The 72089-nt window shown below is 37.3% G+C and overlaps 1 long non-coding RNA gene across 1 annotated transcript; it reads left to right on the top strand.

Annotated features, from left to right (window-relative positions):
- Positions 1–18333: 18333 nt before the first annotated feature.
- LOC135578561 (uncharacterized) lies at positions 18334–53138 on the top strand. The gene is made up of 4 exons (XR_010470342.1): positions 18334–18508; positions 41868–42007; positions 47944–48072; positions 50595–53138. It is a non-coding gene; the product is annotated as an uncharacterized LOC135578561 (long non-coding RNA).
- The last annotated feature ends 18951 nt before the right edge of the window (positions 53139–72089 follow it).

Here is a 72089-nt window from a genome sequence, read left to right as displayed (position 1 = left end):
GAATGCAATATTTTGTTAGTTACACTTAATGTACACTTTACATATGTAGAATATTTTAATGTGTTCTAGAAAGGAAATAAAACTTAAGAATAATTCTTCTAATCAGTAGTATAGTGAAATGATAGGTTTAATCTTTATGTGCTCCTGAAAACTATTGCTCCTAAAACTCTACTAAATGAAAATTGGCATGAAACCGATACGACAAATACAGTCTTTAATGGCAAGGGCAACTGAAGGAGTTGTAAGAAAAATTACTCCGGGCTTGCACCATATACTTGTAATATGTACTGTCTCTTGCTATGGATTGTTAAAGCCATTTTAGGGTTAAAAGAATGTCTAAAACTTAAGTCAAATTATTATAAGGATTTTGAGAATTTTTATATGACTTGCTTCTAACCTAAATCACCATGTAGTTTCAATATGGTGTTAGACTGTTTTATAGATGACTTTTTGGAGGAACAGGGCTAAACATTGCATCAGAATAATTTCTGAGGAAATATGTTGACATAATCTTTGTGTGTGTGTTTCTGTGATATCTGAAACTCAATCTATTTTTCTATGGTTATTTTCTTCTGTCTGTGACAAAAAGAAGGGAGGTATCTTATTGTATCCATGTTCTTATGTTTTAGTTTAAGGAAGTATTTCTACCTCCTAGACTGATTGCAGCCTAAATCATTCTGTATGTATGTACCAGACCCTTGCTATCAAGGCAAAAGACATTTATCTCCTGTCTTTCCTATTAAAGACTTTTGTTAGTTCATATTAAAAATAGCAGTAATAGTCATGGTAACTGAAAGCTACAAAGTACTAAAAAATACTAGCAAAGTAAGTAACTTCTCAAGAGCTGACATAAAAACCAACTAATCTCCACAAAACTTCTCTGAAGTATAGATCTTTAACCACAGAATTAATCCACACCTGGTACCAGCAAAAAAGTGATATTTCTAATTATGTCTATGCTTTAGAAAAATATACATATTGACTATTAGCTGACATTAAGGGCGATTCATATTTAGCAGTAATATTTATGTCTGGTTTAGATGTAGACTTGCTTGGGGCTCATGTATTCCTTCTCTCACTTCCTACTTTACTCTTCCTTTCCATGCCTGAAATGTTAGCTTCTCAATATACATCATGGGTAATATAGTTCTGCAAAGTGAGGAATGCTCTTGCCCATTACGAATCCTGTATATTAATGTGTGCAATCTGGACACCATGTGGGAAATCAAATCAGAAGACCTTCTCTGGAGACAATGTCCTGGTTTTGGCTGGAATAGCATTAATTTTCTTCCTAGTAGTTGTGTTTTAGATTGAACATGAGAAGAATGGTGATAACACACTGATATTTTAATTGTTGCTAGATAATCAAGGACTTTTTTTTGGCTTCCCATGCTCTACCAGGTGCACAAGAAGCTGGGAGAAAGCAAAGCCAGGACAGCTGACCCAATCTGGCCAAAGGGGTATTCATTACCATATGAGATCGTGCTCAGTCTATAAACTGGAGCTGTCTGGGGGGCAAATACTGCTGCTTGGGAATGAAGAGGCTATCAGTGTTGCAGGCAGCGAGCAACTTCATTGTGTGACACTTGTTTTGTATAGTCTATTATTATGATTACGATTATTGTTATTATTAATTTTCTCTTCCTTTGCTGTCTTATTAAACAGTTCTTATCTCCATCCATGAGATTTTATTTTCCCTTTCTGATTCTCTCTCCCATCCCATGTCATGGGGGAAGTGATCAAGCAGCTGCACGTCCCTAGTTGCCTACTGAGGTTAAACCACAACAAATAGGAAATAAAAGACAAGAAAAATGACAAACGTGGGGAAACAGTAAGGAACTGTGCAAAGCAAATGCTACCTTTCTAGCATTAGGAATCTCTCATGGAGCCCCTACGAAGTGATAGGCCTGTATTTCCACAAGGTATGGAAGATAAACTTCTAAACAAAATGAAAAAGGACTAGAGAACCGCAAGTTGGCAAGGTACCAAATGTATGAGTACAAACTGTCCTCGGCCTTTGTGTTTTATTTGAATGGCTTTACCTTCCTAGAGAGAGAAACTTGAGAAAATGGTGTTCCCAGTCCTGGCTGAGAATACCATATTGCAAGGGTGAAAACTCATGGGCTCCACACAATTCAATATGAATTCAAGCGAAACCATTTATTACAGAAACAAGCCTCCTTATATATTCAGTTATTTCCTGATCACGCATCCACGCTCCAAGCATGCATTAGCTGATTGGATATTGTCCGTGTTCACCAGCTGTCCACACGCCCGAGTCTAACTGCTGGTTTTCAGGGTGCTGTTTTTCAGCCTTTGGGCTGGCCTTGAGATGCCTTTGGCTATTTCGGAAATAAATCTCTATCTAATAGAAACCCATCCACACAACAACCTCAAGAAAATCCCTCAAATCTCCCACACCATACTGTACTGCCAGTAGTGGTCAGCTGGAGTTCTCTCTAGGGCCTGCTGGAGAGCCATTTCAAACTGAACAAGGTGGTATGCTTGAGAGTATGGTGACTGGGCGTAACCTCACTACCAATTCCAGGTTTGGAGCCTAGGTCTTCAGCAGTTTATGGCTACCACCCACTCTTGCTCTCTTTTCATCTTCTCTCATTATTCTGAGACCTATTGCAGTGCTGTCAATAGCTACGTGTTCAATCTTCCATGATAGTTGTTATCGTTCAGACTTCCAATCACAACTAAAGAAGTAAAAGGTCTCTTTCGACTCCATCTCTGTATCCACTGCCTCATACATATTGTCTTGTAGTTGTGGAAGATGTATTTTGGCACTATAAGAAGATGTGCATGCTGCTGTCTTGGCTTCCTTCAGCTTTTCCTAATAATCCTACTTCTTTACCAAGAAAACAAATGAGTAGCTCAACCCACCTCCTCAGGCTAAATGCAGGTATACTTAAATGCACTAATAGATTCAGCAGATACCGTTCATCTAAAAAACCTTCCCCCATGTGCTGTACATGTGCACCAGCAAAGGAATCTGCATGGATGACTTCTCTTAAGAGCTGCTGATATTGCAGGGTGATTAACCCTTCTGTATGTGTTGAAAGGTCAGTGAAACAGTATCAGGTACACAATATTTTAAACTTAGATGAACAAAACAGTTTATTCTTTCTCTGTTAAGCAAAAATATTATCATTATTTTGTTATCTGAAATGCTAAGTATATACTGAAGAGTTCAGCAATTGAAATCTCTTTTCTAGTTTTATTTTTTGCAGTGTAGGATAGAAACAATAAGCTCTAGAAAGCAGGAATGAAAAAATGGTCAGTAGTTTTGCATCTGCAGTTCTATACTCGCACAGGTTGCTAGGCAATGTGAGAAAATCATAGCTCTTAACTGCAAGTTTGTGTTTTCAGACATCAATTATTAAAAAGAAATCAACAATTGTACTCAGTAATACTATGCAGTACAATTACTTTTCACTAACGTTACTAATCCTTGACAATTATTAGGGGTAATTAATATTGTATAGTCTGCATTTATTTCAAAATGGGTGGACCCCTCCCCCTCCCTTCATAGAGCAGCTTATATTTGTTTTATAATACAATGATAAAAATCTCTTTTTCCCTCTTTGATCACAGGAAATCAACTACTTTCTTATGCTTTTGTTTCAACAGCCATTGACTATAAAGATATATGTCATGTGATTTATCAGATTTAAGGAATGTGACCTCTTCTAGTTTTACAGCTGCTGTTGAAACAAAAAGCATGTTTCTGTCTGGCACTCAAGAGGTGTGAACCATTTAACATTTCTGTTAGGGTCTGAGGAAAGCCTCTGAAAAGATTACAAACTGTGATATCAAAGTATTTGGTCTGTGTTTTAGGATGGGGCTGTATAGTGAAATTTCGAATGCAAAGCACAGGGAAAAAGAGAAGACTGGTATCAAAAGAGGAGGATGCTGCTTGCCTTGGGGCACCATCTGAGGCTCTGCCTACTAGATTTGGAAGCATGGTGACTCAGCAGGGTGTCTGGGGTATAATCCTAGTGGGGCAGAAGGTGAAAGAAGCTTGTTTTCTGGCTCACAATGTCACTTCATATTATACCTAATGGATGAACACGAAGAAGCACAAGATCTAAATGCTTTAGAGTCTGTGCTTCACTTCAGAATTTCTGATTCTGTTGTTGGTGATCAAGATCAATTCCTTTTTATGCTCCAAAATTGTACCAGTGAGGAAAGTGGAACTGGTTTTATTAATTACATCCCAATTTGCTGTCTCAATATTTCACATGAATAACTAGATATAAGAGGAGAATTTAAAATGTCAATTCAATATTTTTGTTTCTGTGACATTATGCAAAGCAAAGAATATTCCTTAACCCTTTTTGCCTGTTCAATACATTTCATTCAATAACACACATGCAGATATATTCTTCTAGTAACTTGGTGTCATGGACGCATCCCAAGGTTAGTTTAAGGGACAACAGGGTTCAATACAACTTTTATTACACCGGTGAGAAACAGGGTTTTAGCACTCCAAAAGTGACTTAAAAACAGTTTCGGATATCAGTTGAGGAAAATTGTTAAGGGACAGCAACTAATGCAACAGGTGGTCCACAGAGTGCATGCACATGGCTTCACCCGAAACAATGTTGGAGCCGTCCCTGAATCCCGGAGAAGTACACACTTGCCTAAACATGGTGTGGGATTATTTTTAAAGAGATACATGTACTTGTAGTGAGTACGGAAAGTGTGCGAGGAAATAATTCATACACGTGCTTGTGTTGAGCACGGAAAGTTACGCGTGCAAATGTGCATGGAAGGAAAATACACCAGCGATTACACGAGGATTAATTTTACACATGCTCATATTGAGCACAGAAAGTTACACGTGCATATGTGCACGAAAAGTATAAATATACTTGCAATCCTGCGAGAAGTTTTACTCACACCCGTGGCAGCAAGGCAAGCGGAGTCTCCATCTCATATATAAGGAAATGCTGGGAGAGCTGAAAATGTTCAAGCTGGAGAAGTCAAAACTTAAGGGGCATCTCATCAATGTATATAAATATCTGAAGGGAGGGTGCAAAGAAGATGGAGCCAGGCTCTTTATAGTGGTGCCCAGTGATGGCACAAGAAGCAATGGGCACACACTGAAACACAGGAGGTGTCATCCGAATATCAGGACACACTGGTGGTTTGTTTCTCAGAGAGGTTGTGGAGTCTCTCTTCTTGGAGAAATTCAAGAGCCATCTAGACATGACCCTGGGCTCTCAGGGGCCTTGCTTGACCAGAGGGGGTTGAATGACATGACCTAAAAATGTCTCTTTCAACCTCAACCATTTTGTGGCTTTGTGAAATGATGATTCTATTCTGAAGGATCTCAGACATTGACTTGGAGGTACTTAGCACACTTTGGTTTTACTGATAGATGAGATGATTCAACAGTTTACACTATGCAGTTAACTGACTGTTTAAATTGGTACTCAATAAATAACCCACATTTTTATTTGGTTTAACAAACTATGACATCGACATATTTGAGAAGCCACATTCTTTTGGCAGCTATTTTGTGAGAACACTTTAGTGTATTGTAGTCAATGCAGTGAGAATTCCTCACTATGTTTTCTGTCAATATGGTCTTTTCAAAATAAGATCAGAGGGGAATTTTGTGATTATTAAAATAATAAGAGTAGTCTGCGTAAAATAAGTAGTAGAATTAAACCAGTTAGATAGTTGAGAGAGCAGAGAAGAAATAAATACTTTTCTGCAGCTTGTTGTAGTGTAAAGCACATTTCCAAGACTACTTTAAAGAGCATTACTACTTTTCATATATAATACAGTACTGCCTGTTTGTGGGAAGACATACCATGTTAAATGTGCAGAAAATGCTGTAAGGTCATTACAGACTCAGCTTTTGACATCAGTATTACCTAACAATATTTTAATATTATATGAAGCTCGTGCATTTACTTCCTCACACAACGTAAGTTAAAGAGATCTTGCAGCATAAGTTAAAGAGGTTAGTTGCACCATTTGTTTGCTGTAGATGCATAAAGTAATTGTGGGTGAAATCCAAACACTGAAAAAATATAAAAAGTACAGAAGCCATGTTAAAGATCAAGGAGAAGCCACTTCAAAATGGAGGCACAATCTAGGGCACAAAAACCTAATACTTTCTGTCTGATGCTTCTTCATTTGGAATCACTAATAATTATATTTGCTACTACATATGTTAACCACTTAGTGTAAAAGAGAGTCCCAACAGAAGGGCTGCTTTTCTTCATATACTTTTATTTTAATAGTCATTGATACTTTTTGATATAGCATTACTGGGTTGCAGTTTATAGTGCAATTGGTTTAATAACAATGTATTGTTTTAGCTTTAGTATATTGATCTAAGATTTTATCCACACTTGTTGAAGTTTCCTTATGTAATTATTTGATATCAATAATTTCAAGGAAATACCAGTGTAAGATGGTAAGATGGGGGGATGAGATGTTGCATCATGTTTTCCTTCATAGCATGAATTCCTTATGACATTGACAGGTTGAAGATTTTAGGCTGAAATTTTCTAATTTGTCTGCCTGCTTCATGGCTGATGTATTTTTACTTGGTTTGTAAGAAAACAAGACCTGTTCAATCATGCTGTCATATTAGCCCCTACTTTTGGCTCTAAATGCTGATTTCATGGGTTTCAGGGATATCAGATAATCACAGATTTGGTGAACCTTGGAACTGTGTGGTAGGTGGCTTCTCTCCAGTCCTGTCTTTGGCCCTATCTCGTGGTATTCCTGACAGGATTCTTTTGCACAGACCCTAGCCTTGACTAGCTTCTTACTTTGTCAAGTCTAGGAGTGCAGCTAGGCTCTGTTGCTGTGATCTGCTGTGGGTGTTGTGGGATAGTGCACTATCTGTGAGAGCCCTACCTGCAGAGGGTCACCCTCAGCTCCTGATTCACCTTGTCTCTTCATGTGGTCCTGTTTTTATTGGTGTCTGACATTTGGTATGAAACTGTGGTGAATCTTTCCTCCTTTAGTTTGCTTATCACAAAGGTTGGAAATCTCCTAGTTTAAAACCACTTTGAAAAATGTTTAAGTTCAAAGTTAAGCATTAAGGAATATTAGAATTAAGTTTGTCTGTAAAAACCCTAATTTGCAAAACTCTTGTGAGATTTCCAGATACGTCTGTTGCTATGATTTCTCTATTTTGCTTATGATGCAGTAGAATGTATTCAGCAAATTAACAGTCACATTTAGTTGTTTACTGTGTATCTTGGGCCTTATTTCAATCACAATATTTGAACATGGAGATATGTGAGGCTTAATTTTGCATGTATTTTTCTGTGCTAATCACTGTCGTACTGTATAGGCACTGAACTAATTATATTAGATTTAACTTGAGTATGATTTTTTTTTTTACTTCCACAGTAACTGTCCAAATGTGCTTATCAGACAGATGTTAAACTAATTTATTTCTCTTTTACTGGAAAATAAGCTGCTTATGTCTACCGTACAAAAAGAGCAGGTACATGGAGACTTTAGATAAAGTTATTGACACGCTGCAAGTTTTTGCCTTGCCTCATTGTATATGCATTCAGGTTGCGTCCAGACCACGGATTTATTAATTTCTAGATCACTCTGTGTTTTATCTCTGTTCTTGCTTCTAAGCTCTCTCCCACTAACCTCAATAGAGGAGTGAGTAGTTTGCATTTCAGCAAACTGAAACTCAGAGTCTCAGTGACAGGGAATTAGAAACAAGATCTTTGCTGACCACTTGTGACAAGTTTTGTTTTAGCCTGATAACAGAAGCCCTGTCAACAGCCCTCTGAGGCAGTGTTAAAAGCATTTTGTCCATGAGCTCTTTTATGTAGCTATCTTTTCCTTATTCACATTTCCAGCACTTGTAACAAAAGAAGCCAAGCCTCTTCTAGGAAGGCTTGTATTATGCAATGTGTATTTATTAATTTCTGAGCTAATTCAACCTGGTTTGGATTCAGAAAAACAGCAGTGTCCCGAATTTCTTGTAGTGTAATATACAGAGAGGAGAGCGACTCTTGAGAAATATCATGCATTTTTGTCTCTCTGTGTTTTCTTTCATACTTTCCTACTATGTATTGTATGAATACAGATTGGCCATGCATGCCCAGAAGGTGTTACGTAGTTGGAAAAGGTTCTGCAGAGACTTTGGCCTCTATGGTTCTTCAGTAGGTTTGTTTTCTAAGCAAGGCAAAGTCTGTGGGTAAACGGAGTAACTTCTGTTAGGTCATCTTGTCTATCAAACACTGTAGCTAGCTTTAGTCTAAGAAGTAATTACTGAAGATCTCTTGGCTGAGAGAGGAGCCAGCTGGTGAAGGAGGAGCCTGAGCAGTGGCTGTTTGGCCGGTACACATATAGCAGCAGATGCAGGGCCAGATGGTCTAGGGCATGGGTGTCACACTCATTTTCACCAGGGGCCGCGTCAGCCTCGCGGTTGCCTTCAAAGGGCCGAATGTAATTTTAGGACTGTATAAAAAAGCAGTCCTAAAATTACATTCGGCCCTTTGAAGGCAACCGCGAGGCTGACGCGGCCCCCGGTGAAAATGAGTGTGACATCCCTGGTCTGGGGAATGGGAAGTGTGACAGCCAGTGTGAGTTTGATGGAGTAGTGTTATCCCATGAGACAAGACAAAAACACATCCAAGTTGCCAAGTCATAGCCATGAAAAAAACATTAGGTGTTAATTCAGTATCATAGGACAGTTTGGGTTGGAAGGGACCTCCAAAGGACATCTAGTCCAACACCCTGAGATGAGCAGGGACATCTTCAACTAGATCTGGCTGTTCAGAACCCCATCCAATCTGGCCTTGAATGTCTCCAAGGATGGGGCATCTACCACCTCTCTGGGCAACCTGGGACAGTGTTTCACTGCCCTCGTTGTAAAAAAGTTCTTCCTCATGTCTAGTCTGAATCTGCCCCCCTTTAGTATAAAACCGTTACCCCTTGTGCTGTCACAACAAGCCCTGCTAAAATGTCTGTCCCCATCTATTTTATAGGCCCCTTTTAAGTACTGAAATGCTGCAATAAGATCTCCCCAGAGCCTTCTTTTCTCCAGGCTGAACAACCCCAACTCTCTCTGCCTGTTCTCAGAGGAGAGCTGTTCCAGCCCTCTGATCATCTTGGTGACCCAGAGGCTTAGGCTTGGCTAGCTTTCTTAAAGGGATTTCTGACTGATCCAGAGCTCTACAATGCAGTCTTCTGAAGCTGAGCTCCCTCTGTAGCAAAATGCCAAAAAGCCTTTGTGGAACCACCTGTAGTTTCAGTTATCTCAACTTCTGTAAGAGGTTTTCTGATCACCCTCTCATTAATCCATCAGAGTCTCTGATGTGTACTTTTCTTTGGCTGATATTGCAAATATCACCTAATGAGTAAGGTTTGCAGAGATGTGCTGTGCCATTTCTGGGAGCTGATCTGCTGACTTACATCTCTTTCTTCAGATGTGATGTACCCAGAGAATGTTACTTCTTGTTAATTGTAGGATTAAATTGTTTTTGTAGCTCTTCCTTTTGCAGCTGTTTTTCTCATAGCTCTCTGAAAACAGAGTATTTTATTTATTTATTTATTTATTTATCTATTTATTTATTTATTTATTTATTTATTTATTTATTTATTTATTTATTTTAAGCTGTAGGTACCAGGCATGTTTTGACAAAAGAGTTACTATTTCTATGAAGCAGCAGTTTCTGCAAATGCAAGTTCAGCCCAGTGATAAAAGATCCTATGGCGTACTCAAGTGGTTAATATATCTGTTGCATTACCTTATTTCACATATTCCTGTGTATTGTCCTTGCTTTATGTATTTCTTACAGCTACAAGTGAAGACAAATAATTAATATGGGGAGGGGAAGACTGGAAGTTGTGGGAAATAATTTCCTTAATACCTTTGTAGAGATTTCACCCCTAGAAGAAATAAGGAATCTACTTAAATTCTTTGCAATGTGGCTAAGGTTACATTACATTTATGCCAACTAAATTTATGATGGGGTGCTCTCAAAGCAAATACATTTAAAAAACTGGCTGACAGATTCAGTCCTATGAGGACTTAGGGTAGACTGATGGATAGATCTGGTAATATTCCAGACAATCTACTTTTGTCTTCTAGTATAAGTTTGTTTGTTTGTTTGTTTGTTTTCTTTTTCTTGAAGCAGAAGATCTCAAATATTAAAACAGGCCTTTAAAAGAAAAACTAACAAAACAAAACACTCACATCAAATATCCTGGTTACACAAAAGGCAGGAAATGTGGAACTTATTCTGTGCCTCAATCTTCCATCCTTTTTAAAAGCCAGCACGTTTATTTGTAGATTTCCTTTCTGCAAGTATTTATGATATGAGTCAATTATTTTGGTTTTAGTTATTCATTATTTTACATGCCTTTTGCATATGTATTAATTTTTAATGTGACTTTTTAGATATAAGAATTATCCAGAAAATCTGGCATGCACTTAGTGTTTGTGATTTGTTTTTTTTTCTGACCTTTTCTACCTTCACATCATAATACTGCTAAGATTCAAAATAACTGTATTACATTCTACATTTGTTATGTAGAAAAATTTTCATTTTACAATTGTTTTTATCTATATGTCCACCTGTACTGGAGTACCAAAATTGGTGTGAAGAGTACCAAACATAGCCTTTCTCCCTATTCTTTCAACAGAACCACATCTACAGCTTTGTATATTTTAAATGATATGAACCTACCATAATAGGAAGGGTGATGTGGCACTGTTGGCAACTGTGCTAGTGGATTAAAAAAAAACCAAAAAAGTAGTAAGGCTTTCTGAAATAATAATTTCCAGTAACTTGGTAACTTGCATGCAATGCTTTCACTAATATAAATACTTAAGCAGCAGTTCTTGCTGCTACATGAGCCTCAGTTTACACCTACTTACCTGTAGAGTTTACTGAAGAGCGCTTGTGACAGTTTGACGCTTCTAACAAGAGATCCCAGACATTAATGAGACTTGGACTGTTAGTGCCTATGTAAAGTTAGAATAAATTTAAGGATACACTACTGTCATCACTTCTTCAAAGGAGTTATCTGTGTGCATGAGCTTAGTTCATGCTATAGCCCTGCCCTGGTAAATGCAAGCTAATGGGGAGAGTGGAAACTCCTACACTTGCAAGATACCTGTAAGTACCTGTAAGACTGTGAGTCCAGACTAAGCGGCAAGTTGTCACCAATGGTAAGTTCCTTACACACCCATTCCATGAAACGAAGTTCATTGGATCAGTCTGTGGGACTGCCTCTTTTTGACATCCTCTTGTACAAAAGGCAGGATGAAGCTGTGGTGGACCACCAGGAGAGCATCTTTGAGTTTGGTACTGAGCACACCCTAGGGCAGAAAAGTCAAGGTCCTAGCTGTCTCTTGCCCCCTTATGCAGCACTGAAGGTATTTCCGTGATGGAGGCAGTTTCTTCTCCATCATAAGGAACCCATCACCAGAGTGTGGTCTCATGTCACAAATGGGAAGACTGACTTAGTAAGGTCAGGTGTTTAAAAAGTCTAGCTTTGTGTTTCATGATGAAGAAACCATCCTCTGAGCAGAAACCATCCTCACAAAAGAAATTAATTCATCTCACTATCCTAGGGACTTCTGAGCACTTCTCCAGGGTGTTATGATACGCAAGTATCATGTCTGGGATTTAAATATCTTGCCAATAACAACATAGGCCACATAGTTTGCCTCACTATCTGCTGCCAGAGGTGAGGAGAAAAATATATTCCCTTTATAATGATGAGGTTCAACGCTAATAGTTTACTGTAACAGCTGAATAATTTATAGAGGCAAGACCTGCATGTAAGGTGTGCAATTTATTTCAGCAAATCACTATGAGTAGGTTGGGAAGTAAGTACATTTGACAGAGATATGGATTTTAGAACACCTATACTACATTTAAAATTTGGATGTTAGTACTTGTACTATCACAACAACTTTCATTACCACTACTTGCCATTTACTTTTAATGAAAAATTCCTTACTTTTTTACTTACTGAAAATGAGAGTTGTGGCAGCCAGCGGTGGCTTTAGATGTATTCACTTGCACGTCCACAGATTGTGAACCAAGCTATTAGACAGACCTCCTTAGTGTTTTGGCTAATCTGTATCCAAGTTTATTATACATTTACACACTTGTGTTATGTCTTGATGGTTGGGTGGTTGGTTGGTGATTTGGAGTGGTGCTTGGGTGTTTTTGTGCTGAGTAATCAGTCTGGAGGAAAAAAGTAAATGCTGAGTTTTTTATGAGAAATTGTGTCTTGCCTTGACTCAGATGCAGTTCAGTAGATTAATTAGGCGCTGTTATTAATCCAAATAACGTGTATTGCTCCATTCAATACTAATTGGTAAATTCTCATTTGAAAGGTGTCTATTTTGTAATAAAAGAAAATGTTGACCTTCTTGGTTGTTCTTATTGAAATGTCTGGAATTCAATCACATGTATGGCCTAAATGGCAAGAACACAGTAAATTCAAACTAACTTCATTCTGATAGGTTATGGTGACTGTTCAGAGGGGAAAGTAAATATATTATAACATATTACATAACTGCTTCTTATTTCATGTAGATCGGGATATAGAATATATCCATCATTACTGATTTATAGTATTCTTTCTTTAGCTGTGTAAATAAGTAAATAAATAACTGTACTCTCTAAGTGTCTCTGAACACTATTATATTATAGTTTGAAGATCTTGACAAAGTATTTGTCCAATGTGAAAATGGTTGGAGAACATTTGTGATTGCATGTTTGTGATTAAGCAAAGTAGCTGTTATATCAAACAACATTAAAAAAAAATAGAATTACAGATCTGTAGTATTTTTAATATGCCTGAGACAAAAGTGAATTATTTTTTAATTAATACTTTATATCAGTTATATCTATGAATCTCAGTTTTGTGCAGTAACACTTAAGGTCTCTACTTAATAATGTTAACACAAGCTTATGCTCCTTTCCTTTTCTGTGCTGAAACAAACATTTATTCATCTATAGAAATAAAACCAATGACTATCCACAAGGTTGTACAACTGGACTGAATTTCCACTACCTATGTTACCACTTCCTACCAACCAAACAGCTGACTGAACCTCTTCCTTCCTTTTTTTTCTTTTATTTGTCAGTGAGCTGGTCAATGCTGTACCTGTTGTTAGAGAGAGCATCGCTTCAAGGAGAAGGGGAAAAAAAAAAAAGAAAAGAAAAGCCTGAATCAGAACATGTTTTTATTTCCTGAAGAAGTGCTCATCCATTTTGAGATACAATGACTTGTGGACCCTATATTTCCTTTTAGTCAAGTCCCATAACCAAGGATCTATTATCCAGAAAACCAGCAGAAGAGGCACTTTGACCATAACAAGGTCCTTCTGGAAGAGGGCAGTGGCAGTCTCAAGTTGGAAATTGATTATTCTGATGTGGGACAACCGAGTTTCTCAATTGGAACAGCTTGCTACTAGCAGCATATCAAACACTATTACATGCTTGTTCCTAATGAAAATGAGAAAAGCTGCCAGGCTAAAAAATATACCAGTAAAAGCTAATCTTTCTTCACTGTCAAAAAGAGATCATTAGACAAACTTGACAGCATCTTGCAACAATAGCCTAATAATCTTGCATCAGATATTATATGGAAGAGGACAACTGGTGTAGATTTCTTGGTTTTCCAGAGATTTATTTGAAACAAAGCATACAGACTTTTCCTCTGAAAATCCCTGACATATTGCCATTAAAAGGAGACTTTAAATATTTTGCCTTTTGTTATTTTTACACTGACTAGAAGTGACTAAATTTCATTCTAGCATGTTAGAGGACCTTCTGTCTTCAGCAGTTATAACAGCAGAAGCAGATCCGGGAGTGTGTGCTCTGGCTACTTCAGTGGTGCCCCAGACAACTTGCACTCTGAATCTATAAGATTCTGTCTACAAATGTAATGACTTGAAAAAGCTTCATAGCAGGAAATGTTCAGTTTGGCAAAACAAATCCTCAACAAGCATTTTTCTTATATATTTTTTAAAATAATTTTTCATTACTCTTTCTAAATTTCTTCTTTCTGAAAAGTGTATAAAGACAGATGTTTGTGATTGATCCTTTTGATACATCTAATTTAGAAACTTCTGTCAGAAAATTGGAAACTACATAAATTATTTTTTAATGTTATTTTTCACATGATGAATTTGGTATTCAGGTAGTACTGAAATTAATTTTTAGGAGAGTTAAAGCTTTTTGCTAATTCATGACTTCTGGTTCACTCAATGTTTTAAACAATGGCTTTTTTTTTTTTTTTTTTTTTTTTTTTATAATGACTGGGCAGTCAGGTATGTACCATTTCAGTTTTGAAATAAGAAATTATGAAATTGACTGTCAAGGAAATAACGATGAAATGAATTTAACTAGAGGTAATTATAGCATGAGATTGGCTGACCAGGCAGTTATTAACTAACTACAGGAACTTTTGGGAAAATTATGCATTTTTTTCTGAATCTTAAAATGAATTTTCTTTACTCTGTGTATGCCTTGCCTACAATGTAGATTGTTGTTCATTAACTGTCATGCAAAGAATCAATGAGTTTGTATCGTGTTTGCACACTATTTCTTTCCAGAATACCTGTTTCATTCCTTTTGGTCTCTGACATTAATATGCTTCTAACTATTCATTTGCATAGTAGGTTAATTTTGATTGCATCCATTAAAATGACATTAAATTATTGCATGAAAAGATGCAAGTTGACAAAATCTTATAAGAGTCAAATAAAAACTTTTATTGTTCAGTGGGGTTTGTGGGGTTTGTGTTTTTGTTTTCTGTTATATTTTCATTCCAAACTTAGTCTAAGCAGCATGACCAGTGTGTGTTATAGCAATAGTGATGCATTGTTTTGAAATTTTGATAATTTTAACCTCCTAGTTTTAGATCATCTCTAGAATGAAAAAAGAAACATTATTCCTGAAAAAAATATGCTTTGTTTCAGCATGTGTTCTCTCCCCACACCTCTGAGATCTAGGAAATAATGGTTTAAATGTACCCATCTGTTTTGTTGAAAATAAAACCTGCAGTTAACTAAACAAAACTGGCTGTATTTATGATTGAATCAGTTTCTTGAAATAAGCTACGTTGTCACAAGAAGTTAGAATAGTCACAGTGTTTAATAAAAAATCAAGGAATTTCAGAATACATAAATGTTTATTCATATTAAAGATGTCTCTGATTCCTACTGAACAGCCTCTGGGATGTGACGTAGTTGAGCAGCCCAGATAGTGACTGCTAAAAGTTCGGAAGTACTTGCCAAACCTACTTAGAAAAGCATGCACTATGGTTCATCAAGCAGACTATTGCATTGAGCTATATATGCTATCACAGATGTTTGGACTCTCTTTCTGCAACAAGATGTGATTTGGGAAAGGTTGCATGTGAGGTAGAAAATGTATGGGATTAATATTTTGGCTGAACTAATTGCAGTTGGGTAGGACATCTGATTTATATACAACTCTGTTCCAAGCCTGTTGAAAGATCTTTATGAGAAATGAAACTTTATGATAAATACAGTTCCATGAAGCACTGAACATATAAGTTAGTGATGTGTGTAACTACTTGCAAAATCCCTTCTCTGGGCAGACTTATCTTGTGCTAACTGCTAGATTTCTTGGTAGCAAAAAAAAAATCTGAGCTCTTATGCAGCATTCTAGCCTGAGGTTTGGAATAAACCTTCATCATGAAGTAGCAATGGTCTGAAAAAGACTATGTAGTATATAACAAGACTGTCTATCTGTCTAGAGATGTGGAAAACAAAATATATAAAGTTCAGGCAAATGGGTTTTTTGTCAGAAGTTATAACTCTTTTTGAGGAGAGGAACATTATTCCCTTCAAAATATCTGTTTGGTTTTTTTTTTTAATGTAGTAAATGATTGTTTAAGTCTTAAATGCTACATGGCCATGCTGCAACGATGTGACTGAACACTATCTGGAGTAGGAGATCGAAGTCAGATAGTATTGCTAAAAGAGGAGTTTGATATAGGGAGATCACTGAGATGTCATGGTTGATTGAATAAATTCATAAAATTTATTGAGCTAAATGGAGTCCTGCTGATGTGTTAAAAAAGTTGTGTTTTCTAGGAGTGTGTGTATGTGAAATCTGGCAGAAATTAACAATTGATTTCTATTCATCACTGTCTAGAGACGATGCTCAGAAAGAAATGTTACTGCTCTGTAGCTGTTAGTCCTATGTAATGTCATATTCAGGCTGCATTTCTGTGTTGGCTGAGTCGGTTTTGTTTTAATGTGCTTGTAGTTTGAGGCTTCTGAGGGCTTAGGGAGCATGAACTTTATATGAACTACGGTTTTCTTGGGTGCCTGATGGCTGAGCTGCAAGGCTCTCTAGCTGCATGTAATTGAAAAGACAACATGTATTAGTGTGTCAGAAAATATCACTTACATTTTTTGTTGCATTTACATTCTAAAGAAACTTATCAAGAGACATTCCCTCAGGTCTAGAATAGCTGTTATGAATGAGCTCTTATAAACAAGTGAAAAAATACAAATTTCAGACTTTTTAGAAAATTTTCTGCTCTGGAAAACAAATTATGGAACATCAGAGTTTTATTACAGTTAGCAAAGCATTTTTACAGTAATAACTAGTCCTTAACTTTGAGGGAATGGAGGAGACAAATCTCCTTTTCTTTAATTGTGCTTTAATTACCACAGCTGCATAAATAAGGGGAAGAATAGAAACATGCTCAGCTTTCCCAATATGTGGAGTCTGACAGCTTGCAAAGCATTTTCATAACAGTGCCTAGCACAACTATGGAAGTTTTTACAAAACTGCAGAGCTGTACTTCTAGGGTCCAAAAAGTGAAGGGGTCTTTTCTGTCTCTTTATTTCCTTAACAAATTAGACCTGTAGCTCTTTGAGGGTTTTAAAATTAAGCAGATGTGAAGTAATATCCTTCAATAGTTTTAGTGAGTTTTTTAACACGACACAGACCTAAGAGTGGTCAGAAAGTTGCAGGATTAAGAGGCTACTAAGGGATCCAACCCTCCTTTGCTAAGGCTGACAAATTTGGAATGCCAAAAGTCTCCCTCAGAAAATGTTTGTCTTAATTTTTTTTTTTTACTGACAAAAGCAAAAATCCTCAACACCAGGACAACTGGATGACTGAGTGATGTTTTCCTGGTGTAGACAAAGTTCAGTTTCTCACTGGGAAAAAGTTGAATTTACCTTAATCCGGTTTGCTGGGCCTGTTTTGTTGACATTACATGGAACGTAAGACAGGGTCTTAATCATGGCATGGCTGACTGGTTTATGCAGAAGGTGTGCAGTCAAATGCTTTCTCCTCTCATCTCTTACCGTCTTCCAGAAAATGGTAAAATAGTATCTCATTGGTGGTTCTTCTTTTCTGATTACTCCTTAAAAACTGATAGTCCAGAATGACTCAGGAAAATAATTTGAATGACAGAGGTGTTGTATCCTTATGGATAGAAAGGCCTCTAACAATTAATCGAAACTTAACTTCCTTTTGAGGCAGTATCCACAGTCCTCCTACCTGGATGGTACTTGTAATAGGCCATCTGGGGCTCATTAACACTAATTAGAAATATTGTGAAGAGAGAACACTAAAGAAATACCTGACACTAAGCAACTTGTATGCAGTGGATGATACCATGAAAGTATTGCCTCTCTGTCATGCCTAGCACTTTCATTTCCGGACTAAGCAATAACCAAAAATAAGTGACTATAAAAAGGATATCTGGTGGATATTTTCAGGATGACATCAATAGTCCTATCTGACAATAACTTTTTTTCTGGATGATGTAGACTTTCTAAAACTTCATTTCTTCTATCTCCCCAGTTTTCGCATGTGTAGAAACGTTTAATAACCCCTATAATACTAATGTGCCTCTGTACTATTTCATTACTTATTGATCTTGCTACTTTGGGGTATGTGCAATACAGATTTTTTCCAACCTTTACAAACTCTGAGAGATCCCACCATTGAATGGAGTGGGATATTTTTTTATCTTTGTGGAAAATAGCTGTTTATAAATAGCTTCATCAGCTGTATCTGTTTCATGCACAACTGCAGGAGCTTGTTTGTCAGCAGGAAACAGAACCAGACATTACCAGTTCTTAGTTTCCGTACCTCATATGCACTGCAGCAAGCCAGATCTCAGGGTGTTGCTGAAGTCTACAGAACAACAAAGAAATTGGCACACCATGGTTGTCATAAAGCAAAGATCATAAGAAAGATAGAACTCTTTGTAAGTATTAGCTAACACCACAAAACTCTTTAGCTATGTAAATAACTGTCTGCCTTATAAGTAATTTCTATTCATTTTTGTTTTAAATAGCAAAAGAGTGATACGCTTCATGGATGGCAGCTTTTTTAATGCCCACTAGTTTTAACCAGCTGCTCACATATTAAAATCTCAAGAGACTAATACTTGAATTCAGAATATTTTCAGAAGAGCAGTGAAGGAAATCTCAGGAGACAGTCTATCTATGAGCCTAAGACATCAAAATTTCCAGGTAAAATAAACTTAGAATTGTCATTAAACAAGTAATGCCAAATGGTTTTCTAAAGCTGTAGAAATAGGATACTCACTGTGGTTTTCCAGAATGTCCAGAATTATTTCGTTAGTGATATTTTCTTTTTCGACTTTGCAACGAAATTTAACACTGATAAGCTTTATTGTTATAATGGGATGTTATTGTTTAAGGGAATGCAATGACCCTAGATCTGGGAAAGTTTTTAAGATAAACGAAAAATAACTTCCAACTTTTATATCGGTTTATTTGCTACAGCCTGTGCCAACATAACTGGGGGTGGAGAGGCGGGTGGGAAGTAAAGCAAGTACTAGTCAATTGATGTGAATAATGTTTCATGAGGTGTCATAAAGGATGGAAAAGGTTTAATAGAAAAGCTGATAGTTATGAAGTGGATTCACTCTGATGTTACCAAAACTTTGTTGAAGAAAGAAATTGTAAGCATGAAGTTGCTGATAGAATTTAAAGGATCCCTTCTGGGATTTACTACTTTATTTTCTTCACAGGGAAAAACAGGTGCGTGGTTATGGTATTTGTTGTGTATAATGTGTCTCAGGTGAACTACAGGACTCTAACAGAAGTTTAGTGGTGATTAATACTATGAAAGGCAAGGACATGAACTTAAAAATCTAATCCTTGCATTTCTGTTTTTTATTTGGAGATTATGCTCTGAAATTAAGACAGACCTGAGTGTGATAGGTGAACCCAAAATAAGTTGCAATGCAGCCACAGGAAGAGCAAAACAAATTTAGGTATCAGATGAAATAGAGGCGGTGTTGTCAACTGTACATAAGTCATACCATCTTGTCTGTGGTGTGGCCAGCTGAGCTGTAATAAGTGCAATGATGGCTGCAAATAGTAGTTCGGAGATTGGAGGAGGTCATGTCAGAAGGAAAACAAAGTGTGGCATGGTCAGCTAATGCTTGGGGCAATAGGTCTTCTGTAGAAAAGGAATCCTCAGAAAACTAGAGTAACAGGGTGGGAAACTCATTAAACATCAATGCAATATTTTATGAAGACAGTGTAACCCAGTGACTAACAAAGTTAGGCAAGCAATTGTTTCTAAGATATTTAAAGGGCCTGCTGTTGGAGGTAGGTTGTGTGAATCTGTACAGTGCAGGAAAGTCCTGATATTTAAGATAACAGTTGATTAAAGTTATGAAAAAGATCATATGGTCTATGATTATATGGTTTACTCTGGTGGAGCGGTTGCTCGTAGTCCATGAAATCCTTTACTGCTGTGTGTCTAGGTTAATTTGTCCTGTGGTACAACAGCAAATGTTTGCTTTGTAGGAAAGCAGAGTATGCTAACCCATACTAGTCCTCTTCAGGAGTTGGTTGTTTCAGTGTTTTTAGGCAGAAATCGGGCCAGATATGTTTACTTGTTTTTAAAATGCTTAGGTTCTCTGAGACTTCAAAGAAAGGTGAAATATGTTATTGCAATACTTTAATTTGTACAATAATTCAACAAGACTTTTCTGATTTTACAAATGTAGTATTCTAATTGAAACTGCTTAATTTCCATGCATGTAGAAATTGGTTGGATTTAAATTAATGGTTTTAAAGACCGCAAACACCTTTGCAGTTTCTGATGCCTAGTATTCTATGTCTGACACTTTACTGGACACTTTTTCCAACACATTTGAGTTTGTTGTCTCCAAACACATTAAACTAACATTTGGAGATTCTTTGATGTGCATCTAAAAAACACAAGAAGTATTTCATTAATATAGAGATGCTAATCCAGGAGAAATGGAAAGCAAACATAAAGCTGCTTTGTGTTTGAAAAGTTACAGAAAATGCCCTTACGATACATCATGCTGTAGTGTGCTTAATACTGTGCTAAACTCTTCAAGCGTTGGTTCATTTGTGGTTTTTTTTCTGATACTTTTTGTGAGGTTTTTTGGTTTGCTGCTTTCCAATCCAATCTCTGTTTTCCTCTCTGAAGCTCTTTAAAGCAATTTCCTCTATGTTGCTCTCAAATGGTTTCAGAACCTCCAACAGTTCATGTGAGTTTGTCAGTAACAGGTATTTTAAATTCAATAAATTTGTGTTGTTAATTGCATCCTTGTGTTTCACGGCAAGGAAATTAACCATCCATACAGTGTATTATAATTTCTGAATGTATGTGGGACTCTGTAAACTGGTCTCTTAATACTTGAGCCTATCACATACTTTAAGGACAGTTATGGTCAGCTTTAAAGTAGGAAAAAAAAAAACACTTGGATGCATGAATTGTACAGAAAAACAAAACAAAACAAAACAAAACAAAACCCAAAACATATCAGATCTCTAAAATGTTTTAATGCAGCTATTTACTTAATCAAGCCATGGGACAAGGAAAGCTTATTGATGTATCCCCATGTATCCCCAGCAATCCCAGCCACAGGTTATCTTCTAGTAATTATTGAGAGATTGTCAAGGATGTTTTAATGACTTCTCTGAATAAAATACAAAATTATGGCACTGTATCAATGAGTTATTTCTCTGTTCTTTAAACATTACAGTTGCAAGTGTAAAATATTACTAATTTTCCATGTAAATATCGCAGAGTGCTTTAACAAATGACAATAAATTTATATTATCAATCTAATTGTTAAGTTAAAATTATCAAGATAGGATGTTAAGTTGTGAGGAAATAACTAATCTATATCTGCTGTGGGCTTGGATGTTTTCTTCCTGTTAATTCTAATGTTAGTGAACACTTGGAGTGTTGGATGGAAGAAGGCCTTTTTTAGATGGATATATATACCATGGTATTTTTCTGACATTTACAGCAAATGCATACTGGATGAATGTTTGAAGGTGGAGAAAGAAGCTTTATATGCTTGCCACTTCCAAAGTTCATGCTCAGGTTTATATGATGATATGGTCAGTGTCTTGGGTTCACTTTGGGGACTAACACCTGAGTTTTAAATGCATATGATGTGATTTTTCCCTGGCAGCTACTGTAGCTGTTTCTGAAGTATGGTTTAACTTTTTGTGTATAATGAAAAATAGGCATACTTCCAGAGAATTGACTTCCCTAATTTTGGGAAAGGAAGGCATGGTAGAATGAGAGAGAAACAAAACAGTAATTAAAGGTAATAAAGAAGCATCTTCCTTTTCTATAATGTTCCTCATTTAAAAAACAGATAAAATCATCAATGTCACTTTTTGAACTGGTTTTTGATGAACAGACAAATTTGGAAATTTTATCTGTTTCTTTGATTATAAACCTGAGGTTAACTGGAGGTTTTTCAAATAGAATTTTGCAAAGGAGTTGTCACCTACAAAATAATAATTTTAAAAAATCCAAGCCAGCTAAACAGAAAAAGACCATAATTAGATGTGCTACTAAACCTTGAAGTATAAACTTTAAATGAAATCAGGCGCTCTCTTGGTAGTACCATAAAGGTAAAAGAGAAGGTGTATTTCTTTTCCTTTTAAGAGGTTATATAATATGATACTCTTTCTGGTCTTGTCTAGAACATGTTTCTTTTAAATATTTCTCTTAATATAAGAAATTGGACCTCAGATATAAAGTGAGATTCAGTTCAAGCTTTCTTAAGTAGATTAATATTGATACAAAAGAGTATACGGATACCCAAATAATTTATTACTTGCTGGCAGTCAGGAGGCTAACATATGCAGTTGAAGCAACCTTTGGAAACTGCTCTACTGCCTTACTGTTCACCAAAAACATTATATTACTTTAAGTTTGACAACTTCAGTATAACTTTTTTATTCTAGTCTCATTTGACTATAGAAACAGTTCATTATTTAATTTGGAGTTATTGGTCCATTCACAAAATGCTGGACATTTAGCCTGGACTCTAACCTCTGATGTATTTTTGTGGTTTGTTTTGTTTGTTTGTTTGTCTGTCTGTTTGTTTGTTTGTTTTCCATAAATCTTTTAAATAAGCTATTACTTGGAATGATAAGAATTAACTATAATTTGAATCTAGATTTTTTTCTGAAGTTTCTAAATACCTCTACAGTATGAATAAAACCTAAAACAGCATATTACTTGGTCCATGTCCATATTGAGGAGTACAAGAGGAGAATAAGCATTTGTACATACTGAACTACAAATTACAGTAATTAATAAAATATAGGGTTTTTTTTGTGGCTCAGCAAGATTGATATGACTTGTAACCAGTGTTGTTTTAATATAGTAGAGCATAAAATATATACTCTTTTCTCTTGAAATAGTGCTCCAAGTTCAAGCAGTGGTGAACTTTTAAGTTTATTGTTATTGGGATAAAAATCATGTGTGGAAGACTGTCTAAACTAATGTATCCACAGAAGAGTTGCTACAATAACAATATTCCCTATGACTATGCTGGCACAGCAGAAGGGAAGGCAGTGGTGGTGTCTTCAGGGCCAATGATGCTTTGAGAGACTTTGAACCAATTTACTTCAAACAACAAAAAAGCTCATCTATATAAATCTATGAATTTAAAAATGTTAGAACATCATGATCTTTTATTATTTTTTTTTTTTGTCCATGTAAGATTAAGCAGGAATAATACAAGTCACCAATATATATGGATAAAAATCTTGCAATACAAATTCAAATGGTGGCTTTCTCCGCATGTTTTATTTGCCTCTTTCCTTCCTTGTTTCAGGTGGAACTCAGCTCTTCTACCAGAACTTGATGTGAAGTTGACTGTTTTCAGTGTTTGTTTTCAAATCTTTTTAGCTAGAGAGAAGGACAACTGGACTTTGTTTTGATGAAATTTACCATCCCTGTGGTACTCCTGGGAAAGCTGAATTAAGTTCAGATAAATTCTCAAAGTTTTGACCTAGATCAAACCTCTTTCAGTCCTGATACAACAAACTTCAGTGAAGGTCTAATTGTAAAGCGTTTGCACTGACAGGAAACAAATAGGATACTACTTTTGCAGGTGTGGTTTAACCCCAGCCAGCAATCAGGACTATGCAGACTCTCTTTCAGACTCTCATTCATAGTTTAATAGGACAACAAAGGAAGAGAAAATAACAATAATAATAATAATAATAGAATATACAAAATAAGTGTTACACAACACTATTGCTCACTGCCTAAGGTACTGATAACACTTGGAGCATTGTGAGTTACCACCTTGTCTTCTGTATTGATTATGCTGATCAATCTAAACTGTATGCAAGACTGAACCTCACATAGGGTGACAAGAAGTCTTATATTTCCTCGTTATTTGCCTCAGAGCTTAAAATACTTTGTCAAACCTGAAGCCTTTATACAATTTTGCAGGACAAAGATATGAATTGGCAACTCTGTGTTGTTCTATAAGCCGCTAAACAGGGAGTATGATCCAGGGCTGACTTGGGTCTTTATCTGATAAATCAAATGTCCAGAAAATAGCAGAATCTGGGAAGTGGGGTAGGGAGGAGGAGAAATATGTAAGAGGGCAGAAAGTTTGTTCTGTGTCAAGCCTAGAAAGAGAGTAATTCTGTATCTCTGGCAATATTAGAGCATACAAGTTGTGAAACACTGTTACTACCTTTGTAATGACATGGAGAGGAAGGACCACCTACAGAATCACCAGCCAAATTTCCAACGTACACTGGCTGCTGGATGAAGTGAATGGGCAAAGAAAAAGATTGCTTTATTCCTTCAGATAGGCCTGCAATGTAGATATTAAGATAACTGCAGGTTTTGAAACTTTCTTGGAAGAAGAAATGCACTTAAAATCCAGGAATCTTGGCTCACATCGAGATTAAATTTGGGAAGACTATGTTTTAAGTCTTTCAATAAAACTAGGAATGTAGTAAAAAGGCAAACGTGACACATGTTGAGTCCAGATGTGGTTTTAGTAAAACCCTTTTTTTGTAGCAGCATAAATCCTAAAATTTTGTGTGTTCCTTCCCACCCCCGTCCCCAATCCCACTTGCTGCTAATCAACAGAGGTTTCTGGCTGTCAGGCAGCTAATATTGCAAGCTTCTTAACAGAGAATGCTTAAACCATAATCATCTCCTGTAAAAGAAAATATACTGTTTGTTTAATGTAAGTTGTACTGATGAGACCAAGGAATTCAGTGGTCTGAAAGACATCAGTCTTGATGGATAATTTTCCTTTCCTTGAGTTGTAGCACACTGCAGCTGCTTAGAAATTTGCTATAGAGGACTCAAAGGAAACCACAAAACCGAAGGCAGATTGCCTGCCACATTAAATTTTAGATTTATTTAGAATGTAAGTTCCTTACTGAGCACTCTGAAGATAAAAATGCTAAGCTCTCCCTCTTTCTCCATCCAGGGGAAAGATTTGCCACTTCTCAAAAAAGTATTATTTCAAAACTTAACATACAGAAAACACTTAATTATTGTAACAAATTTGTTGCACTTCACTTTATCCTGCCTGCTTTTTCCACTTAATTTCATACTTGAATTAAATACCAGTATAGTTTATTTGCATTTCAGTCCTACTCCCTGGGAAGTGGAGGAAGGGCAAACTATCTGTATTGACATGTAGAAGTACTCATGCTCTGTAAAAAGTAGGGAGAAAATAAATCTGTCTTGCAAAGAATAATGTGTGTAAGTTTCAGAACAATCTTTCTCTGCAGGGTTTGGGACCTAGCTTGCTTAATGTTTAACCTTGAGTGCTTTCACAGAATCACAGAATGTCAGGGATTGGAAGGGACCTCAAAAGATCATCTAGTCCAATCCCGCTGCTGGAGCAGGAACACCTAGATGAGGTCTCCAGGCAGGCTTTGAATGTCTCCAGAGAAGGAGGCTCCACAACCCCCCTGGGCAACCTGTTCCAGTGTTCTGTTACCGTTACTGAGAAGAAGTTTCTTCTCATATTTAAGTGGAACCTTCTATGTTCCAGTTTGCACCCATTGCCCCCGTCTTATCATTCTCATACTTATGTTCTTAGAATGAGAATATCTTCCCTGCTTTCCACATAGAGGTGTTCAAATGAAAGATAACAGTGAATTCAATAGCTCTTGGTAATGTTAACACCGAAAGTTTGTAAAGTTATTTGTCTAGTGGTTGTTTTTTTCTAAGCATCTGTTTTGCTTTCTATAGCAGAGGTGTGTGTAGCTGTGACATGGCAGGTCATGAGCACAACACTGAAGTAAAAATCCAAGCTGTGATTTTATTTTCCTGAGTAGACACTGAACACAGAGAGTGTTTTCAAAAGATACATTTCAAGTGTCTCACTCTTCAGCTGCATTAAGCTGAATGGGGATGGGTTCAACCCTTTATTTGGCAAAAGTCCATGCAGTCTCTTCCTGCTCTAAATCCACTGTTTCTTAGAGTTGTTTTTCACTATGGTTCAGTTGATAGCGGATACTGTTGATGTCCCTGCCAACATAGGCCTCCAGTGAGAAAATATCTGTTGTGTACATCTTGCATACTACAATAACTTTTTAAGAGCAAATACATAATACAACTTAAATTGCTTTCTGAGCAAGACTCCCAACACAAGTTGAACCAGCACAGAGTTATTTAAAAGAAAAACAAACAAACAAATCAAAACAAACTCAAACCTCACACTGCCCATATCCCCTCATATTTTGGCAATTATTTTAAACTTTAATGAAACCACACTTGTTGGTGAGGGAAAGGGCTGAACATTTCAAACCTAGACTAAAGGCTTTTGTTTTGAAGAATTTTCAAGTGGTAAGTCTGGACAATTTTTTTTTTTTTGTCTCTTCTTGCTTTTGTCCCTCTATTAGTGGAAGTATTTTCTTTTATGATAGTGTGACTGAATCCTTCTTGGGGATTGTTTTGCCTTTTTACTGTAACAAAATATGAGTAATGTAGTCAGATGTGCAATACTGGCTATGATTCAAAGTCATGGCTATGATTCAAAGTCACATGTTTTATAATGGGAGACTTCTGAGCAACATTTTTAGAATGGCTTATGGATACCACCAAAGATAACTGTTTTGACTAGAAATTAGTTCTAAGAGAAACTGTCACAGATGCAATTTTACCATGAACAGAAAAGCTTTATTTGATACACCACTTCAAGCAAATTTTTCAGGATATTGGACATACTAATTCATTTCCTGTCTCCCAATGTGGATTTAATTGTTGCTGAGATTTGATTTTTCTGTCTGCAGAACTGATTTTAGGGTTTGTGTTTTTTGCTATTGAAATATGATGAAATTGCTTAACAGTACAGGGTATTCCATGGAAAATGTTGAAATGTTTTGAGAAATAGTCATGAGGACAATAAAGGTATAATTTTATTATTAATGACTTTATAATAGCTCTAGTGATGTTTTCTGTAGCCATCACTAAATTGATCTGTAAGTATGAACTCTTTATTAGCTGAAGAAAGCAGTGAACAAGAATCTTTTTAACCTCTTAAGAAAAAGAATCATTTGAACTCATTCCAAAGCCAAATAACTTGTTTATACCTTTGTATTTTAAAAATCAAAGAAACACACTGTAACAACTTAAAGTATGAAAATTCACAGGTCTTTTCACTAAAAGACCTAGTTATGCCTGATCTGGTTGGAGAAGTCTTGCTATTTACAAGACCAAAAGTTCTTTTACTGTCACTACATGGATATCTAGACTTGGTAGCTGTGGATTTTTGACTTGCACCACAGATCAGAGTGTTTTATTAAAAATAAAATATTTTTCAAGCACAGAAAGAAATTGCTTAATAGCTATCTCACATTTAGAAAACTGAAAACTGAAATTTTTTTGAAGAATAAAAGTATTTTCTTAAACAACCTTGTTCCTTCATTAGCAGACTATGCACTATATTTTCTGTGTATAATAAAAGAATATATTTTCTTTAATTTAGCTTTCTTATTTGAGGTTTAGAATCTATTGAATGCTGCTGATGAAGAGATTCTGGCATTGTTGGAATACCACTAATAAACTGGAATTAAAAGTAGTGAGTTTGCTTTATTTCCACACATGCAGTTCATTATTAGATTTATTTGACTGAAGAGACTAAAAGTAGCATCTCTGATGGCAAATGAAAATGGTAGTATTTTTCACATATCTATATGGCTGCCTAACATAATGGAGAATAGTCTCAAAGTCTTCTAGCAGTTTTCACTTTAAAGTGTAAGCAGTGTTTATACAGAAGATTTGAAGAATGTTTACCATAAAAATAGCAAACAAAAACAGTTAAAATGTTATTCTATTAATAAAAAAGTGCCATGGCAATGAAGAGTTTACAGAGAGCTAGAGAGCTAGAGTTCTGATTGTGGTTTATCTAGAAGAGAAAGGTGATCTTTAGATGATCACAGTTCAAGTCCTGCCATAACTTGTGTACTAATCATTAAGAAAACATGGAAGGTAAAGTGTAGGTAAACCAGACAAGACATAGGGAAGAAAGCCAGAGAAGGGGAAATGGTATTAGCTGCCTTTTAGAGAAGGTAGCTGAAGAACAGTGTAGTTAAGGAACTTTTTCAGCAATATGAAGGAAACTCATAACCGGAGGAACTGAGTTCCCTCCCAAAATGCGTGCTTTCAACTATGTATAGTTTTACCAATAATGTTAAACACTTATTTATTACTATTTTTCTTTTTGTGTTTGCATGAAAATCTCTTCCATAAGTAAGTAAACTAGGTCAGCTCAAATAAGCATAAGACTTCTTATATATTTATCCCAATGCCATACACATAAACAGTGTTTGAGAGTTTGGTTAGAGTTTACAAATCAAGTAAAAACTTCTGTGCTTCATTCACTGGTTCATATGTACTGAGAGAGAAGCTTATTTAGAGTGTCTTCAAAATAAAATAATTTTCCCAAGCAAATTGCAACAATGAGAATTTGCCCCTAGTAATCAGCACAAGAGTTAGCAGAGTAGAGGAGTAGCTTAATCTTTTCTGAAACAGCATTCTGTATCTTATATGGGGCAGCAGCTGCAGTATCTTGGTAGGTATCTTTTCAGTCAAATTTGAATCCTTCCTTGGCATAAATTATGTCTTTTAAGTGTCAGACATAAAAATTTCCAAAATGAGACAGTTCACTGTACCCCAGGCGAGGGCAGATGCTTTTAGCAAAGCAAGTCAGAATTTTTTAAAGGCTTTCAATATTGTGTGTTGTTTTTCATTTCCTCGTGATTCTGGAAACGCCATTCTCCACACAATTTAGAAGCAAGGTTGACTAGACTTAAATTAAGTACACCTCAGTGAAGGTCTGCAGGGTAAGTGGGCTGCATACAGATATCATTTGCCTTTATTCTATTTACAACAACAAAAGTTTTCTGTTATAAGTTTTTCCTCTCAGAGCTTTTCCTAGTCTTGTTGATGTGCAATATATATATACATACATATATATACATATTAAAAAAGCCTTGTTTTCTAATAATTGCTAAAGCTGTGTCCTTAGTAGATGAAATACAAGAATGTGGCAGGTAATATATGAAATAACTTTATTTTGTTTTATTAGATTAACTTAGATAAGTCCTGCCATTGTCATACCAATCTGTTTATTGTCTCACTTAAAGAGGCTAGATTTGCAAGCTCAATCATAACCTCACAGTGAGACCGTACTATTTGGATTTACTCTTCCATGTTTAAGTGTTCATTGCTGTGCAACCACAAATTGCTAAATTCACAGTGCTTTTTTCTTTTTTCTTCAGAAAAGCAGAACACGAATACCTAAACAGATCACACTTCGAACAGCAAACTCACTTTGTCATAGTATTCAATACATAATTATTTGGGCATACACAGGCAATGTCTTAGCAATTTTTCTCTGTCAGTGTTTCTACCATTCTTTCAAGTGACTGCAACATAAGTTTCAGTGCTCCTTTGGTGGATCATATCCTCTTTTATGGAAAAGGAACATATACAGCAGAAGGTCTTGGCTATTAGGAGATTTTGTGTGTGTGTGTGTGTGTGTGGAATGTCACTTTACTTCAAAAGACAATTTTTAAGAGGAAAAACTGAAATAAAAAAGAATATTTTATTACTAAATCAAACTAACCAGGAGGTTAGCATTGAAATGCCAATTAGCATCTAAACATCAGAGTGCCACATTCACAGAACTCTTAGATTCATCACATTGTGTAATTTTTATACCAATCTGCTGTCTAAATGACTTCATGAACACTTTCAGTTTTCCAAACATTTTTGAAGATCAGTTCCCAAGGGAGTACAAGCAATTGAAAGCAAACTTAAATGAATAATTTAATAAAATACATCTATAAAATGTTATACCTAAAATATTTTTTTAGAATGTCCTTACCATAATATCAGTTGATGATTAAATTGAGCAAGTTGTCCTATGCAGGGACAGGAGTTGGACTCAATGATCCTTGTGGGTCACTTCAAACTCCAGATATTCTATGGTTCTGTAATAAACTTTGGGGATAGCTTCAACATAAAAACTCAAGGGCAGGGACAGAGAGCCTACAAAACTTGTGGGAATATGCGTGCTGTAGAAAGGAGATAAGATGTGATCTTTTAATGATTTTGTGTTTATAGAACCTTGTCAAAACCCATGCAGTTGTAGGGAAGCTTGTTTAAAAAGATAAAATAAATTAAAAAAAAAAAAACAGATTTACAAACTGCCAGTGTTTCACTGAGGAACAGGTCATTCAGGAGGGAAAAGAGCTTGTTCAGAAATGTAGAGAAGAAATATCTGTTAGCTGGGGTAGTCTGAGGACCATCTTGTGGAGGAACACATCTGCAGTGAGATTAATAGAAGCAAATTTTGTGGGTGTGTAGCAGTTGTGTATACCCTGAAAAGGTCCAGAGTTTCCAACAGGGCAGCTGATGGCTCTTTAGTACCTTTTGTGCTCCACTGTGACTGTCCCCAGGTATGCACCCTGGTTGATGCTGACTGTCAAGTCTCTCACACCCCAGCTTGGGGAGCAGGAGGGGCGGGACCCTGGTCAACAGACAGTGTCATCAACCAATGAGGTGCTCCAGATCCAGAGAAGCTTGTGAACCATGTTGTAATGACCACAGCCAGATCCAACCTGGCTATAAAATAGGGCTTCTGCCAAAGCCTACTTTTGAGTGATCTTCTTGGAACAGTGGGACTGTGATCAGAGCCCTCCCCTTAGATCAAGGATGCTGTCTAAGGAGACTTCCTGGGATTGAGAGCCCATACCCTCCCTCTTGGTGACTGATTATTTCTTCTGGATAAATCCTTGGGCTTGCCAGCCCTGGAGCATCTGATTATTTATTCTGGGCACCCTTGAGAGAGGCTTCTCTTTGAATGTGTGCATGTTGTGGATCATCATTCTTGTGTGGTCATAGGATAATAATACTCCAACTGATATATTGAACCTGCAGTTTGTTAAATGTTCTTGAAGTGCTGATTGATCTTTGGATTACCACCCTCCCATCCTACTTGCATTGGTTTCTGTCATTTGCTTTTAGTTTCAAATTAAAGTTGGTTTAACTTTACTCTTGCTTGAAGTCATTCTAGCATGCCTCTGTGACAGGGTGTGATATGATGGCATCAACAGGAACAGCATTATTGAATAATACAAGAATCTGGAAGGCCTAAATTATGGGAAAATTAATGTGTTCCAAGGATGAAAATATAATAAAATTAAGGTAATGGCAGGAATGAAACAAGTTAGTAGTTGGCAGTAGTACAGTAATCAAGTCCTCAGGGAAAGAATTATTTTGGAATTGATCAAGAGTATCTGAAACTGATTGAATGATGAAGTAATGATGCAGAGGAGCAATGTAGAAAACTTTTAATATAAAAATTATTAATGAGGTAAGTTAAGCTCATAAACAGACAACGCAATTAATTACAGGGAATTAAAAATGCGGACAGCTAATTATGGAGTCAGATGTGCAGAGAAATGGTGATATGTCTCCTCCATTATAGTACTAATTTTAAAAATGCCAAATATTAATTATTTACCAAATTAATTATAGCAGGAGTGATCAAAGATTTCATGTAAGTCCAGTGCAAAGCCTGACTATGCTGCATGGTTTTGGTGCAGACAGTGGAGACTGAGAACAGAGAGCATGACTGTCTGTGCCATTTAAGCCCCTACCAAGCCTTGGAAGTTCAATTTGCCACCCCCAACAAGGCAGCAGAAAATATGCTAGTTGATGTTCATTAGAGCAAGAGTGGGTTTTAAACCCTCTCCTTAGCAAACCTGGGCCTAAATCAATGCAGAAAAACACCAATTATGTCAGTGCATTCTAGGAATACAGGGTTTTCAGTGAGACATGAGACATCGCTTAAAACAATTCACATCCCCAAAAAATCATTCCAAGTTTTCTTTGAGTAGCTGGGCCTCTCAAAATGAGAAAGCTATTCTTTATCTACTGCATATGTCTTGGTTCGAGGGACTTAAGCATCACCAAGAAAGCAGAGACCTCCAGGACTAAGACTGGACTCATCACACCTTCCCCAACAGTGACAAATTCTAATAAGAAAATGTGTATCTCTAAGGATTGAGTAGTGTCATTTTAACTGTTGTGGTCTCAGGATGGGGCATGGCTTGCAGAAACACCAATGTCTTAATTAGACCAACTGATAACATTTGAAAAACAAACAAGTTGTTGGGCTTTTCAAAGGATGCAATTGTTAACCGGGATCAATTATTTCAAATCTATACATAAGTTGACTTTTCCTCTTTAATATCTGAAGGGTTGAATGTCTCAAATTTTGTCCCTACTTTTCCTAAAACTATCAACTCATTTAATATAACTTTAATTCTCCCTACACATCTTACCTTATTAAATATCCCTGGTAAAAGAAACTTGGATATGTTTCTGAATCCCAGAAGTGCATCTTTTGTCTTTGTTACTAATAAATTCTTCATCCAAATACGGTGTCCTTTCTGTAACCATCTTGACTATACTTGCAGCCAGTTATAAAATAGACATTGACACTTTAATGCTTTTACTTCACTTTAATTTTCCCTTTCATTTTTCCTATGCATGTTCTCCAAGATAATTAAAATCTCAGTGTAGGCAGGTAGATTCAGGAGTAAAAGGGATATTGTTGCATTAGAAAAATCAAGGTATAGGAATCCAAATTATTGATTAAGCAATGTTAAAATAAGAAATTAATGAAGCTTGTACATAGAAGTGCCACTTTTGAGTATCATTTTATATATATACATATACAGTTCTAGCCTCTTTAGGTACATGAAATTAATATTGCGAAAAATCAATAGTTTATAGAAGTTTGGTTTCTTATTATGCAGTACATGTAGGAAATGCATTCCACTTGCATGCTTTATAACTGAGTTAGATAAGAAAAAGCAATTTCCAGTTAAGTGTTTGCTGTGGAAATGCAGGATGCAACTATAGATTAAGTTATCAGTTCCTAGCTCAGGTACTGGATAGTCCAAAGATATTATGTTATTGAAGAACTTTGGTATGGTGAAGTGTGAAGGTTAACCAAGAATTAACATTGTTAAGCTTCTCCTCCCTTCCTATCCTTCAGATGGATCTTTGTTTCACACATGCACCAATAAACACATACAGCAAAGGTGTGTATGCTCTCATAATGAGCTATTCCCAAAGCAAGTAATTTTTATTTTCTTTGTGAAATTCTATCCGTGCAATGTGCTAAGCAATTCTTTTCATGTTAAAATTTATATTATGAGCCTTTTGTATTCTGGCTTTTGTTATTGCTTTTCAGGAAAGAAATAGAGAGGAAATAACACTAATATGTTTGCTTTGAAAAAGAGAAAGCCTGTATAAAAATTCAATCCACAGTATTAAATATAGAGGAGGTAAGAACAGATAAGTTTAATGTTACACTGACTGACCACCACAGTGTAACCTTTCAGAGGCAACACAAATTCTTTAGATTACAGACTTCATAGCAGAAAATCACATACTTGTAGACAGCTGTTGACAAGTACTCTGTATGATATTTCTAAAGCTAAACTGTCAGCCTGAATTCTACACTTTGGAAATGGGCTGATGTTGCTATATAAACCTCAAATCCAGTCAGCAGGGAGATGGGTACTAAGTCTGCAAAATCAATTCCTATCCATAAATTTCATCTGATATCTATTAGGAAAACCACAACAGGAACAAATCAACAGCTTCCTGAGTTGAATGTAAGGACAGACTAAATTAAATTTTCTATGTATTACAAAATATTATCATGGTTTAGTGGGAAAAACCCAGCTTCCTGGTTTCATTTTTAACGTTACATTAAAAGTATTGAATTGCTTAACAAAAAATGTGCTTGGTCTTACAAAACCTTCAGCATATGGATGGTGTTATGGTTTATATATTGTGCGTTCTCTATCCCATTCTGCATTTCTTTGCATCATCTTAACTCTCTATTCATGTGATCTTGTCTAACTCTGTGATATTCTCATCTAGAATATATTAAAAACAGCTTAGCTGAGAAAATTAAACCTAGATTCTTTCTAACTTGACCTTATATACCATAATGCTAGCCTAACTGTATTTACCTAGTTTTTAGACAAATAAAGCTACATGGAGTCATAAGAAATCTAGAGATAGAACCTGTAGATCAGCTGTGTAATTTAAGTCCATTTTCTAAAGAAAAGGCTTTCCGACTTCAGATCAATCTCTCCAGTGGCACTCAATATCCTGCTATTTTCAATATTTTTCCTTCAAGTTGATCTAATCAGAGAATTAAAAATGCTGTATAATGTAAGCCAAGTGGTTCTCAAAGTAGTCAGTAATCAGTGATCTGTTCTTGAAACCTGTGGCAAGCACTTGACTATTTTTTTAATCCATGGTGCTTTTTAATGCACTTCAATTTATTGTAGCCACTTACACTATAGTTTTGCAGCTCTGTAGAACACTGAATATTTAGATACTAATTTAAATGCTTAAGAACAGGTTGCAAATATGGCAACTAATCTAGTCATATAATTGTGGATGCACTAAGGTTGAGATTCTTACCAGATACACTTACTAACAACGATACGGTACTTCTAGCCAGTATGGGTAGCAAGGTTATTGTCTGAATTTCATTATTACTTTCTCCCTGCTCACATTTATTAAATTCCAAAAGCAAGTTATTATCCATTGTTCACTCTCTATCTCTGTTGTAGTTCTCTCGTGTTCTAGAATTGCCATTATAAAAACAGGTGGGAAGTGATCACTCTGTAGACCGAGTGTTTAAGTTTTCTTGGAGAATTAAAACTTTGAGAAGATCAGGAGTTGGATCTGTCTTCCTCTCATCTCAGTTCTGTTAAACTTCTGATGTAACTTGGGGTGAATTACTTGAACTGCTTCAGTTCCCTTGGTGGCACCATGTGGGAAGTATTACCTTCCTGTAGCATGGATAGGTTAATGGGTTCTTCATAAAGCCATTTAAATTGAAGAAGAAGTCATTAAAGGGCAAAATACTGTGGTTTGGCAGTAAGGTGCAAGGAGCTTTGGTAATGCTACTGAGCAAATTTTGTTACATTTTCCTGTTTTCTGTTGTTTCTATAACTTAAATGCTTATACTTTCCCTGTAATACAAACATGGGATTATAATTTATCTTCTCAGACAGAAGAAAGAATAATGACAATTGAGACTCAGTTTTGGGGAATAAAGACAAGATGCCAACTTGCAACCCCAGGCTTTTATGGAAATACTTTAGACTATTCTCTTGATCCTCTGTGATGTTTTCTAGAGTGAAGGAGTGTATAATGCATTTATAAACTTTTCAGGGAGATATTCAACAGAACCTGCACAAGTGCCACAGATTCTGTTATATGCTGTCTTCTTCTTTCCCCAGAATAAACATTAGGCATTGTCTGGAATCAGTCTACAAAGTCTGGTTTTTGCTTTTAAGATACTGAGCAGGGCATATTTTAAAGACAGACATAAACCAGTGGCAAATCTGGGAATGGTTACAAATGCTGTTAGTCTGAGCATTTAAAACTCTCAGTATATTTGAAATCAGCTTCTCATGTTTGGGGGATGAGGCCATGGAAAAGGGGAACATCTTCATTGCAAGTGTCTCATTTTTCTTCAATTCTCATTCACTGAAGTGTTACTTATTTCCATTCCAACCTGAATCAAGGAGCAAGTGTAATCTTAAAATAATGTTCACCTATGTTGTGAAGAACTGCTGATAGAAGAGTGCTAACTATGTGCAGGGAATTTAATTTCATGGTTCAGAGTTTTGGATGAAGTGATGGTATTTGAAATGAGCTAGAAAGACTTTGGAAAAAAGTGGGTGGACTGTTATTGCCACTCAACTTTTGCGTAATCAAAACATGACATTCAGTCTTTGAAGTCTCACGTAATTAGAATCTTTCTTGCCTATCCTCCCTTACCACATTTCTCAACAAGCAGACATGTCGTCTTCAGGCTAATATCTAAACAAAAAGCAGTGAGCTTAAAACAAGTTAGGCACAAAAAATGGAAGGGGAAGCATGCTTTCTAGTCTAGCAGTCCTCAGAGAAATTGCTGCTGCTATTTTTCCTATAGTATCAAGGTAGTGCAAAGTAATCTACCATTTAAGAATTATCTGGTTTACTGTACAAGGAGAAATGAGGTCTCTCAGGTAGTATAGTAGAGAAGAAAGCAGGAGATTGGAAGGGACCACAAGGATCATCTGGTCCAACCTTTCTTGGCAAAAGTGCAGTCTAGACAAGATGGTCAATCACCCTGTCCATCCGAATCTTAAAAGTGTTCAATGTTGGGGAATCCACCACTTCCCTGGGCTGATTGTTCTTATAACAAAAAATTTGCCTCTCGTGTCCAATCGGAATCTCCTTACGAGTAGCTTGCACTCTTTGCCCCTTGTCTCTTCCATATGACCCCTTTCAAAAAGGGAGTATCCATCTCCTTGTAGACACCCTTTAAATGCTGGAACATGGTGTTGAGGTCCCATTTAACTCTTTTATCAAGACTGAACAAGTCCAGTTCTCTCAATCTTTCCTCTTATGGCAGCCTTTCCTCATATGTTAGTAAATCACACATACTGTAGTGCTTCCTCTAAAATACTTAAACTTTAATTTTACAAAGATGGTTCAATGTGATAGTAGTGGCATACTGCTGTAGTGTTGAAACAGAAGGGATTTTGAGCTTAATTGAAACAATTAAGAAGTTACCGTATTTCGGTGGAGGAAATCTAGTCTTAAAATGAGAAAAACTACATCAACGTTAGTGTATAGACTAGTGTATAGGAAAAGTGTTATTGCACATCTAATTAGAACAACAACAGCAACAGAAGTTACCAATTAGCCAAACCAAAAGCATGCCTATGTATAGGCAGCCTTCTGAGTCTCCTTTCTGTGATGATGAATAAGCCAAGTCTTTTTACATATATATTGTGGACTCTCTGACCTCTTGATTTAATTAGTTGACTTCGGTGCCTGCTGAGGGTGTGTATACCTTGAAGATTTAAATTGATATACACTGAAAGATCCACAGCAAATCTTCAAGACTGTGGTCATATTTTACCTCTCAGAATAGTGTTACTGTATTACGTAGAAACTGCTTGAAATACTTTTCCATAAACATTTTCAAAGCTATTACTTTATTTTATTTGCATATTTAATATTGTTTCCTGGAAAGGTTTTAGGATTTTGTGTGTGTGTGTGTGAAGGCCGTGGTAGACATGTCCCTGGTGTCATTCCAGTTTCTGGTGCAGCAATTATGTTCCTGATGCTTAATAAGAAATACAAAAAATTGAAAAGAATGTGAAATAATGGTTTGTTTGAAGCAGGCACAGTTGAGTCTGGATAACTTTAACTGGTAATATTTTTAAATAACTAATCACAAAAGACAAGACAGAATGTGTATTTAGTGGTAGGGTTGGTATGCAACTTGACAAAGTTGTTTTGTCTTGCAAAAGAGCTGAAGCAATAGACGACTGAATGGAAAGTGGCATATAAACTTGTTCAGGTTGCTTGACAGCAGGTAACAGAATGGAGTTCTCATCCGGTGTCTCACTATTGTTGTCTGCAGAAAATATATTAAACAAAGCTTTTCTTAGCAACCCCTGTGTTGATCTGGTTGCACAGCTGAGGTGAGTTAATTGTTGAAGTGTGGAATCTAAGCAAGGAACACCATTTTTCTGCTTTGTTGTTGTTTAACCGCAGCTGGCAACTAAGCATCACACAGCCACTCGTTCACTGCCCACCACACCCTGCCTTCTCCTCCACTGCCCACTGGGTGGGAGAGAGAATCAGAAGAGTTAAAGTGAGAAAACTTGTGGGTTGAGATAAAGCCACTTTAATAAGAAAAGCAAAAGCCACACATAGAAGCAAAGCAAAACAAGGAATTGATTCACTGCTTCCCATGGGCAGGCAGGTATTCAGCCATCTACAGGAAAGTCGGGCTCAATCACGTATCATGGTTACTTGGGAAGACAAATGCCATCACTCTGAAAGTTCCCCCCTTCTTCTTCCCGCAGCTTTATACGCTGAACATGATGCCATATAGTATGGAATATCCCTTTGGCCAGTCTGGGTCAGCTGTCTTGGCTAAGTCCCCTCCCAGCTTCTTATGCACCTGGCACAGAATGAGAAGCTGAAAAGTCCTTGACTACTTAGAGACAACTAAAACTTCAGTGTGTTTTTGACATTATTCTCATTCTAAATGCAAAACACAGCACTATACCAGCTACTAGGAAGAAAATCAGCTCTATCCTAGCAAAAATCAGGACAAGATATAAGGCCAGGCTAATTGTGCTTTATGATGTGTTTGCATGCACGGCTTTATTAACACTTTATAAGCTAGCAGGAAAGGAGTATGTCTATAAAGATCATGTTAAAACTAGTAGATGTTTGTTGTTTTTTTTTTTTTTTTCCACAAATGTAATACATTAAGTAACTTTGAATACCTGTGAAGAATCGAGGACTTCCTCATCCATTTTGTATAGAGACAACAGTAATGAAGATGTATGCATACAAATACACACAGTAACATTTCAAAAGCATTTGTATAAGTAAAGTGAGCAATGTAGTTCTGAATACAAATGTGCTGTCTTGTTTGAAAAATAATTTGTAAAAGTTGAAGGTTTTTGGCATCAAATGTAGTTTTGGTTAAGGAAGCCACTTGGTCTTTCCTAGTACTTTAAACCTCACACCTGAAAGTTTCATTTCTTGAACGCAGCAGGATTTCATGTCTTTCTTTTAATGATTAATAAATTGTAAAAAATTTGAGTAGACCTTTGAAACTGAGAATGATAACAAGCTGATCTAGTCTATTGCTACTAACTGTTAGACATGTATTTCTGATAAATATTTTAGAACTAAAATTGCACTACCAGAAAGTGTTATGCTTCATATGTTTCACTGGTTTAAAATCATTATTACTAAAAATAAATAGCAGTTACACACTGGTCTTCAATGATTTATTATTGAGTGGACTTTTATTTACTCTAGAGACATTCAAAACCCACCTGGATACCTTCCTGTGTAACTTTATCTAGGTGTTCCTGCTCTGGCAGGGGGATTGGACTAAGTGATCTTTTGAGGTCCCTTCCAATCCCTAACACTTTGTGAGTCTGATTCTCTGATTGTTTTTTTTTCTTTTTTTTTTTTTTTTTTTTTTTTTTGTGTGTGTGTGACGGTCTCACTTTGTTTTAAGCCTATATCCATTTATTATTTCCCCTGAGTATGTGTAAAGCTTTTTAGATAAAGTATTCGATAGCTACTAGCAAGTATTTTATTGTGTAATTTTTCTTCAGATTTGACATGCATTTCTACATCCTGAATCACTAGTCTTGATTCAGTTCACAACTGAAAAATGGGAGATTATCTTTGTGGGCTGTAATTATACATCCTCTGTCCTAGCTTCAGCTTTCAACTCCTTTTCTTCTGCCTTTTTCTACTCATAAAGTGGTTGCAAAGAAAGTAAAGATGAAGGATGTTCCCTTCCTTCCTTACTGAGGGTGGTGTCTCAATAGGTGCTATGCTTGTTAGTGTCTCTCTGCACATAGCAAAATGGTGCTTTCAAACCTGAACTCTTTCAGGAGTGAAGAAGCTGGAAGCATCTCTTTCTGCTTTTACATTATGCACTGTAGCTTATTTTAAGGAAGATGCTATTGTACCAGAAATTCTAGGAATCTCAGCTGAAAGCAAAGTTCTGGCTCTCATTACAGTTTGCTACTAGACACTGAGAACATTCACATTACGCACCATTACCCTCTGGTCTGTCTACTGTAATAACCTCCTGGCTTTTGATACAATAGCATGTCATAGGATATCTTAACAAAAAGAACACTTTTTCAATTGATAAGTATTTTTCTAAAGCTAGAATTTCACCTTTTTGTAACACATGGCTTTAGTAAAAAAGCAATAAACTTTTAGCACTTGTTATGATGAGATAGTAAAATGACATCTATAGTAAAATTTCATTAGAACTGAACAATGGCCCGTCAAACTCAAATGCTACTATTCCTAGTTCATGTATATTATTTTATGGCTTTTTTGTTTTTTTTTTTTTTTTAATATCTTAGCTTTGGAAGATGCGTCAATCCTAAGTGCATCTACATCCTGTTCTTATTTGAAAAATTCACTGTCTGTAAGACATGTTAGATTTACTTACAATAATACTTACAATTGTTGCAAATGTTTTGTGTTAGTGAGTTTAGCATGCATAGATACCTAAATACATATTGAAAATGCTAAATTCATCTGTTATTCACATTTTAAACATTAGTATGTACACTTACTGAAGCAGTAGGAAATGTATTGAAAAGAAAACTTAAAAAATATTAATCCATTATTATATGGCTGCTGAAATCCAAATAAAATTTATTTGATGTTGTCAATAGAATCTTTAGATAAATAGTGACATATAAGTAGCAACTGATGAATGATATAATGATTTGTTTTTTCCTGATTTGAAATACTTGTATTTTGTGAAATAGGAAACGAATTATTCAGAGGAATAATATTATCATAATATATGGTTTACTGTAATGCAGTGCTCTAGTTTAGGGAAGTATCTGACAACAGATAAATTGTTTTTAAAGTTGTTGCTGAAGAAATTCTGGAAAGGTGATGTGAACCACAGCTTGCCGTGACTGAGTTGTGTCTTTCCAGATCAGTAGAAATAAAATGGTAGAAGCCACTAAACATGCAGAAGCCACTAAACATGCAGAAAATATTTAGAAGAATTAATTAACGCAGCAGCAGAAGAGCTATCATATATTACTGATATTATTTAGCACCTATATTGGACATAGGAAAGCGAATTTCATAAAAATAGTAGATGGGGTAGCAGAAAGAAGCAGAAAGGGGGTTTTGTTCAGGAGAGAGTCCTGTCTTAGATTTGCACCAGTCAATGGGAGTTAGCTAGTTGTATGGCAGAAAAGACCATATTTCTTCCTTCCAACCAACTGTGAAAGATTAGAGTAGAAACTGAACAGGAAAAACATCCTGGATTCCTCAATTCCAAAGGACTGAAGCATGACAGGTGCTCTGATGCAAATAAATAAAAGCAGATATTTGAAAATTTAATCAAAATCTGTGTTTAGTTGATGCCAGGCAAGCTAAAGAGTAGGTGCAGGACCCTTTGAAAAGGCCACACTTCTAGCATGGCTTTGAAAAAGTAATCAGACTGAACAGTTAAAAAAAATAAAATGTTTCACTTAAGTGTGTTACGACAGTGTTAACTTCAACATTGAGACCATAGAGGTAATTTTGCTCCCTGAAAAGCTGTTCTCAAATTAAAATTTTGCCTTGATACCAACAAAAATACCATATAACAACTCTTCAAAGGATTTTACAATTTGCATAAGAGGTTGAGTGCAATTTTATATTTGCTGCATTTTTTCTTGGGATAAAGATTGAATTTAGTTATTTCCCCAATATATACAATCTCCATATCAACTCCCTAATATGACATGACAGCGTACTGGAAACATTCCTTGGGGAGAAATGCTACAGAGTATTAGAGGATTAAAAAAAAAAATTATTGACTCAAGTTGACACACCAGTTATTTTTAAAACAGCTTCAGACAACTTTTAAAATGCAAGCAATGCCCTTGCTGCCAAAATCTGTCCTGTGTTAGTTATTTCAGGAATATGAGCATTTCGGTTTCTGTTCTCTATCAAGATATTTAATTCTGGTGTTTTCTATTCTATTTAATAAAACTAAGATTTCAGAAAGGCATATTTACGACCCTACTTGGGTCAATATCGTTGTGGCATAATCTAGGCTGTTAAAAAATACGTAAGCTCTGGCAGAGTTCAAATTTACAGGTAAAGGTTTCCCTATGGCAAATTTTACAGAATGTAGCAACTTGTCCCTAATTATATCTACATAACACATCATTTTGTATCACTTACCTCAGGATAACATTTTACCCACATGTATGAGCACACTAAAGAAGCTTTTCTTAGCCAAGACAATAGCTGCACTAAATGTACATTTTCACTGCAAGCTATGGGCAAGTTAGTAATTTAAGTTGAGGGTTTGGGTTTTGTGGGTAAGGTGTGGTGGTGGTGATTGTTGTTTTTGAGTTTCATGTGTGTGTTTGTTTTTTTCTTTTTGTTCCTCAGAAACCTAGGAGACTGATTTCACTGAAAAATTTCACTGACAAGAAAGTTTATGGAAGAAAGACACTGCTGTAGTTATAAGAGATCATTTAATTTAAAAAAATATGGCTAATTTAGTTGGACAACCTATGAAGAGATAAAAGGTAATTTGTTGACAATATGATTTATGGAAAATATTTTGCCCATATTTTAATGATGCTATTTTATCATTACTTATACCTTGCCTTAAAATAGAGAATTATGAGTCTCTGGAGATTTGTCTTTTTCCTTTGGTGCTTAAAGCTTTCCTGAAGTTGTAAATTGCTATGAGTGCTTGAGAAAATACCATGTAAAACTGTTCCTTTATTTTTGTATAGCATATTGTGTGATAAAGTCCTTGCTTACACTTTTTAGGAGTTCTCCTTACTATAAATAGTAGGGGAAAAAAAAAATTAAGCAGGTTCAGAGATCTGTTTTTCAAAACAGGACAGGTCAGTGATTGGACACTTTTAGTTTTCTTAAACAAAAATTTCTTTCTGTCATTCTTCTATGTGAGCTATTACTGCAAAATATCAGGCATATCTGTGGATAAATACGTCCAAAAAGATAAATTTAAAGGTGGCCTTTTTTGATAGGTTTGCATTATGAACTCCCTATAATGTTGTGGGCACTCTTTTCCTGTTGCACAGTTTTTGAGCTTCTGCTCTTTAATAAATCTTGAGTTCAGACTATTCAGTTCCATATCACAGCTGTTGCAGCACAAGTAAACTGAGTGGAAATGAGGGCTAGGAACCTCTCTTTTTAGCAAACTACATGTGGCGTTTTGGCTGCCTGCAGACCGTAAAGGAACAAGGAATGACACTGATGGCTTTATCAGGCAGCAGAGTAGGTCTCTCCTGGCTTTGTCCTTCTAATCAAAGACTCTACTGGGCTGTTGCTACTCTGAAGAGTCTCCTGCTTCCACTGCTCAATTTCCTTTCCCTCCAAGTACCCTCACCAGCATTGTGCATATCCCTCCCTTCACCATTTTTAGTTAAGGAGCTGCAGGGACCGCCTTGTGATCTCAAGTCTTCACAGCAGTTCAGACTGTTTGAAAATTCTGCTAGTTGTTCACCTGGCACCACAGAATAGTTTTGGGATATATGAAACAGACCTAAATGGAAGTCTAGTCCTCCCTTTTCTCATTTGGACTTCCAATTTTCAGCCACTCAAAGTAGGATCTGGCCCCTTGCATATTTATTGGCAAGTTTCAAAAGTACACAGGTAAAGTAATTGTTTTTGACAGTTTATTTATGCCATAGGTCTGACTCAGGCTAAAATACATGCGTGTCCTTATGCATGGCTGGAAGTCAGGGTAATTCTCTGACTAAACATGAAGGTCTGAACATGACCTCAAGGAAAGTGTTTTCCTTGCTTTGAGTCATGCTTTGGCTGTCATTATATTTATGCTGGCTTAAAGACGGAAGATGCATCTCAGTGTTTTGGAAAGGCTGACTCAGCTGAATGCTGGGCCTGAGCAGAAGTCAGGTCTACATGCTACACCAACACAGCAAAGTAATGCTCTGCATGGCCATGTAATGAAAACACAAACCAGAGGCAGCCCCTGTAGTTGCAATGTTACTTTTAGCTGCTTGTCATGCTATTTTTAGGACAGCAAAAGTATGTAATCTTAACATTTTATATGGTTTTATATGAAGTGTGGCTAGAGATTGCTAAAAAAAAAAATAAATCTCAGTATTAAAATAAAGCTCACACATTTGATGCAGAAAGCAAAGCAGCTCCATGTCTAATGCTATTGCAGTCCATAGCAACACAAAGCTAACTGCCTGTGGAGTTTTTGTTTTGTTGTTGTTGTTTTGTTTGTTTTTCCAAAGAAAGTACCAATTTCCTTGCTAGTATAAAGATGGCGGATGTTCCAGCAGCAACCCTTTTCACAGTGGTCCCTTCTGGCTTAATTTTGGTAATGGTTCAGAGTTCTTATTTCAATGTGCCTGGATTTGTATGCCACATTTGAAAAAGTGGAGTCATTCTGTCCCCAAATTACTGCCCAGTCCAAATTATTGTATTTTGCATAGATAGCAGAAGCAGAGCCAAGGTAATGACTCATTTGACATCCAAAAAAACCCTATGTCATTGTCTGTTATCATTGTCTGTAATGGCCATCAGATGGCTCTCGACTCTGACATGCATTTCTTGGCTACCACAGTGACCAAACTTGTTTATATTAGGTCCTGTGACAAATACTGCTTTCACTTAACCCTACCTTTGTCACACACTAAATTAGTTCTTCAAAAGTGCTGGAATAAGTAGTGTGACATCTTTTTATAATAGAGCTGTATATTCTGTTTCATGCTGTAAATCTTTCTTTAGAGGTAGAATATTTATCAGTAAGGTCCTCCCTTACCTAATCTCCATGAAACCTTGTTTAAATCCTACCGGGCTCTAGTTATTGCTGTAGCTCTCTGTGTCTTGGGTTTTTGCATTTGATCATCTTGGAATTAAAAATGAAGTTCCAAGTGGGAAGGAAAATGCTATTTGGAGTCTAACTGGAAAAGTACTTTTGTTTGTTTGTTTGTTTTGTTTTGTTTTAATTTTATTCAACCATTCTGAAACAGGTATTTTCTAGCTTTAGCTGTTCAGACTAAAAACCACTGTGAAGATAATAAAAACGCCACCTTTTTTCAAAACAAACATTTAATGAATTGCATCTGTTCAACAGTTAGGAAATCTGTTATGTTAACCAAAACTTATTTTCTGGGGACTGTTTTTGAAGTTTAGTCTTCCATAGCAGTTGGAAGTCACAGGACTTCTGTGTCTAGAAAACACTGAATCAGCATGCAGATCTATCATTCTGCTGAAAAATAAAGTGGGAGCTGAAGAACCCTTTGATAGAGCACTATTATTCATCAAAACATAGACTTTGTTGCCAGTACTGTCTTGCCTTTCCTGTAGTGATTTCTTCTAGTCATGAAGGGAACAACTGTTATAATTTGCTAGTTCTTATTTTGCTTCTTAACTACCCTGATCTTAAATGTAATATAGTCATCTGGAATGGAATGGAATATAGTCATTCATTTTCCTCTCCCAGTTTGAAAATGCTATATATAGTTTATGACTCATTGAATATGCTAAGTCTTGTGTTTTTAAAACTATATTCATGGTTACTGTGTTGAACACATGTCTGGATGCAAACATTTCACTGCTGAATGATAAGAGGCAATCTAATGAGTAAAACTATTTGAGATCACTTAATAGAAGGCTTCTAAGTATGGAATGTGACCAGTTTTAAATAAGAAATAACAAACTATGGGGGAAAGGTAAGATAATGCTCACAGAAAACTACAGCTGTTATGAATTTTGAAGCATTCTATCAATCTAGAAATATATATACACTGAGAACTAAAACCAGCAGCTGTTCTGTGTTTGACTGTTGAAGTTGACTCTATTGACTTATGACATATTGTTTCACTGAAAAGAAAGCTATTGAAAAGCTCTCTACATTTACCTAACTCCCTCCTAAGTTATGAATTTCTGTTACCTTGTGCATATAGCAGGCAATATGAGAACTGCTTCTTATGTGTCCATTTGCATGAAACTCCAATAAGAACAAATGAGTGTGCATAGATATAAGTGACAAGTAATTATAAACACTAGAGACTTAATTAAACCACAAAAGGGTCTACAAAGTTCAGGATGGTAAACTTGTATCTTCCTTTGCTGAACTACGATAGGAAAAATTATTCTGGTTGCCTAGCAACTACATTGCACAAGATAACTCAGTGGAAAATCTTTGGGTTTGACAGAAAATTCAAAATGGACATTTCATGTGAAGAGAATAAAATTTCTCCAGAACCTTTAGTTAACTGAAAAAAACGTTGCATGTTATTACAAATTAAAATGGCAATGGGTCTACTAATATTTTGTGGGAAGTTGTAGATAGTCAATATGGCTTAATATCTCACAAAACAATTAATCAATTTTGTTAAGAACAGAGTACTAAGTGCATCCAAAACACACAGTGTTGATTTGTGGAGGAAAGACAAGGGCTGAGAATCCTCATGAGAAAAAAAAGCTATTTTGGAAGATCTTATTTACAACTTCTTGTGTATAAGTGCGTTTCCTACAATTGTGACATGTTTGCTTAGCAGTTCTTTTGCAATTTAGCTTTGAACAACGAAGGAAGAGGAAAATGCTAGTGAATTCACATTTTCAAAGACTGGCTTCAGAAAGCTGTACTGCAACAGCCCAACTCTGTCAGGTGCTGAGCACACACCTGCAGCAGCACTTGCTGCTTGCCTGAGCTTCAGAGCAGTCCCCTGTGTCTTTGAAAAAGAAGCAGCACAAGCTTTTCCAGAGATGAAAGGTGCTCTTCATATCATGCTGTGTTAAAGAATACTACATTAATATAATGCTCATAGCTGATGTTATATCTATCACAGATAGCTTTCTTCCAGTTCTTTTTCTTTAGAAAACAGAGCTTTCTTACCATACAAGCCCTTTTCCCATCCTGTACAAACAAGGATCCTTTCTTTGAGTAGCATCCTTTCATAACTTCTGCTGTGGTAAACAAATCACTGGTCAGTTTAAAATGGTTTTATCCATGGACAGAATATATCAGCAAAATTACTCTAGATACCACTGTGGGCACTAGAAGATTTAAATGTGAGAAGTTAAAATTAGGTTCAGCACACTGAAGTGGATCAGGGACAGTAGGTTGGAGACTATTTAGGACAGCTGCAGCATCCTATAGCAGGGATCTCTAGAGGACTGTGTGAAGTGTGTGGCTTTATCATGACAGCAGGTTGTGACCAGTGAGCCCATGGGTATGCAGGACCTGTTCTCTGTCTCCCCTAAGCCCCTTGAATTCATACAACTCATGGGCATAAAGTACAACACTGTTTCAGGTTCCATTACATTGTACTACGAGCCTTCTAGATTTTCTAGTGGAGATTCATTTTTGCAAGGTTGCTGTAAATATATAACATATTATAAAAAAACAACAACAACAACAAAACAAAACAACAACAACAAAAAAAAAACAAAACCAAAAACCACCTGATCTCTATTGCATTTATTGGTGTTTGTTTTGTGAGCAGGTAGGGCTGAACTCACCTAGCAATGTGGGGAAAAACTTGATGTGTTAGTGTTTCTGTTCAGAATACAGAAACAACTCTCTTCATACAACTGTAGCTGAATAACAAGGTAGTATATTTATCAGTATTACGTGTTCTTTACACTAGTTTGCAGCCTTTAACTCTTACAACCATTCCTGAAGTCACAGTTACTTGTGAAAGACCTGTTCTTCTGAGCGAATTATAGTCATGGTATTTGTAGATGCATGAGGAAATACATGAACTCAGTAGAGTGATGGTGAAAATCAGGCATATAGAGATGATTATGATAGGATAAAACATAACTCCTAGTTATATGAAAATTTTGGTATGGGGCTTGTTTTGGGAAGTATGGTGCTGTCTTTCCTACCTATGTTTGTGTTCGCAATTTAATATTCAGTTTAAAAATTTAAAGAATTTTAGAGTTGGATTTTAGAACAGTCAACACAGAGCAGCTCAGCTAGCCTTCTTTCTGCTCAGTGTAAAGAGCTATACTTGCAAGTCTATGTCTGTTTACCTTTTGATTTTAAACTGAAAATTACACTTTCTTACCTCATATCTAGACCAGCTGCAGTGTGCTCATGATGACTTTTATGTTTCAGTCAGTGGATGTCAACGATGTTAATAGCAAACTGACTCATGCAATTAAGACAGTTTCTAAAATGTTTTGGTGGCCTTCAATACAGTTATTTAAAGCATTACAGTTTTACTTGCTTGCAGATTCCTAGCCAGAAAGAAAATGCAAACGTTTTTACTTTGCAACATTTGTTTGTTTTTAAAGCATGAGAGACTATTATTCTTTATCTTAAACTAGTTTGAAATTTAAAGTACCAATCCCTCCTAGCAAATAAGTATTTTAAATAAATGTGCAGTTCACAAGCTGATAAAAAGCCAAACTGACTGTACTCAAGTTACAAATAAGCAAATTGAGTTAACTTTTAATAATTACATGTGTCTGTTCTTTATGTCTTATCATCTGCTTTTAAAAGTCAGGTTCATCGCAGAATCACAGAAGACATCGGGTTGGAAGGCACCTTTGGATGCCATCAGGTCCTGCCCACTTCTCTTATGCACCAAGGTGAAAAGAAGGGGATGAGGTGCTGCAGGTGCTGGAGCAGGTATTTAACTGCAGCTTGTGGGACAGACCCACAGCAGAGCAGGGAAAAGTGTGGGGAGGGAGGAGTGGCAGAGAGGAGCTGTTGTGTACTGGCCACAGGCCCAGTTCCCCATCCCTCTGTCTTACTTGGGGAGGTGGGGAGGTATAGGAATTGTGGATGAAGAAGTGAAGTAGAGGCTGGGAAGAAGATCAGGGTGGGGAAAGGTGATTTAGTTGTATCGTCTTTGTTCACCATCCAGCTCTATTTTAATTGGCAATAACTTAAATTATTTTTCCTCAGATCAAGTCTGTTTTGCCCATGATGTTAATTAGTAAGTGATCTCACTGTCTTTATCTTGACCCTCAATGAGTGTTTTAATCTTATTATCTACCCTGTCCTGTTGAGGAGGGGGAATGAAAAAGAAGGAGTGGGGGTCTGGCAGCCAGCCAATATCAACCCACCATGACGCTACTCCAAATACGATCAATTTCAAAGTCACATTAGATTGCTCAAAGCCTTGTCCAGTTGATTTTTTTATTATTAATTTTCTTTAATCTCCATGGATTAAGATACCACAGCCTCCCTGTGCACTTGTTTCAGTATTTAACTTCTCTCCTTTCAGAACACTTGAACTTCTAGTCCTTTACTACACCATAATAATTTGAAAGGATTCAAACAAAATGTTCTTATTTTCCAGTCCTATAGTGCAGCTATCAGCTGTTTTAGATTATATACAACAGAACCAGGGGCTTTGTTCTGTCTATGCAACCATACAAAAGAACCTCAGTTTTCCACTTTTTCAGAGAGTAATATTGAATTTGGCTATAAATTTATTCCTTGATTGACTTTCCACCCTAAACAAAATAAAAACATTCCACACTCTAAATTGCCGGGTTCCTTGTGTCTTCTTTCTGTTCCTCCTACAGCAATTCCTTCTCCACATACAACACACACAGGCCCTGTACTCCTCTTTTGAGAGACAGAGTGACAGTTAAACTAAGAAAATGGGACAGTTTCATTGGGAAACAAAAAAAGGCTGGCTTTGACCAGTTCTAAACATAGACTCTTTCAATGTTTTATTTAGCATTTCACAGTCACAAGTAGGGTTAACCAGACTGTTCGCCACATGCTGCAGCTTGTTTATGTTCTGAGTAGGTGGACTGACCTTCAGTCCCTGACTTCCTGAGCATGGTTGCACAAAATCTGGTGAATTACATGTGGGGCAATCTAAATATCATTTGTAGGTTTCCCTGACAGTCAGATGGAGGTGATAAAAACGTCATAAATGTGAGAAGGATGTTGTTAGGTTTTTACCTGGGTTTTGCCAAACATTGAAAATAAAGTGGTACATTTGCTTAATTTGTGATTAAATATCAGCAGAGCTGTGCTCCTAACAGCAAATGAAAATCGTATTCAAAAAGCATTTTTCATAACAAGTTGTGTATTTTATAAATAGAGGCAACCTAACTTCCAGTAACATTTAGAGTTTAGAATGTTACTACTAAGTACTCTTCTAGACTTCCTGAAAATCTGATTTGAAAACCATTATTAACAAGAACAAGTAAATGTATGGGAATTACATCTCAGCACTGTAGCTCAGTGTCTTCTGCATAAACACATGAAATCTGAAGTTCATTAAATGTGTTACTATAGCTAGAAGGTATGTAAATGTCGAGGTTTTGATTGCAGGGTGACAATAAAACCGTAGCAGATACATTGTTAATGCCCTCTTCCTCCACCTTCCCCCTTCAGCCTCTCCCCTCTTCCCACTAAGGACAGGTGATCGGGAGGGAAAGAAGGACAGAGAGAAGAGAGTTGGAAAAATTAACAATGTTTTACTAATGCTACTAATAAGAATAGAGAAAACACTACAAAATATACAAAACCAATCTTGAAAGTCCCAGCAACTGCAAAACCAGAGCCTGAAGTCCTGGATTGGACTCTGCAGCAAACCAGAGCTGGATTCAGTCTGTCACTAGGCCTCAGTTCACAGGGACAACTAGTGAGGTCCTCTCCTAATGTCGGCCATAAGGAAAAAGGGACGAGATCCTCGTGATCTCCCACTTTTATATGAAGTATTCACGTGAATGGGACGTTATACTCCGTTGGTCAATTTCTTGGTCACCTGTTTCTCGTTGCCCCTCTCACGAGAGGTGCATCCATGCTTATCAATAACTTCGCATTCCATTGCTATGTTTACTGAAACATGTATCTAGTTTTCCAGGAAAATGCAGCTAATATGAAAGCTTTAGCTGACAGGAAAATTCACTAAAGGAGGAACTTGTTTTTAACAAAACCAGGACAGTAAAATATACTTGCAATTGGTTCAAGGAACAAGGTTATTCTTGAATTGAAAGCATGTATCAAATTAGGATAATCTCTGAAAATTTATCCTTCACTGTTCAAGGGAAGTAGAAAATTAGTGGTGTTGAGCAGGAACATTTAGTTATAGAATAAAACTGAAGGGTCAGTTAGAAAAGAATGCACTGAACTTAAGGTATATTAGAACAAAATGAGATTACTTTTTGCATATTACTTTTCAGGTCTGTGTCCTAGTGATGAAGTTAATTGTGACTTACTCTTTGAAACGCATGACCCACCAGAAGAGGCTCAGGCAACTGGTCTTACTTAGCCTAGAGAAGAAAAGAAGAGGTGGACTGCAAAAGGAACATAAGAGAAGCATTCCAATGCCCATGGGGCAATTATCAATAAGATGACATCAGGCTCTTTACAGATTTGCATGACAGGAGGACAAGGAATAATCAATATAAATTGAAAGAGGCAGAAGTTCTAATTTAAGGGGTGGGATGGACAGGAATGCCATGAAGACAGACAAGTGTTGGAACAGGTTTCCCAGAGATATTGTGAAATGTGTCTCTTGGAGGTTTTCAAGACCAGACTTCATAAAGCTCTGAGCAACCTGGTCAGAGCTCACAGCTGACCCTGCTTTGAGCACAGTTGGAATAGAGACCTCTTGAGGTTTCTCCAGCCTGAATGGCTCTACAATTCATTACCCATTCTGTCCTGTCTCTTCTCTGGTTAAATAATAATAGATTCTAAAGAAAAACTAACTGCTTTAGGATGGTTTCTAATATCATATTCATAAGGGAATTAGTTTTGTGGTTGACTTACTGCCAGTGATTAGGAGCTGTGCAAATGTGCAGCTCTCATTAAAAAGTACTATAGTTTTGCTGACTTAGTCATTCAGACACATGCTCATCCCATTTAGTTGCAGCCAAAGGCAACTAGTATCTTGTACGGTGCTGTTTGTTTATAAGCTCCCTTTCACAAAGGCCGTGTGAATATCTGACAGTTTTTGACTCAGTTCTCAAGCAGAAAGTTCAGAATTCTAGTAATTAAAGTAATCTTGCATGCTGAAATGAAAAACTGAGAGGGGTCATCCTGGTCAGAAGGCTGAATAAAGACTGATGGCATGCAGATTTCATTCAGTCTGAAAATGTTTTGTCTCTGTGCACTTGTAAGTAAGCAAGTGAAAGAGGGATAGGTCTACAGGAGACACTGGACATAATTTGAAAGAAGAGAAGCTTGGACTGCATATGTGTCACCGTTTACTGCAGGACAGCAATAAACCGTGGCAGATGCTCTCTGTTAACACCTCCCCCTTTCCACAAAGGAAAGGTAATAGGAGGAAAAGAGAGCGAGACTTGCAAGTTGGAAAAAATTAAGAATGCTTTGGTAATGCTACTAATAAATGGAGAAAAATAATACAAAATATACAAAACCAATCTTGAATTTCCCGGTGCAGTGCAGTGTTGCCGGCAGCAGAGCTGGTGCTGCTCCAGCAGCTGCTGGGCAGGCAACCGAAAGCCCTGGGCTGGACTCTACAGTAAACCAGAACTGGATTCAGAGACGCAGGGTCTGGAGCCAGGCCTTGGATCACAGGCACGATAGGCAGACTGCTCTTCAGATGCTGGTTATGGTCAAAGAGAGCGAGATCCTCATGATCCTCCACTTTTCTAGGGTGTATGGTGTGTATGGGATGGAATACTTAGTTGGTCAATTTTAGTCACCTGTCTGTCCCTCCTTGCAAATATGCCCCTCTCACTTATGGGATGTGCGAAATTTATCAGCAACCTTGGCTGCCATAGCAATAAGTCTAAACCTGGGCTTCTTCTGCATACCATTGTTACTCTTATCACCTCTGGAGTGAACAGTGTCTGAAAAATATGCAGCCAAATTCAAAAAAGTATAGTTACTTACAAGAACTCAGTTGAAAGGAAAATTTGCTAATAGAAAAACTGGTTTTGTTTTTAACAAAACCAGAACAGTATGGGAAAACCTTTTCACTGTGAGAAGAGTCAAACAGTGGAAGAGGTTGCTCACACAGACTGTGCAATCTTCATACTTGTATGCTTTCAAAGTCCAACTAAGACACTGAACAACCTAGTTTCGTCTCATAGCTGACTAAGTAGGAGATTGGAGTAGACATCTCAACTTAAACCTGGGAATAATACCAGTTCTTCCTACTGCAGTGTCAGTGATCAGTTTACATGACAAAGTGTTAAGTGTCATGATATATAATGGTCTGGACTTGGGTGACACCTGATGACACTGTTCTAGTTCATTAAAGAAATTATTTGGTGCAAGAATGGGAATCATAAGTTTTCCAACTGCCCAGTAAGTGTGCTGGAAGGTAGAACACATATCAAGCCATGAAATCAGTCTCCCTGGCTTTATTTGCTTTACTGTTTTAAAAAAAATAGGAAAGCCAAGAGTGAGACCGTGTTATATTTGCTATCTAATAGTTGCATGTTTAGGCTACACTTGATACATGACCTGGCTTTGAACTACTACTTGCAAGACAGAAAGACCCCCTCATTTTCATTTTTTTTGTTTATTTGTTTGTTTTTGTTTTGTTTGTTTGTTTGTTTGGGGGGGTTGTTTGTTTGTCTTTGTTTTATTTTGTTCTGCTTGTTTTTTTGGTTTGTTGGTTGGTTGGGGTTGGTTTGTTTGTTTGTTTGTTTTTAGAGCAAGTGGTATCTATGTACAGCTTATGCCTAGACCCTTCATTCTCACCCCACCCACTTTGACAAAGGACTGTCCCTAATAAAAAAGATCTGATATTTCTTGTGGTTCCATGTGTTTTTTGTTTACCATACATGAAAAGGCTATATTTTTTACAGTCTTGATGCTTTGTTTCTATTATCAAGATAACTGAGGACTTAAAGTAGAGAAAAAAGGGAAATCAAAATAAACAAAACAAAACAAACACAAACCCACCATGAAAGATTGGTAACAGTAAAATATAATAAAAATGTTCATAACAAAATAAAATTATGTTAAAAATTTTTGCATGAAAATAATGGAATTGCACATCTGTAAGGGCAGGACAAATTAGCCTACATAAGGTTTAACAGCAATCATGTATTTTCAAGTAAGAAACATTCCGGGGACTGTGCTTGGGATGCACTTAAAGAGCTGGTAGCTGTGGAAGCATCAAGTACAACTGATACCCTACACGTGTAACCCTATGATGCAAGTTACAGTATCTGCAGTTCACCAGCTCAGTGATATAGGAGTACAAGGAATTTTTATTGTTTATTTTGACTGTTATTTAATCAAGCATTACACAAATAGATAAAATAATTCACTCCAAAAAATATTTAATCAGCGTACAGTGGTGAAATAGTTGACAAACAGTAAAACTGCAAGTAAATAATTTTAAGGATAGGCATTGTTGAGGGTTTTGATTGCGGGGCGACAATAAAACCCTGGCAGAGGTATTGTTAACCTTCTCTCCTCCCCACCTTCCCCCTTCAGCCTCTCCCCCGCTTCCCACTAAGGAGAGGCAATCAGGAGGAAAAGAAGGACAGAGAGAAGAGAGTTGGAAAAATTAAAGAAGTTTTACTAATGCTACTAATAAGAATAGAGAAAACAATACAAAATATACAAAACCAATCTTGAAAGTCTCAGCAACTGCAGAGCCAGCACCCGAAGTCCTGGACTGGACTCTGCAGCCAAGCAGAGCTGGATTCATTCTGTCACTAGGCCTCAGTTTGCAGGGATGACTAGCAAGATCCTCTGGTAATGTTGACCATAAGCAAAAGGGAAAAAAGGAAAAGGAAAAGGGACAAGATCCTCGTGATCTCCCACTTTCATATGAAGTATTCACGTGAATGGAATGTTGTACACAGTTGGTCAGTTTCTTGGTCACCTGTTTCTCGTTGCCCCTCTCACGAGATGTCTATCTGTGCTTATCAATAAGTTTGCATTCCATTGCTATGTTTACCAAAACATGTATCTGGTTCTCCAGGAAAATGCAGCTACTATGAAGGCTTTAGCTGACAGGCAAAATTCACTACAAGAGAAACTTGTTTTTTAACAAAACCAGGACAAACATCTTAGCTAAGAACTTGCACTAAATTACCTAATTGGAAGATCTTGCTTGGAAAAGTCTGTGATCCAGGTGCTGACTGGAGAGTCTAGTCTGATCATCATCAGTATTACTGTTCTAGGAATCTCAATACCTAAAAGATGTACAGGCAAGTGTCTGTTGACTAGACTTTAATTCCATTTAACTGGTGGTGTAGGTCAGAAAGGCTGTTTAGACTCTTTTGTTTATTGCATAAACATTACTTTGAACTGATTGAATGCACTACTACTTTTATTGAAAACACTTCTTTCTACTTAGCCTGACTTGAAGGAATACAACAGTGCCTGAGTCATGAATCATTTGAAATCATAGCCTGTGTTCATCCAGTTTAATACAAATACTGTGAAGACTGAAATCCTATACTAAGCATTAATAAAAATGACTTGATATCCAAAGAAATGTTTGATAAGAATAGGTACACCTACACTTCATTTCAGAAAATAAATGCAAGTATAGTATGTATAGTCTTTTTCATGCTTTCCCATGTTATAATCTGATTTGATGGTATTTTAAAAGTAGTGATGACAGAATATTTGTTAGTTAACGGACATACTGAAAGACTTAGATGACGCTGAAGTCAGTATTGTACTATGACATGCTCTTGTAGTGGGAAACTGAAGATTTTTTTGTTATTATGAGTTCAAAACTTAATCATGCAAGTCTTTTTATAATGAAGCATTCCATGTGGTGTTCTGGGCTTGATAATGTAAGCTAACCCAAAGCACCCATCATTGTACCTTCAGATGAGAACAAGTTGGGTTTTTTTCCCCTATTAGCCATTAGTTACCGGTGAGTGGGTAAGCATTCCCACATTCCAATTCTGTGTGAATTACTCCAAACAATTTCAGTACATCTGACAAAATACCCTAGAAAGAAGTTTGTATTAACATTGAAACCAGACAGTCATACTGAAGGCTGAATAGACATCAGCTGTCTGATTATTTTGCTTTGAGCTGTGTGCTCTCTTTTTCCCTTTTTATTTGTAGGATTCATTTGTCATGTAATGTCAATCCTTATTCAAATTAAGTCATGATTTTCCAAATTTATTTTCTGTTGTTGTTGTTTGTTTGTTTTGGTTTTTTTTGTTTATTTTGTTGTTTGGTCTTACTTTACAAAGTAGGTATAATCCTAGGGTGATGAGGGAGCTAGCAGAAGAACTTGCCAAGCCGCTCTCCATCATCTTCCAACAGTCCTGGCTCACTGGGGAGGTCTCATATGATTGGAAATTGGCCAATATTACCCCAGTCCACAAAAAGGGCTGCAGAGCTGACCCTGGCAACTACAGGACTGTCAGCCTGACCTCAGCGCCTGGCAGGGTTATGGAGCAGATCATCCTGAATGGAATCACACAGCACCTTCAGGATGGACAAGGGATCAGACCCAGCCAGCATGGGTTTAGGAGGGGCAGGTCCTGTCTGACCAACCTGATCTCCTTTTATGATCAGGTGACTCACCTGGTGGATGAGGGGAAAGCCGTGGATGTGGTCTATCTGGACTTCAGCAAGGCCTTTGACACTGTCTCCCATAATATACTCCTGCAAAAGCTGGTAGCCCATGGCTTGGACAAGTGTACTCTACGCTGGGTTAAGAGTTGGCTGGAGGGCCGGGCCCAGAGAGTGCTGGTGAATGGGGCTGCATCCAGCTGGCGGCCAGTCACTAGTGGTGTTCCCCAGGGGTCAGTGTTGGGTCCAGTCCTGTTTAACATCTTTACTGATGATTTAGATGAGGGGATTGAGACCATCATCAGCAAATTTGCTGATGACACCAAGTTGGGAGGGAGTGTCGACCTGCTGGAAGGCAGGAGGGCTCTGCAGAGGGATCTGGATAGACTGGAAAAATGGGCTGATTCCAATGGGATGAAGTTCAATAAGGCCAAGTGCCAGGTGCTGCACTTTGGTCACAACAACCCTCTGCAGTGCTACAGGCTGGGCGCAGAGTGGCTGGAAAGCAGTTAGACAGAAAGGGACCTGGGGGTACTAATTGACAGGAAGCTCAACATGAGCCAACAGTGTGCCCAGGTGGCCAAGAAGGCCAACAGTATCCTATCCTGTATCAAAAATAGCGTGGTCAGCAGGACAAGGGAAGTGATCCTTCCCCTGTACTCTGCATTGGTGAGGCCACACCTGGAGTATTGTGTTCAGTTCTGGGCCCCTCAGTTCAGGAAAGACATTGAAGTGCTGGAGCGGGTCCAGAGAAGGGCAACACGGCTGGTGAAGGGACTTGAACATAAGACCTATGAGGAGAGGCTGAGGAAGCTGGGGTTGTTTAGTCTAGAGAAGAGGAGGCTTAGAGGTGACCTCATCACTCTCTATAACTACCTGAAGGGAAGTTATAGCCAGGTGGGGATTGGGCTCTTCTCCCAGGCAGTTAGCAATAGGACAAGGGGGCATGGGCTTAAACTCTGCCAGGGGAAATTTAGGCTGGATATTAGAAAGAAATTCTTTACAGAGAGAGTGGTCAGGCATTAGAATGGCCTGCCCAGGGAGGTGGTGGACTCGCCGTCCCTGGAGGTTTTTAAACTGAGATTGGACATGGCACTTAGTGCCATGATCAAGTAAATGGACTAGAGTTGGACCAAGGGTTGGACTCGATGATCTCTGAGGTCTTTTCCAACCCAGTCGATTCTGTGATTCTGTGATTCTGTGATTCTGTGATTCTGTGATTAGAAATTTTGAATATGACAGAATACAACTTTCGTCTGTTGCTATTCTACATATCAAACTTGCAACTTCCATGAACTGCAGTGAAGCAGCAGCTAATACTACATCTCACAGAATGCCCTTTCTGATAGTACTTTTCAGATAGGACCACTCCAGCTGTGACAAGCAATGTCCTGGGAAAAGCATAGGGACAATGCCCAGTTGTGCAGAAATGAGGTCACAAAGGCCAAGGCACAGCTGAAGCTGAACTTGTCAAGGGATGCAAGGAGTAACAAGAAGGGCTTCTACAGATGCATCAGCCAAAAAAAGAAGGTCAGAGGAAGTGTACTTCCCCTCATGAACGAGACTGGTAGACTGGTAACAATGGACAGGGAGAAGGCTGAGGTATTCAGCAACTTTTTTGCCTCAGTCTTCACTGGCAAGCTCTCTTCCCACACCTCTTGAGTGACTGAACTGCAAGACAGGGACTGGGGGAACAAATTCCCTCCCATTGTAAGTGAAGATCAGGATCATGACCACTTGAGGAACCTGAACATACATCTGTGGGACCTGATGAGACACATCCCAGAGTCCTGAGGGAATCAGCTGATATAGTTACCAAGCCGTTCTCTATGGCCTCTATCTGGACTTCTGTAAAGCCTTTGACACAAGCCCCCACAACACCCTTCTCATTAAATTGGAGAGCTATGGATTTGATGGGTGGACTGTTCAGTTGATGAGGAACAGGCTGGATGGTCACATCCAGAGTGTAGTATTCAATGGCCCAGTGTCTGGATGGACAGCAGTGACAAGTGGTGCCCCTCAGTGGTCTGTATTGGGAACAGTATTCTTTAATATCTTCATCAATGACACAGACAGTGCGATCGAGTAAACCCTCAGCAAGTTTGCAAATGACGCTGAGCAGAGCAGTTGACATGCCCAAGGGATGGAATGTTATCCAGAGGGACCTGGATGAGCTCAAGAAGTGGACCCATGTGAACCTTGTAAGGTTAAGCAAGGCCAAGTGCAAGGTCCTACACCTGGGTTGAGGCAACCCCAAGTATCAGCACACATTGGGGAATTAAGGGAATGAGAGCAACCCTGCAGAGAAGGACTTGGGGGTACTGGTGGATTAAAGATTGGACATGAGCCAGCAATGTGCACTTGCAATCCAGAAGGCAAACTGCATCTTGGGCTGCATGAACAGGAGCATGGCCAGCAGGTTGAGGGAGGTGATTCTGCCCTTCTGCTCTGCTCTGGTGAGACCCCACCTGGAGTCCTGCATCCAACTCTGAAGCCCTCAGTACAGGAAAGACATGGACTTGTTGGAGAGGCTCCAGAGGAGGCCCATCAAGATGACCAGAAGGATGGAACACCTCTCCTGTGAGGACAGGCTGAGAGAGTAGGGGCTGCTCAGCCTGGAGAAGAGAAGGCTCTGGGAAGACCTTGTTGTAACCTTCAGTACTTATAAGGGGCCTATAGGAAAGACGGGGACAGAATTTTTATCAGGGCTTGTTGTGACAGGACAGGGGATAATGGTTTTAAACTAAAGGAGAGGAGATTTAGGCTAGACATGAGGAATAAACTTTTTACAATGAGGGTGGTGAAACACTGGCACAGGTTGCTCAGTGAGTTGCTAGATGCTCCATCCCTGGAGATATTCAAATCCAGGCTGGAGGGGGCTCTGAGCAATCTGATCTAGTTGAAGATGTCCCTGCTCACTGCAGGGTGTTGGATTAGATGACCTTTGAAGGTCCCTTCCAACCCTAACTATTCTACGATTCTCTGAATGTGTCAAATATTTCTTAATTCCAGTACTTCAGACACTATTGTCACAGCCAGAACAGACTTGATGTAGGGAATTTAACTTATTTTATTGTTAATTAGCATAAATATTTAATTACTCCTTTGAGTGTTGGGAAAACAAACAAAAAACCCCATAACATTTAAAATACTGGTAAAATCTACCTTTCCACTACATTTCCCACACTCAAATTCACGCCAGCCACCTCTACTCCCCCCTTATGATTATCCCAGGTCACTTCAAGTGAGTCAGTGAGCAGTTCAGGAGGTTTCAGGCAGTACATCATAGTTTCTTTCTGCTGCTTCTTTCTTATCACTATTTTCATATGCTCCAGTGTGTGTCCTCCATGGGCTGCAGTCCCTTTGGATGAGTGACTGCTCTCTCATGGATCACCCCCTACTTTGCTGAGATTGGTGTTGCCTCTGTTCTTTCTCAAAAAACTCCCACCCCTTTCCCAACATTAAAAAGAATACTATGGTAGGAAATATCCAGAGATGCTCTTAAAACACCAAAGACGAAACAACTGGTAGATGTGAGAGAAAGCCTGTGCTCGCATGCAAGGAACCAAGACAGAAACCCTTATTGCCAGGCTAATGCTCCACTGGCCATTAGGAAACCAATTATCAAGTTTATTATTTTATGGTTTGCTTACATTGTACTTAATCCTGGATTTGTTTGTTTGTTTTATTTTGTTTGTGGGGTTTTTTGGTTTGTTTTTAAATTAATTTTATCTTCCAAGATAATTCACAGAAATTTGAGTTGAAGTCTATTTAGTTTGGTGCAGATTCTTCTCAGTTTTTGGTTGTTGTTTTCTTCTTTATTTTATTTTATTTTTTTTCTCATTTTGTTTACACTTACTTCATTTAGGAAAACATATTTGGTGGAAACACTGGAATACAAAGATCTATAGGCAGATATATCCTTTGATATTTTTTTCATGCTCTATCTCAGCTGCTGTTTAAATGGATTTCAATGAATATTATTCTATGGAAAACAAATACAAACAGTTTAGCTCAATCTCATGGAGTGAACTCTATGAGATGAATCAATTCTTCATCCTACAGTGAGGCTACAGATCAGCCATGTGAAGAACAGCAGTAGAATTCTGAGTTAAATGTGCAGCTGATTATAAGAGGATCTGGGCACCTTGCATTCCTGCCCACATTTTAAGATTTTAGCTTTAAGCTCTTGTCAGCATTATCTGTTGAAACAGTGATAGAAACTTGCCTATTTTTAAGTTCCTATTTTTGTTACTGTGACATTCAATATGCAGGAGATTTCTAAATATAGCTTATTTTTCATGTTACTCTCTAGGAAATACGTTTCTCTTTATCAAACACAGATTCCTTAGTACTTATTCACACATTGTTTAATACAGATGGTGTTTCACTATGATACAAAACGAAATCATACAGATATTTGTTAACAAACTATAAATTTGAAAACAGAACTTTTTGAGTATATCACAAGACTCTGAGGAATCAAATTTGATTGTTTTAAACCCTAGTACTGAATGCAAATGCTGTGCAATAGAATAAAAACCTCTTATTCCCAACTTCATATAAATATTGATAGATCATTATTGGGGGAAAGACCATCAGCAGACCCTTGCATTTCACAGTTCAACTTTTAATTTCTATTTGATCCTAACTTTTTGATAGTTTTGTGTCATGAAGGCACCCCAAAGTCAGTTTTAGGCAGACAACAAGTTCCAAAACAGACTTTATTCTGGCCAGAAAAGTACAGCCAATAAACCAACTAGAAACAGGGTTTATACAATTAGTTAGCACTCCAACAACATAAAATAAAGTTTGGATATCAGCTGAGCAGATTATTGGGGTGCAGCAAAATGAGAATAATGAGAATCCACAGTGTGCATGCACACACTCACAAGAAACAAAGCAGAGCCCTCTGACTCCAGGGTAAACTATCACTCACCTGGGTTAGGCAAGGACTTACACTTGCCTGGGTTAGGCAAGGATATATTCAGTGAATTATCACTTCCCCAAACGAGGAGGTGAGGCGCTCCCAGTCCCAGGAAGTTTCCTCAGACAGCATCCCTCCCCTTAGCATTCCAGAGCCTAAGAGGAGGGCTCTGGCTCAGCAGACCGGCTGTTCTGAGAAGACCACACAAAGGGAATCTTCGGTGGGAGCCCCATTTAAGTCTGATCAGATCTGGCTGTGGGCATTCCAGAAGCTTCCTAGCTTCTCTGGGCCCCTCCTCTGCTAACAACCCTGTCAACTTACTCTGGGTCCCACAGAAGAGCCATTGACTGCCCCATTGAAGGCTCTAGTTCTCAGAGGGGGATATGCAACCGTCACAGCAGTTCTCAGGGTGGGGAAGTGCAACTTCCACATTTTGCTTCAAGATAGGGCAGTGCAATAGAGTCCAAGTTCCCACACGAGAAAGTAATACTGTCCTTTTATCCTGTAGGAGCTGTCTAACATGCATCACAAAGAATAAGTTTTATTTTCTTTCAGTTTTCCATCCTTTTCTCAGATAGTTTCAGCCCAGTTTCAGTGACCTTCCCTGCAGTAAGGTCAGTAGAAGGACTTATATTTGTTGCTAAGGGATTTTAAAAACAGATGCTTTCTTTTTCTGCTGATGTTTAGCAGACATGGCAAGCAATCAACATCTTCAGCACAGCTTCAGTCATACGCTTCCTTTCCCTCTGAGCCTGAATACGTAGTGTGTGACACAGTTTGAATATTTTACCACATTATCTCCAAGTACTTAAGACTATTTAATGTGGTTCATATAATTACATTTAACACAGGACAAACTGAGGCAAATATCATGGAAAATGTATTCTTTTGTAAGGCTACATTCTTGATCTCTTAAAAATACTGGTTACACATAGGAACAAACATGTGAAAGATATTTCAATGAAATAAATAGAACAGAAACGAACAGTATCAGGAAGACTTACTAAATAAAATCTCAAAGCTTTTGTGGTTGACTTTTAAGGAGACTGTAACACTTTTTGTGACAATGTGCAGCATGTACATGGTTGCAATATTCAGTAATGATGCATTTTAACTGGTGAATTAGGGCACAAGTTTCATAAAGAGATATTGTTCTTACTGGAAGAATGTATGGAAATGGAGACCCTTGAAATATGTTCTTCTGAATCTACTACTTTTTCTCTTATAGAATATTATATTCTTAAAATGTATTATTTTAAATCTTAGCAACAGGGAATATTAAATTTTATTATATGGAGTATTTTGACACTAATGCATGCGTTAAAAATAGCAAATCATAATTATTAGTTTTCTACATTTGTTATCTTTTGTAATTCGCTGCACCACTAATTTCCTGTACAACTTGTTGATAGACTTCTGTGTCAAGAGTTCCAGTAGTTTAAATTTGTTGTCAGTAAGTTTGTGATCTGAGGTTACACTTGCATACAAGCTTACTTCCTGCATAACATAAGGTATTCCTTGCCTTCTGTTTACACAGGAAATATTCTAATAAACAGTGGCATTTTCAAAGGTAGTATTTTGATTTGCTTTATTATAGTGTTATGAGATACTTTGTGATAATTATGAAGGTGTTTTACCTTGTAGTGACAAGAGAGCTGATATACCAAGCTGACCTCCAAGAAATAATAACTAAGCACAAATACTTATCAAAATATTTTTTCTGTAGTGGGAAAAATTATTAGCAGTTTTAGGCTTTAGAATAAAAGACATAAGACACATAATGGTTTAAAAATATTGGTTTCACTCAATGCTCATTAAAAAATTCAACATGTTAATTGGTATAAAAAGTGGTTTGCATCCTATGTGCAATTTTTAAGTATACTTTTCTCAGTATAGGACAGAGAATGAGGTAAGATAAGGAAAGGTTCCTAACATCTTTTAAAGATCAAATAACTGTATATCATTATAAATGTATGACAGTTCCCAGGTGCTTAAAAGATAGTGCTGAAGACTATAGATATTAGTACAGCACTATTATAAATGTAGATTAAACAAATAACCAATGTAAAATATGACTCTGTAAATATTCAAAAATGGATAAAAGCTCAGTCTTGGCTTTATCTGCTTTCTCTCATGAGTCTTGACCTTGGGTTAATACATTCTTGGTACAAAAATAAAGAATTAAAAATTGTATTCATTTAAAGTGTTCTGTCTATATTAAATGGCTTTAGACAGGCAAAAAAATCTGATTGAACAGCAGCACCTCTAATAAGGGAACTAGTCTTTTCTCTCACCATAAAATCTCATTTTTGGACATTTTGTCTTCAACTTTTTGTCCTAAAGATTTTTAACCCTAAGATTACTTTATGCAGTCTCTGGACTGCATTTTTGCATGAGATTTTCCAATCTGAATCACCTGAGATAAACTGAAAAGAAGAACAAATTCTTCTGTGATATTTGAAAAGAATGAAAATGCACTGAAATTTGGAAAATGTACTTGCTTTACAGAGAGAGAGTTTTCTGTGTGTTGAAAGGAAAACCAGTTTGGCTATGAGGAAAGGCTTAGTTAGGAGTCCTCATGGAAAACTATGAGGAATGTGGGTAGTTGGAACTGGGATTTGGGACAAGAAGTGGCTGGGACAGCAGTTTGGAAGGCAACCTAGAACAATGACCTCAGGAAAAAGCTAGGCAGGAATCTATCCCGATAAGGGAACATATCAATGGTGCATCAAATTAACTTTGTGGTTTCCCAATCTTATTATTACATCTTATCAGCAAAAAGGGAACCCACTACTAAGATCTCTCATTTCTCTGAAGTTTTCTTCCGAGAAGAGTTAAAACAAATGCTGCTACAAATCCTCTTCCTTGCTCAACTGGTGTGTTGGCTTTAGATTATCTGTCCCTGGTTATACCCAGATGGATTGCACTAGGTTACCACCTGATTTAATGTAGTTTGAATTTGCTTCTTAAAAATAAAGGATTCATGAACAAAAACTTGCTCCTGATTTTGCAGGCCAAGTATTCAAAAGTTGCTAAAAATGAAAGTGTTAGTTGTCTGTGTGCTCTTACTTAATTATTCCTAATATATAATGTTTATGTTTGTCTTATTATATCATACTGCGTGTCCTATAGAACTGCAATGAGTTCTGCATCTGCTCTGAGGAAGGGTTGTTTGTAAAGCCACTGCCTCACTTTTTGCAGCAACTAGAAATCATACAGGAAAAGAAACATGAACCAGTGGTTGAGCCAGTCAGGTGTTTTCCTTGTAGTGAGCACTCAGTTGTGTTCTTGTCAATGCCAAAGATAGCATGAATTCAAGAAAAATAGCTTACAGGTAGTGCTTGGTTTTGGCTGCTTAAGGTAGATACTGGGTCACAGTTGCTGCAGTTGAGGTTGGTGGGCACTGTGTTTTGAATATGAAGTGCTGAATGCTCTAATGATTCTGAAGAAGAACAGGGCTGCTGGAAATAGAGAACAGAGATTTTCATAAGCCTTTATTTTACATGCATGCTGTAAAACTAAATTAAAACCTGTAAAACACTTAGGTGTTTCATAGTGAGTACATGAAGTATGTGGTTCTACCATGTACTCTCACTGCCAAGAAAAAGATGGGGGGGAAAAAAAAAAAAAAAAAAAAAAAAGGAGGGGGTGATTGATTTGCCTGGTATGTATGGTATGTAATTAAAGATATAAGAAAATGAAGGAATCTATTTAAACTGATAGCCCCTGGAGTAATGAGAGCTTAAAAATCTGAGGATCTTTACTAAGACTTCTCTGCTGTGCTTTTTCTTTTTATTAACAGCGAAAAATATTTTGCTTACCTGCTGAAGCTGAAGTAACAGCCTTCTTTCAGCAGGTCACTATGAGAGATCAGGTTTTACAAGACTTGCTATAATTCACAGCTTGATTTTAAAAATTGGACAGATTTAATGTTTGTGCAGTGAATACCACAGCCTTGAAATTAGTTCGGTTGTCCTTTTTTGATAAGATAATTTAGTGTTATGATATGATACTCTCTTTTTTATGTTTATTTTAAAGTTACCTTAAGACAACTGACGGAACAGTTTCCACTATACTTTACCTGAACCTTAGAAGATGTTATATGCTAGATATAATAAAAATCCAACATTGCTCCTATTTTCCTTCTTCATAACTTCACAAGTTATAACCCATATAATTGATTTTTATTCTCTTAAATTATTAAGAAATTTAGACTATCTTTAGCCTATGTTCAGGTCTTATGTTACTAAACTATTTGGTATATGGCTTCTTATAGAACTTGCTTAGCATAACTCATTTAGTCTAAGTAAGTCTGTTTAGGCCACAAGATGTGAACCTTTGAACTTTCTGCCTAGTTAATAAGGGACCCAGCCAGAATATAAGTGAGCTTTCGATTGTCAGTGGGAGTTATATCCCTAAAGATAAGTAAAGGAATGGAATGTCACATCTAAAGAAGAAAAGAAACAGAAGAATGTGAGAACTTACCGAAGTTTTAGTCAAGAACTTTCTACAACCTCTCATGTGCAGGTGCAAAATAGCAGCTGATGGACAGTGCCAAGACTGATGCTCAGGCTGACCAGCAAAAGACAATCACTTGCAGAGGCAAGAAATGAAGGCATTCAATGAAGAACTGGGAGACCCCAACTCTAATTTTACAATTGGCCTAAACTGGCATGTCAGGAGTGGGAAACTTATATTCTAAGGGTCTTCAGAGACACTCAACTTGAGTTGCTCTTTAGCACTGTGCCTTTCAAATAAATTATTTAAGAGGAATTTCTGGAATTTGTGCCTGACACTCTGCTTCAGGATACCTAGGGTAAAGAAACTTCCCTAAATGATTCAAAAGTGAACTCAAAATACAACAGGAGGCAGTATGAAATGTGAGGAATTTTTAATGTATAAATGATGTGCCACTTCAGATAACTGTTTTGTACACAAAATAATTCAGAACAGTTTTGTCACAGAAGAATATACATATTTTTATAGCATAAATCTCCCAGACTTACAGTTATTAGGTAGTGGACATGAGGTTATTGAGTCAATACTTGACTCAAACTGTACTAATAAAAGATAATTGCTTTCTCGAAAAGTGTTTTCATTATTTATGAGCATAAAGTTGGAAGCTTCAGTTTCTTCAGTAGGAGAGGAAGATTAATGACATTCAATAATGACTTTCTTTAATTTTCAAACTACAAGTTTTCATGCTAAGTTCTATAAGCTTTCCTTATTTTTCTGCTGTGAAAACATTCCTATATTTATATTATCTCATGTGGACAGTCTAAGGAGATACTATATCTGGCACAAGGCTGCCTATATATTCCTTCAATTTGATGTTTCAGCTAAAGCTCAGATTCAAACCTCAGTTACTAATCTTATAAAGTAGGCTGTTCCTTCTAGAATTTATGCCTCCCTACTTTGTCTACATCACAGCAGACAACCTTCTGCTGGGGGCTTATCGTAAGTGTGAGGTTTGAATTAGAGGTAAAGTGAAAGTATAGCATCAAGCTCTCTCATGGCCATGTGAATACTGTATGCAGCTGTTGTCATTATCCAGCTCTGTGGAAAAATAAGTAATTATTTCCAGGACTGTCAATCTAACTTTTATCCTACATATTAAATAAGCTTTGCTGAGGACTTGAATCCATTTGTGCAGCTTCTTTAATGCCCACCAGCTACTCTATCTAATTTAAATATGGATGCTAAGACATCTGGTTTATGTGAAACCGTTGTTCCAGACTCTACTGAAGGCTAAATGTAACAATGATTCCTCTTTTTATCACATATGTGTTCTGAAGCTTATTTGCAATAGGCATCTCTAGAATGAAAGAAATGGCATATGTATGCTAGAGATGCAGTCATCTAAAACTGGTTCAGTTTTCAAAATTTGTAGTCAAATATATTCCTTTCAAATACTGCTGAGCAACACATTTTAAAAACAATATGTTTTAGAGCACTATGGAGATGTTTTCTTAAAACTGCAAAGGAAATGAGTATATGAGGATTAAGACAACTGGAAAGTGGAAGAATTTAAAGCTAAGGTAATGTAGAGATTTCAAGCTTTCTACAATGCCAAGCAATAAGTTGTCAGACAATGCGTCAAGCAAACCTTAGTGTGTGAAGATGATGAATATGCTTTCATTTTTGTACGTCATGAATATTTAATTAGTGGTTTTCAGAAAAAAATGCAGAAGAATAAAAAAAAATAATAAAATGGGTTAACATAAAAGTCATGGTCTAAGTCAATGTCAGTGGCAATGTTTAGATGTTCAGTTTGACTTGAACTTTGATTTTTATTTAGAATTTCTTCTATGATGTGGGCTTGATATTTTGAAATATATGGAGAGGCTTTGCTTTGGCTGTAATAGTGATGTAAAATAGTCTAATATCCCTTATTTACGTTATTTAAACATTTAACTTGATTTCCATTCCAGTTCTAAAGCAACTAAAATTCAAGCAGGGTAAGTTCAGAGTTCTTACAAAATGTTAATTTCTTCTAGGGGTGGGGATTTGAGGGAAAGACAGAAGAAAGCAAGAAGGTTAAATATGAAACTTGTGTTTTGTTTTCCTGTAACTTTTCCATTGTAAGAGGGTAATGTCATGCATTCAAGGAAAAAACTTTTTGAAGACTCATTCTCTCTCTTAGAAGAAGGAAATCCTTGGAAAAGTATTTATTTTCACATCAGGAACTTCTGATGCAGAGGTATTGCCAATTGCTAATAATATTTAAAGCAACAGCTTTCTGCAAAGTCAAGTATGAGCACTTGATGAATAGAAAGTTCAGGGGTCTGTACTCTCAAGATCAAGTAGCCCTGTGAGGGTAGTAGTTGTCATTCAACTTGATAGTAGTCACCCTGTCATTAGCAGGTTTTAACTCATTTTAGGATAGACTGGTGGACTAAGCCTAGTTAATGGATAAAACTGATCATATTACAGTACCAAAAGGCAAGAAACAATCTGTAAAGTTCTGGTGAAGCTTATTGTGGAGATAAATATAATTATCATCTATTATAAATCAGTGAAAAACTATCAAGAGTGAGACAAAATGAAATGTGTCTAGGCATGTCCCATGCTAGGTCTTTGCACATTTTAATTTATTTTCCTGCCCATTCAGCTAAACAATAGTGGGTTTTTTGCATTCTAAGTACCTTAAATAGAGAATTATTTCAGTCAGCCTAATCTTAGGCACAGTTTTGCAGAACACCCTTCTATGTTTTGCTGCATGAGGGGGCTGGAGTGCAAATCTTATAAGGTGCGGCTGAGGGAACTGGGACTGTTTAGCCTAGAGAAAAGTAGGCTGAGGGGAGACCTTATTGCTGTCTACAACTACCTGAAAGGAGGTTGTAGCATGGAGAGTTTTGGTCTCTTCTCCCAAGTAGAAAGTGATAGGATGAGAGGAAATGGCCTCAAGTTCTGCCAGGGGAGGTTTAGATTGGATATTAGGAAAAAAATTTTCATAGAAAGCATTGTCAGGCATTGGAACAGGCTGCCCAAGGAAGTGGTGGAGTCGCCATCCTTGAAGGTGTTTAAAAGGCATTTAGATGAGGTTCTTAGGGATATGGTTTAGTGCTAGAGTTAGGTTAGGTTATGGTTGGACTCGATGATCCTGAGGGTCTTTTCCAACTGAAATAATTCTATGATTCTATGTCTGCACCCATACTTCTTTCTGTGTGCTTCACTGTGATTGAGAACAGAGCCCAGGGGGAGGATTCTGTTGCTTTGTAGAGGTGTCATGGCAGGTCATGCATGCAGCAAGTGGAACTCCTTGGACAGAAAATTTCCTCCCAGTTAGAACTAGGAACTGTACACAACCTTTTGCATAACCAAAGCACGGCTATCTGCCAGCAGTTTTCAGAGAACATTTTTTGCTTTGTTTGAAGTTATACTTTTATAATATTGTAATAAGAATTTCAGAAAAAAAAAATTAGTGCAGTACTTTCCACCCTAACACATGTTTTCTCATAGTAATATCTAGCTACCATCATGACTATACTTCATCATGATATTTTAGAGTGGTTTGTGATAAGATTGAACTTTTTATTTTCATTTCAGAATCCATGGCTTTTTTTCTTACCTTCTACATCTTTCAGAGCTGCTGTGGGAAAATGCAAAAATTTTGTTTTGATGGTATGTTCAACTCTGCAACTAAGATACAACACTCTATCTGCCACACCATTTACCCGGAATAACTTCATTTTGTTTAAGAAAACCTGTCCTTGGTCCTGACCCTGGCCACTTCCTTGCATGTTCCATCTTGTACTGTGAGCTAATTACATCTTCTGTATGCAACTGGGCTTTTAACTCACAAATTTGCAGTGTTGCTAAAGCCACATGTAAGTACCAGTTTCCTATTCAGTGAAACATAACATCTATTACTTTTTTTAAATTTTCTTTCTTTCTTTCACCCCCCTCCCCAGTTGTAACAACTAGATTGAGTATGAGTCCTCCCACTTGTAAGTTTATTAGGTTCTATTTTTCCTCTTCTAGCAAATACACTTTAATCCTATAAGGAAAGTATTCTTTCAATCTAATCTTTATTGCTGTGGTTGGCCCTTTAAACAACCACTGATACTTTTTTTTTTTCTTCTAAGAGTACATTTGAAGCTATCTTAGTACAAATCCCTGCCTGATACATTTCTGCTTTAAGTGACGTATTTGATTTTCTGTTACACTTCCTTCTTGTCATGAGTCTCAGTAGACTCCTTTTTGCTCTGTTAAATGTTCTGGGCAAGAAGAGTACTCAGGAGCTACATTAATTTTGAAAGCAGTTTATACAGAATTCACAATTTCAGTTAGCTTCCTAGCATGTGCATATAGTGATGTAGGTATCTCTCCCAATCCCTTTGCAACACATGTGTTTACACTGTCTACAGGTCAGGTATTCATGTGCTTCTTGTGAGGACTGAAGTCTCAAGCCAAGCAGTAACAGACATGAAATGTTAAGGCTGCTACAGTTCAGAGAACATGAGTATAAAGTGGAAAGAAAGTTTCTCATAACATAGCAGATAAATCTGAGAAAAATTAAGTGCCTCAAAAAGAAATATTTACGGCCAGGTTCAGAGGTTTTATGTTACAAGCTTAAGTTTTATTTTGTTGATAATTAGTTTGGCAGTAGATTGAACCAGGCTGATCCAGTTTCTATTTAAATTACTGCTTTAACTCAAGTTATGCAAGAGCACTGAACACTGCCTTCTTCCCAGTCTGAAATGGAGACTGAGGTTTGGGCAGGGTCTAGCTGCCTCACGTCACTCTGCCCTGGGAATCTGCATGACTGTTGGGTCTCCTGCCCACAGGACACACGTCTAGATCCTCTTCACCACTCTTGGTTGCAGTCAGGATAGACACAAGAAGAAAGAGACTGAGGAAAGGCAGCCTGAGTCCTAGCAGGTCTCTAAACAGAAGCTCCTAATGCTCTGGAGCTGGGACTCAAGGTGAGATATCATATGGTATAGAATATCCCTTTGGTCAGTTGTGGTCAGCTGTCCTGGTTGTGTCCCCTCACAACTTCTTAGGCACCCGGCATGGAGTCAGAAGCTGAAAAGTCCTTAGGTACTTATCAACAAAGAAAACATCAGTGTATTATCAACATTATTCTCATTCTAAATCCAAACCACAACACTATACCACCTACTAAGAAGAAAATTAACTCTATCCCAGCAGAAACCATGATAAAGACAATAAATATATTTCTACAAATGCATTAAAAGCAAAAAGAGGATTAGGGGTCTTTTATTGGCTGTGGAGGGAAACACAGTGACAAAGGATGAGGAAAAGGCTGAGGTACTAAATACCATCTTTGCCTCAGTCTTTAATAGTCAGACCAGTTTTTCTCTGGGTATCCAGACACCAGAAGACAGGGACAGGGAGCAGAAGGAAGTCCCCATAATCCAAGGGGAAATGGTTAGTGACCTGTTACACCACTTAGACACATACAAATCTAGGGGGCTGGATGAGATCCACCCAATGGTACTGAGGGAGCTGACAGAGGTGTTCACCAAGCCACTTCCCATCATTTATCAGCACTCCTCTCTAATAGAGGAGGTCCCAATTGACTGGAAGTTGGCAAATGTGACACCCATATACACAAAGGGCCAGAAGGAGGATCTGGGGAACTACAGGCCTGCCAGTCTGACCTCAATGCCAGGTGTCATGTACTGATAAGGATAATGGTCGAAATATTGTGACAAAACCTGTTCATCCAGCCGCAGGAGATGACACATTCAGTACAGAGTGAACTGCGATTTACCTATCAAGGACAAGATAATGATCCACAGCCCAGGCTGGCCGGCTGATACAGGAGGTGGGGGACATGCCAAAGGGCACATAGCTCCACCTTCTGATAGGCCTAGCATGGCACAAAGGGAAAAGCTGAGACCCTTCAACATGGCCTGAGACTTGTCAATCTTTTGCAATCACCCCTTCCCCCCAGACTTTTCTCTCTTTCACAATAACACCTCCACAAAAGACCAAAAGTTATGCAAGCAGGCAACCCAGACAGCTATAAAGGCCCACCTTGTGTAAGCACCATCCTGAGGACCACTCTGCCCACCAGTCTCACTACATGAACTGAACAAGACACCAGAGGACACTGCACATTGCTGGACCTGAAACTGTGAACTCCAACACAGATAAAGCAGAGCCATAAGGATGGTGAAATCTTTATCTCTCTTTTCTTTCTTTCCCATACTTCTACCTTTTTTGCTTTGCCTTTTATAAGTAACACAGTAACATGAGATTTACAACCCTGAATATGCCACAAACTTTTTATGTTTACCAATCAAACGTACAATAATGTAAATTCTTCTGCCACTGAATCATATACCATTTAGGCCAACCTGCAAAATAAAAGCCTTTTGTTTGTGGATCTTAAGTACTGCATGTACTGTTTTCCAACCAAAAGGGACCCAGAAACCTGAGTCATTTCTCCTCCCAACTCATACCTAAGGGTGGGATGTGACACCAGGGAAAGTCATGGAGTAGATCATCCTGAGTGCCATCACGTAGCACACACAAGACAACCAGCTGATCAGGCCCAGTCAGCATGGGTTTATGAAAGGCAGAACCTGCTTGACAAACCTGATCTCCTCCTATGACAAAGGGACTTGCTTAGTGGATGAGGGAAAGCCTGTGGATGTTATTTACATGGACTTTAGTAAAGCTTTTGACACTTCTGACAGCATTTTCCTGGAGAAACTGGATGCTCATGGCTTGGAGGGGCATACTCTTAACTGCATAAAGAACTGTTTGGATGGCTGGGCACAAAGAGTTGTGCTGAATG

This window comes from Columba livia, chromosome 2 (assembly GCF_036013475.1).
Source record: "Columba livia isolate bColLiv1 breed racing homer chromosome 2, bColLiv1.pat.W.v2, whole genome shotgun sequence".
NCBI classification, from domain to species: Eukaryota; Metazoa; Chordata; class Aves; order Columbiformes; family Columbidae; genus Columba; species Columba livia.
The sequence above is the reverse complement of the archived record's forward strand: the minus strand, read 5'-3'. Positions and strand labels throughout refer to the sequence as shown.